The sequence below is a fragment of the Nicotiana tomentosiformis genome, chromosome 7 (genome assembly GCF_000390325.3).
Source record: "Nicotiana tomentosiformis chromosome 7, ASM39032v3, whole genome shotgun sequence".
NCBI lineage: Eukaryota > Viridiplantae > Streptophyta > Magnoliopsida > Solanales > Solanaceae > Nicotiana > Nicotiana tomentosiformis.
Genome location: NC_090818.1, coordinates 36,224,380 through 36,296,468, shown reverse-complemented (window position 1 = coordinate 36,296,468; position 72,089 = coordinate 36,224,380). Strand labels below are relative to the sequence as shown.

At 37.9% G+C, this 72,089-nt stretch overlaps 2 protein-coding genes across 5 annotated transcripts; one reads left to right on the top strand and one right to left on the bottom strand.

Moving 5' to 3' along the window:
* The first annotated feature begins 22,962 nt into the window (after window positions 1-22,962).
* LOC104087486 (trifunctional UDP-glucose 4,6-dehydratase/UDP-4-keto-6-deoxy-D-glucose 3,5-epimerase/UDP-4-keto-L-rhamnose-reductase RHM1-like) lies at window positions 22,963-26,250 on the top strand. 2 transcript variants are annotated; one of them, XM_070181449.1, is made up of 3 exons: window positions 22,963-23,140; window positions 23,840-25,475; window positions 25,549-26,250. In XM_070181449.1, the coding sequence occupies exons 2-3, from the start codon at window positions 23,906-23,908 to the stop codon at window positions 25,992-25,994; spliced, it is 2,016 nt and encodes a 671-aa protein (XP_070037550.1). In that variant the 5' UTR covers window positions 22,963-23,140; window positions 23,840-23,905; the 3' UTR covers window positions 25,995-26,250. The 2 variants fall into 2 exon arrangements, with proteins under 2 accessions (XP_070037550.1, XP_070037549.1); XM_070181448.1 differs by having other exon boundaries at window positions 22,991-23,129.
* Window positions 26,251-27,097: 847 nt separating this feature from the next.
* LOC104087472 (alpha,alpha-trehalose-phosphate synthase [UDP-forming] 1) lies at window positions 27,098-43,782 on the bottom strand. Of its 3 annotated transcripts, none has more exons than XM_009591955.4 (18): window positions 43,480-43,782; window positions 39,240-39,668; window positions 38,999-39,096; window positions 38,439-38,827; window positions 36,635-36,749; window positions 36,381-36,482; window positions 35,092-35,242; window positions 33,542-33,630; window positions 33,414-33,462; window positions 31,622-31,722; window positions 30,649-30,836; window positions 29,795-29,912; window positions 28,979-29,158; window positions 28,777-28,899; window positions 28,613-28,700; window positions 28,323-28,453; window positions 28,097-28,195; window positions 27,098-27,625 (listed from the first exon to the last, which is right to left on the bottom strand). In XM_009591955.4, exons 2-18 carry the CDS (start codon window positions 39,616-39,618, stop codon window positions 27,239-27,241), a joined length of 2,787 nt encoding a protein of 928 aa, XP_009590250.1. In that variant the 5' UTR covers window positions 39,619-39,668; window positions 43,480-43,782; the 3' UTR covers window positions 27,098-27,238. The 3 variants fall into 3 exon arrangements, with proteins under 3 accessions (XP_009590250.1, XP_009590246.1, XP_009590257.1); XM_009591951.4 differs by lacking the exon at window positions 43,480-43,782 and adding an exon at window positions 40,283-40,815; XM_009591962.4 differs by lacking the exon at window positions 43,480-43,782 and adding an exon at window positions 40,377-40,815.
* Window positions 43,783-72,089: the final 28,307 nt, after the last annotated feature.

The window sequence follows — 72,089 nt, the reverse complement described above, 5'->3', positions numbered from 1 at the left end:
TAAAAGATAAAGTAAAACAGAGGTAGTTGGTTTGTGGTTTAAACTGGCGACTCACCCTTACAACACGAGATCAAAAGGAAAAAGTAGAATGGCAAACAACAGTGAGAATGAGTCAGATAATGATGATGTCCATGGACAATTGGTTGAACAAGGTTCAGGACTGGTTGAAGAAGTAAGAGTGTTGAAGCAACAATTGGCAGAGATGTACCAAGCCTGGGTGAATGGACAAGCACCGCCCTCACTACCCATAGGGCCTTCGGATAATCTTCATAATGTGTCAGTTGCCACTCAAGTGCCTATCACCATAACAAGTAACCCATTGTACCAACCTGGATTCAGTCCGAGCATTAACCTTCCCACTATCCCCAGTACCTCCATTCCACGTCCTCCAATCGCACCTCTCACAAATGACCCACCTACTATACCCATTGTCCATACTTTCACTGTCCCTCAACCGGCTCTTGCTCAAAAGCCCAATAATGATCCACAACTGGATGCTCATGATGCCTAACATTACTCTCCAGAACTGACTTTAAAGGTTCCAGATTCATACAAGCATACTCCTCATAACGTGTTCCCAATTGAGATCGAAAAGCACGAAAAGAATATGGAACAAAAGGGAATGAACAGAAAAATGAAGAGCTTGGAACAAACCATGAGAAACATACAGGGTTTGGGGGGCCACAAAAGTGTTTCGTTTAACGATCTATGCATGTTTCCCTGTGTTCATTTTCCACCCGGCTTCAAGACCCCCAAGTTTGACAAGTATGATGGGCATGGTGATCCCGTTGCCCATTTGAAGAGGTATTGTAACCAATTAAGGGGAGCGGGAGGCAAAAAAGAATTGCTCATGGCTTATTTTGGGGAAAGTTTGACAGGAATTGCTTCAGAGTGGTTCATAGATCAATACATCTCTCACTGGCACGTTTGGAATGACATGGCTCAAGATTTTGTCCAACAGTTTCAGTACAACATTGATATAGTGCCAAACCACTCCTCTCTCGTCAACATAAAGAAGAAACCAACAGAAAGCTTCAGAGAATATGCAATCAAGTGGAGAGAGCAGGCTGCTAGGGTCAAATCACCAATAAAAGAGGCAGAAATGATTGACTATTTTCTCCAAGCTCAGGATCCTGATTACCTCCATTACATGCTGGCCGCCATTGGTAAACCTTTCGCTGAGGCGATTAAGATTGGTGAAATAGTTGAGAATGGCATAAAGTCGGGCAAAATTGTGAGTCAGGCAGCCCTTAAGGCGACCACACAAGCAATTCAAAGCGGGTCAGGCAATTTCGGAAATCGGAAAAAGAAGGAGGAAGGATCCATGATGGCATCTGGGTTCGGGGGAGTTCAAAGAGGAATAGCTCCTTCTTACGTGCAATTCCAACAAGGACTATCCAATTCTCTTCAACATTATTATCCGCCTCAAGGTCCCCGATACTCAGTTCCCCTGCAACAATACACAGTGTTTAATGCTCAGCCTTATGCTAGGCCTCCCAATCACCAACAATGGCGGGCACCGATTCCACAAGGCTCCCGTCAACTCCGGCCGAATTTTCAGGCACCATATAATCCTCGTCCCCGACAAGAATATGTGAGAGAATAGGAGCCAAAGAAAGAGTTCACCCCAATTGGAGAATCGTATACAAGCCTATTTCGAAAGTTGATGCAGTTGAAGTTGATTGAACCTATTATGCCGCGTTATGTGAATCCAAATTCAAAAGGTTTTGACTCAAATGCAAGATGTGAGTATCACTCTAACACCCAAGGGCATAGTACTGAAAACTGTTGGACATTAAAGAAAGCCATTGAAAATTTGATTGAAGCAAAGGCAATTGTGGTAACAAACAATGAGGATACTCCTAATATCACAAACAATCCGCTCCCAATTCATGATAATACACATTTTATTGGGATGATTTGTGATGATCGGGATTATAAGTAGTCTGGCAAGACAGAGATGGTTGTTAGAACCATAGGGCTAGAACCAAAAGTGATAGTGAGCCCGCCGCAATTAGCACCATTGATGGTGAAAGGTGTGAATTCTAGTTTGAACTTGGCATGTTCTGAAAAAACGATTCTCTATGTTCTTGGAAGCACAAAAAAGGTTGAGGTTCAATTGGGTGGGCCAAAACTTTACATCCCCGGGGGCATTCAAAAGATCATTCCGAATAATGGTTTGAGGAATATAACAGAGCCAGTCGTGATCCAACCTGTTGCCCAACTACTAGTGACAAACACAAAAGCTATTCCCTGGAATTATAACAAGACTGTCATGACATACAAAGGAAAAGAGATAGTTGAAGAAACAGGTGAAATGGGGGGCTTGACCCGCTCTGGAAGGTGTTATTCACCAGAGGAATTAAGAAAAGCTAAGCAAGCCAGGGAAAGTCATTTTCCAGTGAAAGAACCCGTTGCAGAAAAAGAAGCGGAGGAATTCCTTAAGAAGATGAAATTGCAAGACTACTCAATCATTGACCAACTAAGGAAAACTCCTGCTCAGATATCTTTGTTATCTCTGCTTTTGGATTCACAAGAGCATCGTCGTGTGTTGATCACAACTTTGAACGAGGCATATGTCTCAGAAAAGACAACGGTGAATCAGCTAGAAAAAATGGCTGAAAGATTCTTTGAAGTAAATAGAATTACTTTCAGCGATGATGATTTGCCTGAGGAAGGGGCTGGCCACAATAGAGCTTTGCATCTTATGGTCAAATGTGAAGGGCACTACGTAAAAGGAGCCATGATTGACGGAGGCTCAAGTGTAGATGTGTGTCCTCTTTCTACTCTAACACAGCTGAACATCGACACTAACAGAATTCGAACCAGTAATGTCAGCATCAAAGCTTTTGATTGTTCAAAAAGAGACACTATTGGGGAAATCGAACTCACCATGACAATCGGCCCGGTTGATTTTAACATTGTCTTTCAAGTGTTAGATATGGAAACTTCCTATAATTTTCTTTTGGGAAGGCCGTGGATCCATATGGCCAGAGCTGTACCATCCACCCTACATCAAATGGTCAAATTCGAGTGTGACGGGCAAGAAATTATTGTTCATGGGGAGGACGACTCATCCGTCTATAAAGACCCGTCCATTCCATATATCGAGGCCAAGAAAGGATGTGAATCTATCATATATCAAGCATTTGAGGTGATTGAGGTGGACCAAGTGGAAGAAGGAAAACCAATTTTGCATCCCCGTCTTTTAGCCACATCTATGATGGTAGCTTCGCTGATGTTGAGGAACGGCTATGAACCAGGAAAAGGATTGGGATCCTCTCTACAAGGAATTGTGAACCTCATTGCTCCATTTTCGAAGAAAAATACCTTTGGCTTGGGCTTTAAACCAACATCAACTGACATAGACAGAGCCAAGGCCCGCAAAAAGAATGGTTGGAATCTGTCCAAACCAATCCCTCACATTGCCTACTCTTTTGTCAAGCCACAATTTGAAGAAGTCCAAAATTCTTCTACTTAGGATGACATTGACGGAGTTTGCCAGGGTCTCAAGGAGATGTTCTATGAGATCAATATGGTTCAAGTTGGGGAGGGCCCTAGTCGTGCAAGTGTTCAACTGATTGGTCCAGATACCTCGCTCAGCAACTGGGAAGCAACTCCTCTTCCCATCAGGAAGGAGTATTTGGATTATTTTAAGGGTTGTAATCCAAATATTTTAGTTTAATTGCTTTGCTGTGATGTTAACCCTTCTATCCTTTCAAATTCAATGAAATGAAGTTCCATTTTCATAGTAAAATTCTATCTTTTTATTTCCCTAATTTTTGTTAATTTCTTATCATTTTCAGTTTCGATAATGCTGGCTTTAAATACATGACATGCACGCAGAATTCATGCCCAGATCTTAAAAAGCTGTTTAATCTCTAAATAATGAATCAAGAAGTTGAGTATGACGAAGATGAGGCTTTTAGAGAAATAAAAAGGGAATTGGATCAATTTGAGAATAAGCCTAAGCCTAACTTAAATGAAACTGAGGCAATTAACTTGGGAAGTCCTAAAGAAACCAGAGAAACAAAAATAAGCATTCATACTGAACAAAAGACGAGAGATGCCATAATTCAAGTTTTGTTCGAGTACAAAGATGTATTTGCTTGGTCGTATGATGACATGCCGTGTCTGAGTGCCGATCTAGTGGTCCATAAGCTTCCCACATATCCTAATTTTCCACCAATCCAGCAAAAACAAAGGAAGTTTAAGACAGACATGAGTGATAAGATTAAAGAAGAAATCACGAAGCAACTAAGTGCAAATGTGATCATGGTCGTCCGATACACTACATGGTTAGCAAATGTTGTGCCAGTGCCAAAGAAGGGTGGGAAAATCAGAGTTTGTGTTGACTATAGGGATTTAAACAAAGCAAGTCCAAAGGACAACTTTCCCTTACCCAACATTCATATCCTTGTTGATAATTGTGCTAAACATGAAATCCAATCTTTTGTGGATTGTTATGCCGGATATCACTAAATTCTGATGGATAAAGAAGATACAGAAAAGACCGCCTTCACAACTGCATGGGGAACTTATTGTTATAGGGTTATGCCATTCGGTTTGAAGAATGCAGGGGCAACTTACATGAGAACCATGACTACCATATTCCATGACATGATGCATAAAGAGATTGAAGTGTACGTTGATGATGTGATCATTAAGTCGAGAACACAAGCTTACCATGTGCAAGACTTGAAAAAGTTCTTTGAAAGGCTACGAAGGTACAATCTCAAACTCAATCCAGCCAAATGTGCATTTGGAGTTCCTTCTGGGAAGCTTTTGGGTTTTATAGTTAGTCGAAGAGGCATTGAGTTAGATCCCTCCAAGATAAAGACCATTCGAGAGCTGCCTCCCCCGAAGAACAAAACAGAAGTCATGAGTTTACTCGGGAGGTTGAATTACATTAGCAGGTTCATCTCGCAGCTTACAACCAAATGTGAGCCTATTTTTAAGTTGTTGAAAAATAACGCCGCTATCAAGTGGACGGATGAGTGCCAAGAAGCTTTTGATAAGATCAAGGAATATTTGTCAAATCCCCCTGTTTTGGTCCCGCCGGAACCTAATAGGCCTCTATTTTTATATCTGTCAGTAATGGATAGTTCCTTTGGTTGTGTTCTGGGTCAACATGATGCCACAGGCAAAAGGGAACAAGCAATATATTATTTGAGCAAAAAGTTCACCACTTATGAGGCCAAATACACTCTTTTGGAAAGGACATGTTGCGCCTTAACCTGGGTCGCCCAGAAGCTTAGGCATTATCTTTTGGCCTATACAACTTATCTCATATCCCGAATGGATCCCCTGAAGTACATCTTTCAGAAGCCGATGCCAACAGGAAAATTGGCAAAGTGGCAAATCTTGCTTACAGAGTTTGATATTGTTTATGTCACTCGCACTGCCATGAAGGCACAAGCTTTGGCTGATCATCTGGCAGAAAACCCGGTTGATGATGAGTATGAATCTTTGAACACATATTTCCCAGATGAAGAGGTTAATTTAGTTGAAGAAGTAGTCCAAGATGACAGTCAAATTTGGAAACTATACTTTGATGGGGCTGCCAACATCAAAGGCGTAGGGATTGGGACAATTCTGGTATCACCTACTGGGCAACATTACCCTACTACGGCGCGACTTTATTTTTTCTGTACAAACAACACAGCAGAATATGAAGCTTGCATCATGGGTCTGAACATGGCAATAAATCTAAATGTGCATGAACTGTTGGTATTGGGAGATTCAGATTTGCTTATTCGGCAGGCTCAAGGTGATTGGGAGACTCGAGACATCAAGCTCATTCCATATAGACAATGTGTGGAGGATCTTAGAAAAAGGTTCAAGTCCATCGAATTCAGGTACATTCCCAGGTTTCACAATGAATTAGCTGATGCCTTGGCCACCCTAGCCTCAATGCTTCCATATCCGGGTAATACTTACATTGACCCATTAGAAATTCAAATTCGGTATCAACATAGTTATTGCAATACAATTGAAGCAGAACTAGATGGTGAACCATGGTATCATGATATTAAACAGTTTCTGAAAGCAAGAGAATATCCGGAACATGCTAACAGGGATCAAAAGAGAACTATTAGGCGACTCTCTAATGGTTTCTTTTTGAGTGGGGAAATCCTATACAAAAGAATTCTGGATTTGAATTTGTTGAGATGTGTGGATGCCAAAGAAGCTGAAATGATTATGAATGAGGTGCACTCGGGAGTTTGTGGTCCGCACATGAATGGATATGTTCTAGCAAAGAAAATCCTTCGGGCAGGATATTATTGGCTTACTATGGAACGAGATTGCTTTCGTTTTGTTCGCAAGTGCCACCAGTGTCAGATTCACAGTGATTTGATTCACTCGCCACCTTCAGAGTTGTATCCTATGTCGGCTCCTTGGCCTTTTGTTGCTTGGGGAATGGACGTCATTGGCCCAATCGAGCCAAAAGCTTCAAATAGGCACAGATTCATCTTGGTTACAATTGATTACTTCACCAAATGGGTGGAAGCTATTACATTGAAAGCAGTTACCAAGAAAGCAGTAGTAGACTTTGTTCACTCCAACATCATCTGTCGTTTCAGTATTCCAAAAACCATTATTACAGATAATGCTGCTAATTTGAATAGTCATCTGATGAAGGAGGTATGTGAACAATTTAAAATTGAGCATCGCAATTCTACTCCTTACCGTCCCAAAGCTAATGGAGTTGTTAAAGCTGCGAATAAGAACATCAAGAAGATTCTTAGGAAGATGATCCAAGGGTCTAGACAATGGCATGAGAAACTGCCTTTTGCTCTTTTGGGATACCGGACAACTGTCCGTACATCAGTTGGCGCAACGCCCTACTTATTGGTTTATGGAACTGAAGCGATCATACCTGCTGAAATTGAGATTCCCTCTCTCCGAATCATTGTTGAAGCAGGGATTGAGGATGCTGAATGGGTGAAGTCCCGATTGGAACAGTTGAATTTGATTGATGAAAAGTGTTTGGCGGCAGTTTGTTTTGGTCAGTTATACCAACAAAGAATGGCACGCGCGTACAAAAGAAAAGTGCGCCCAAGACAATTTGAGGTAGGACAACTTGTTTTGAAACGTATATTACCGCACCAGGAAGAAGCAAAAGAAAAGTTCGCCCTAAATTGGCAAGGTCCTTACCTCGTCAAGAAAGTATTGTCAAAAGGAGCTCTACACTTGGCAGATATAGAAGGAAAGGTGACTGATATATCCGTCAACACAGATGCGGTCAAGAGATACTATGTATGACATGGCTCTGTTGGGGCATTCTTATATTTAGCTTTTTCAGGTTGGGATGACGAAAGGCTATCATTCTCGCTACCCAAACATTGGTCAACCCTAGTTATCCCTTTGAAGCTTTGTTTATATTTCTTTGTTTTCCCCTCTTTTGGAACCAATGTACTTTTAAAAAAAAAAAATTAATCAAAACAAGTTCATGTTAATTGAACTACGTTCGACCTGATTCCGAAAGGATACGTAGGCAGCCTCACTCTGGGGTTCGGTCACACCAAAATAAAAATCCATATTTTTCCAGTATTCAAAGAAACTGGGGCAAGATTTTATTTTATTTTCGATGGTTGTTCCATCAAAATGGTTCCAAAAGTTGTAATTTAGTTGAATAGTTCTTTTTACCTTTCTCTGCTAAGACCTTCTGATCAACTTTCGAGAATGCTAAGTCAGTATACTACGGGTAACGCCTCAGCCATTGAAGAGAGAAAAAATAAATGAGAGAGTCTTATTAGTGAAAACCTTCACGGGCACTATAAGGCAATAGTGAGTTGAGAGAAAGGCAAATGAGAGAGGTCAATTGGTGAAAACCCACAAAGGGCATCATTGATCGATTTAAGGCTTCATACATCCCGACACAAGCATGGTCAAGGCAAAGAACTTAGTTTTAAAGTTAAGTTTACAATAGATTTTGAGAATTAGACGGTTCAAACGGATCGGGCATCCAGTCCAAAGTGCATGTCATGTTCATTGAAGTCAGCATATTTCCTCCAGATAAGTCCTTTCTTATTCTTTCCTCTGAAAGGGACACTTCTTGATTAATTTGTAATACCTATTAGTTCACCTTATTATTTTCTTTCGCATTACTTTTTTAAGTCTCTTTCAGTCTAATTTTGTCAAAGCAAAGTAAAGAAAAGGCCGCAAAACTGGTTACAGTTTTCCCGTTATATAAAGCAAAGATTGCTGGGCATAAACCGTATGGGCAAAGGCATAAAGCCATCTATGATTTTTCCTGACGAACAAAAGGCTTGAAGGACTGAACAATGCTTCAAGGTTCAACAAAAGCTACTTAGTTAAAAGTTGTTTTGGGAGCAAGGTTGTTTGCATCATAAACACAAGTGGTGATAGGCGCAAAATAGTCTGGTTTTGATGTTGAGAAAGAAGATCTCCAGAAAGTAAAGACAGAATCTATCGGCGATTTGTACAACCATCGACAGAGTCAACTTTTCTAACAAGTGTAATGGACTCGAGGTCAAGTCACCAAAGAAATCAAGGCCACAAACTGACCACCATTTTAAAACTAACGAATCTTTCTTTGTTCAGAACAGGAACATAACAATTTTAGGAAACAGTTCGTGAAAAGAAAAACACCACCAAGTGAAGTTCTCAAATACTTGATTTCCTTCCAATATACATGTAATAATGTTATTTTTAGTTTCATTATAGGGAATCAATACCCTATCTTCACCTCAGGGCAATACATCCCCTGGTTGCATTTCTTATTGCTAACATAGGGTACGACATTTCCTAGTAGCATCTCAGAACGCCATGAGCCTCAACGTTCTGCCAACATAGGGTACGACATTCCCTAGTAGCATCCCAGAATGCCAAGAGCCTCACCTTATTGCCAATACAGGGTACTACATCCCCTGGCTGCCTTACTTTCTGCCAACATAGGGTACGACATTCCCTAGTAGCATCCCAGAGTGCCACGAGCCTCATTTTTATTGCCAACATAGGGTACGACATTCCCTAGTAGCATCTCAGAACGCCATGAGCCTCATCTTATTTCCAACACAGGGTACTACATCCACTGTCTGTATTACTTTCTGCCAACATAGGGTACGACATTCCGTAGTAGCATCCCAGAGTGTCAAGAGCCTCACCTTATTGCCAATACAGGGTACTACATCCCCTGGCTGTCTTACTTTCTGCCAACATAGGATACGACATTTCTTAGTAGCATCTCAGAGTGCCACGAGCCTCATCTTATTGACAATACAGGGTACTAAATCCCCTGGTTGCCTTCCTTCTTATTAACACAGGGTACGACATCCCTTATTATTCAAAATAAAAAACGTGTCTTGTTTTTCAATTCTTTATTCTGCATTAGCAAATATAGTTTAATGAATTTTCAATAACTCACAAAAATTTCTTAGTGCAAACTGGGGCAGAAAAATTTTGTTCGTTTTGTTTGTTTCTGATGGCTTGCAGGTTTTTCTGCAAAGTACGGATTGGATGTGCAAGAAAAGACTCCATCTCTCGCCATAGAAAGTGGAATGTTTGATCTCAATACCATCCGCAACCAGCTTTGACGTAATGCATGCAGAGACATAGGGTCTCAAGATCCATCTTCTCATCATCTGATCAAGAATCAAGTCTCGGAGAATATTTCATAGTTTGTTACATCGAGAGCATCAAGTTTCAGTCTAAAGTCAATGAGGGAAGCAAGTCAAGAATCAAGACAAGACTCCAGATGGCATTTAGATAGAAATTTTGTAACTCTTAGATTTCAAGAGTATGTAATTTTCTTTTCATTTTGATGTAATAGTAGGAACCGCGGATCTGAACCTCGACGGAATTTCACTCGACTCTCCCTCTAAGCATACTCCATCACCCTTCTTTCACTTGAACTACACGTGACCAGATTCCCTTATAACCCGGGATATGTAGGCTGCCTAAAACCAAGGCTCGGTCACATACTTTTCTTTTATCTTATTTTTCATTTTAAATAGTGAGGTAAAAAATCAGTCATCTTGTTCATTTTCTTTGCCTGAAAACGCTTCATGTTTTCAAGCAAAGAGGAGCATGCTGTGAACACCTAATTTTTTACCACACCCAAATTCTATATTATTTAGTGTAAATATTTTTTTTACAATCTTAATATTTTAAACTTTTATAATACTCTTAATAGGTTTTATTAAAAAAAAATAATAATAATAATAAAAAATTGGTTTCTTTTAATTAGAATTTTAATAAGTAAATTATGGTATCTTTATTAGTATCATTTAAAGTACATGTAAATATTTGGTTTTTCTATATTGTAAGAAATGTTAGTTAATCTTCTTATTTAATATTTTAATTTATCTCCTAAAAAATAAATTCAAAAATTTGATTTTTAATTAGACAACAATCCCAATCCCATAAGTCCCCATTTTTAGCCTAACTTCCCACTTTTTATGTCCCTCTTCCTCACGTCCTCTCTCACCACAGTTCCATCCCAAACTCTCACTCCCTCACATCTTCCATCCATAACTCCTATATATGCCTATATAGTGACTTTTCTGAAAAGAAAACAAAAGGAAAAGAGGGGGGTGAGGAAGGCAATGAAATTGAGAGGAACAGAATTGAAAAAATTGGGAAAATACTCAAGAGAGAAAAATATTGAGAGATTGCATTAGCTTTTAAGAGAAGCTCTCACTTCTTCATCTTTAAAAGAAGGAAACTAGAGGAAGAAAACATGGAATCTAAATAGAGGCTAAAATACGAGTCAATATTCGGGTCACCGTTAAGATTCTGATTTCACACGAGGGCTTCAGTTCTTATTGCGGTTTCTAAATCTAATTGCTGCTGTATTTAGTTTGGATTTTCATCATTGTAAATTTGTTCCGGAGGTTCTTTCTATCATATATTGAAGAAGATTTGCATCCCCAGGCTTCTTTCTATTCTTTTTTTTTCATTCCTTTAAATGTTAGTAATTTGAGTTAAAAGTTGGTAAAAGATAATACAATAATTTATGAAAGCAAATACTTACAGTTTTGGATGTTTGGACTTTTAATTACCGGCATAATTGCATCTCCATGTTATTTAAATTTCTTTACTTTAGTGTCAATCATGATACTGAAAGTTGTTATTTTTTTTTGTCTAGGTTCTAACTAGTATCCAATAATATTTTCTTTAAATCCATTTCCATGTTAATCCACTGCTGGTTGGACGCGGGATCCTAACGAACCAATATTTAGTCAATTTTTTTTGTCTAGTAGAATATAATGGCAATTGAGGTTGTAGATTTCAAATGTTTGGAAATTTCAGAGAACACAAAGAGAGTTCTCATTATGCTTTAATTTTCAATACATTCTTTTATCATTTGGAGAATTATTTAATTTAATACGCTACTTTGGGGATTGAATCATAAAGTTACATTTTAAAATTATATTAGATGAAATTTTTTATTTAGGTCAATAATTAAGTTTAGTGTAGTTAGTAAAATTTAGAGTTGAAGTACTTTTATTAAAGATGAATATAGGGACACAATAATTTTTCTCATTTCATTTTTTCCTTTTAGTTAAATTCTTCATAGATATATTTCTTCTTTTTTGTGTGTGTGTGTTATTTCATGAGATCAACAATGTATGTGTGGTAAAATTTCTTTATAGTTTAGTTCAAAACTTTCTGTATGTAGCTTAGTTAGTAGGATGATTTCATTAGTTTGTATTTTTTTTATTCTCGTTCATATTCATATCTTAAGAGTTTAGATTATAATCTAATGTTTAGAGTCATTGTTGTTTAACATTTATTATGTGTTTAATAGTTAAATCTGATATTTATTGGCGTTAAATTGTTTGCTTGAATCAATATTTTTATTTTTGTCGAAGAACGAATGAAGAAAGTTTTAAATAATTAGACCACATAATAATTAGCATGTAATAGTTGATTCATTTAGCTTCGCCAAATAGGATAAAGCTTAGGCCGAATAGAAGAATTTAGGCCTATCATTAAAGAAAAAGTATTTATAAGGTAGCGAAATAAGCCATGAACTAATTCAAGACTCGTTTCAATAAGTAATAAAGTAATAATAATAAAATATGTAAATAAATAGAATACTTTGAATACTTTAGTATGCTTTAGGCGCGTGTTAACCAATCAATTATTGTAATTATGTACACGTTCGCGTGACATAATTATGATTTTCCAAATTAAAGGCAAAGTATGCGTTCGCGCGACTTTGACAAAATAATCCTTAAAAATAATAAAGTGTTATTGATTGTATACACATACGCATGACATGATCTTGACATACCAAACAAAACGAGTACACGTACGCGTGACTCATTTCAAGATAATTTCATAATCACACCATAATCAAGTAATTAAAAGCGGTAAAAGTTAAAATACACATAGGTTCTAAAATACATAATAATCCGTTAATTAAGTCAGGTATATGATTGTAAAGCGACCGTGCTAAAACCACGGAATTCGGGAGTGCCTAATACCTTCTCCCGGATTAACAAAATTCCTTACCCGGTCTTCTGTGTTCGCGGACCAATAAATAGAGTCAATTTTCTCGATTTGGGATTCTAAAATAAGCCGGTGACTTGGGACACCATAAATATTCCAAGTGGCGACTCTGAAATAAATAAATAATCCAATTTCAAATAATGTCACTTAAATTGGAAAAAAATCATATCTAAAAGAAAAAGGGGAGGTGTGACAGCGACGATGGCTGGTCCTCCTTCCGGGCCAGTCATCGACACTGTGATGATCGATGATGATGAAGAAGCTAGTGATGAGGGAGCTTCTTTACACAGAAAACAACGATCATTATCCTCACAACGGGATGCTCAACCTGTTGATGCAGTTACATCTGCCGAGGATGATGTCTCGGTACTTTGGGGAGAGTTTGATTTGGTGAAAAATGCCAACTCTGGTTCTCAATACTCTATTGTTGTACCCAGTAATACGAGGCAGAGTACTGGGTCTTTGCCATCCTTGGTTGGTGAGCACCCAACAACCAGTGCTTCCTTTGATGCAGATGTTTCCCGTTCTTCCCCCTTACCAGCTTTATCACCCCCTTCTTCGCCACCGACATCTGCTCCATCAATTCCATCTTCATTCACGCTTCTACCAACAATATCACCTCCATCGGCCACACCTGACCGTGCTGAAGGCGTTACTTTCCCACAGTCCCATGTTCATGGGAATTTGGGGCAAAATAATGCTGCCCCTTCTGAAGATCCTTAGAGGAGGAGGAACATTACCCTTTCGGTCTCTAACAGGTGCAACCTTCTTTCCCGGCCGGTGGAGCTTGCAAATTATCTTAAGCCATTGACTTTGGAGAAGGTTTGGGAAAAGATTCAGACACTCTTGGGAGAGTGTTTGTTGAATAATGCCATGCATAATGCTGCAGCGGTATGTTTCTTTCTTTCTCTTCTATATTTTTCAGCTTCTGGATGAGTTTATTTTAAGCTTTACCTCTTCTTATCTCACATGCCAATTTTCTTGCTTCCGAGGGTCTACAAAGTTTAATACGAGAGAAGGAGGAACTCTCTTCTGAATGGGATCAGCTTTTGACAGAACGAGACCAAATTGTTCTTCGCCTTTCGGAACTGGAAACCAGGGCCATTGAGGCCAATGTTTTGGAAGCCCGTTTGTAGCAAAGTGAGCAGGAAGTGGTAACCCTTAGCCAAGAAGTTGGGCCACTGAGGGCCGGTTTTGATGAAGTCAAGGCTAAATGGGCTGAGGTCCAGAATGCCATTCTTGCTGCCAATGATCGTGAGGCTGCTGCTGCTGAAAGGATAACTAATCTAGAAGCAACCTTGAATTCTAAGGCCGAAGAGCTTGCTGCCGCGGGGGCGAGACATGCCCGGTTGGAGAAGAAGTATAAGAAAACTATCGAGCACAACAGGCTCTATAGTTCAATTGTCCATGATCTCGATTTGAGTTTCCGATCTGCTAGGTCCGCCCGAGATAATCTTTTTGTCAAGATCACTCAACTCAAAGAAAAACTCAGGCACCGAGAGGCTTTCCTCGTTGTTGAAAAAACTTACGCCATGTACAGCATGAGGAGAAAGACCTTGGAAGGAGCCAAAGCTGGCATTTTTTATATTGATACCGAAATTGCTAAGGCACGTGAGCTTGAGTTGGCTGCAAAGAAAGGACTCCTAGCGCGGTCTGATGCTCCAGGTTCTTCTGATTCTGGTTCCGAGATTTCGGATACTAAAGATGAATCGAAAGGCGATGATGCTGAAGATCAAGCTGGGGCAGATGTTGAGCCATCTGTTGAACCGGCTACTGCTCCCGGGGATATGGATACTTCTCTTCCTCCCGATTCCAGTGATGATGTAGCTTAGCTTTTTCTTTCCCTATTTTTGTATTTCTTTTGGCACATTCATGTAAATGAAGACATATTTTTGCTCAAATGTTTGACCGAGTCTTACTTTTGCTTGAATGTTTATGCATATTTTCATGTATGTGGTCTCGGATGCATTTTCTTCGATGTACTTCTGTCTCCGAGAATTATCCCTTTTACATGAGAGTTTCAATAAGTATTTGCGCAAGTTTGGTTTCTGCGTCTTTTTCATATGTGGCTTTGGGTGTATTTTTTCCTCGATAGCATTTTTGGCTCCGAGGATATATTCTTCCGGAACTAGCCCTTTAACATGAGGGTTTTTATAAGTGTTTGCGCAAGTTTGGCTTCTGCGTCTTTTTTATATGCATCTTTGGGTGTATTTTTTCCCAATAGCATTTTTGGTTCCGAGGATATATTCTTTCGGAACTAACCCTTTAACATGAGAGTTTTTATAAGAGAGGGCCCTCTTATGTTTACGGTAATCTTGAAGTGGACGTCTCCTGTTCATTACGGCACTAACATTTGAAGTACTTGTTTAACTTTCAAATGACAAAATTAGCTCATTGTGTAGACAAGAAACAAGATAAAAAAAAGGATTTCATTTCATTCCTTCCGTTTTCATAGTTTACATAAGCATTTTGCTATGTAGAAAAGAAGTTGCCATGACTTGTGGCTATCTTGTATAACTTGTTTCTTCGGGGTTGGCTGTGCAGTCCTCGGTCCCGATGATTCATGGCATTCAGTGTTGCCTTGCCAGATTTTCGTTCCCGGTTGACATGGCATTCAGTGTTGCCTTGCCGGATTTTCGTTCCCGGTTGACATGGCATTCAGTGTTGCCTTGCCGGATTTTCGTTCCCGGTTGACGTGGTATTCAGTGTTGCCTTACCGGATTTTTGTTCCCGGTTGACATGGCATTCAGTGTTGCCTTGCCGGATTTTTGTTCTCGATTGATGTGACATTCAGTGTTGCCTTGTAATCATATCATTATCCCCCCAGTGTTCTAATGCGAAGAATGCGAGTTAGAACACTAGAAGTCTTGTATCTTCAAATGTTCCACCGATGAATTGCTACGTCAGCCCTTCGTTCGGTAACATATTTTTCTTTCCCCTTAGGAATTCATGCTGTCGAGCGAAATAATACATAACAATCCTCTAGTGTTTTGTGCTCATGAATGATCGTGTAACCTTTGTTCGGTAGCAAACTTAACTTCCCGGTGGAAATTTGCTACCGAAGCGAAGATTACCTTATCATCTCCGAGTGTAGACTTGTTTGTTTGCCTTGTCATAAAAGGTCTTATTACTGTTATTTTTGTAGTATGCTTGTGGTCGCTGACTCATTAAAAACCTTGCCTGAAAAAACCCAATTGGGATAAAAAGCAGAACAAAGGATAAAAGAGTGCGGCACATACTTTCCGTTTGACTATTATTTGTCAGCAGTAATATTTTTTTAGATGAGCCACTTTCCAGTTGCTGGGCAACTTGTCTCCGTTGCGGTTTTCTAACTCGTATGACCCTTTATCGATGATAGCCAAAATCCGGTAAGGGCCTTCCCATGTAGAGGCTAATTTGCCGGTGTTGAGTTCTCGGGTGTTCTGAGTCACATTCCTCAAGACCAAGTCTCCCACTTTGAAATAATAAAGGTTGGTTCTTCGATTGTAATACCACTCCATCCTCTGTTTTTGGGCTGCCATTCTGACATGTGCCAAGTCCCTGCATTCCTCAAGCAGTTCTAAGTTGATTAGTATTGCCTCGTTATTTGACTCTTCATCTGCCTACAAATACCTTAAGGTTGGTTCCCCTACTTCCACCGGTATCAAAGCTTCTGCGCCGTACACAAGGGGAAAAGGGGTTTCTTATGTGCTTGATTTGGCCGTTGTTCGGTAGGCCCATAGCACTCCAGGTAATTCTTCGGGTCAATGGCCTTTTGCTGCTTCTAACCTTTTCTTTAGGTTTTGCACAATTATTTTGTTTGTTGACTCTTCTTGGCCGTTTGCGCTTGGATGGTAAGGTGAAGAGGTAATCCTTTTTATCTTCAAATATTCGAGGAATTTTGTGACCTTTGCGCCGATAAATTGTGGCTCGTTGTCACATGCAATCTCTTTCGGTATTCCAAACCTGTAAATTATGTTTTCCCACAGGAAGTCGACCACTTCGCGTTCTTCGATCTTTTGATAAGGACCTGCTTCCACCCATTTGGAAAAATAGTCAGTTAAAATTAGAAGGAACCTTACCTTTCCAGGAGCTGGTGGTAGCGGGCCGACGATGTCCATTTTCCATTTCATGAACGGCCACAGGCACGGAACTGAATGTAGGGGTTCCGCCGGTTGATGTACTAGTGGTGTGTGGCTTTGGAATTTATCATATTTTCGTACAAATATTTTGGCATCTTGTTCCATATGGGGCCAGTAATACCCTGGTCAGACTAATTTCAGCACCAGAGAATCTGCGCCTGAATGGTTGTCGCATATCCCCTCATGGACTTTTCTCATGACATAATTGGCTTCTGATGCATCTAAGCACCGGGCCAACGGGCCTTGAAAGGATTTTCTGTACAATTGACCTTTCTTGAAGTTATAGCGTGCGGCTTTAGCGCGCAACGCTCTCGATGTTTTGGGGTCTTCGGGCAATTTTCCATGCTCGAGGTAATTAATTATCTCGTTTCTCCAGTCCTAGACCAGACTAGTTGAATTTACCTCGCAGTAACCATCTGTGTCTAAGGTTAAGTTCATCAGTTGTACTATCGTACTTGACTCCGGTCCTCGAATTTCTGTTGATGTGCCCAAATTTGCTAATGCATCTACTTCTGTGTTTTCTTCCCTCGGGATGTGGGTTATTGACCACTCCCAGAATCGTGATAATAAGGCCTGAACCTTTGCCATGTATTGTCGCATTCGCTCATCTTTGGTGTCAAAAAATCTGTATACCTGATTTACTACCAACTGTGAGCCATATTTGATTTTGACGGCTTCGGAATCGAGCCCCCGAGCCAATTCGAGCGCTGAAATCAAAGCTTCGTACTCTGCTTCATTGTTAGTCAAAGGAATCGTTCTGATAGCTTGCCTCAAGGTTTCCCCCGAAGGTGTGACTAGGACTATTCCGAGCCCGGATCCTTTCTCATTTGAAGCTCCGTCTGTGAATAAGATCCAGACTCCCGATATCGGTTCCGACACCACTATTGCCTCTTTGGCAGCAAGGGGTAATAATCCCGGACTGAAATCGGCCACGAAGTCAGGGAAGACTTGTGATTTAATCGCAGTCTTTGGCTTATATTCTATGTCGAATTTGCTCATTTGAACGGCTCATTTGGCCAATCTACCTGAGAGCTCGGGTTTATGGAGTATATTCCTCAAAGAAAATGTAGTTACCACGGCTATCGGGTGGTATTGAAAGTAGGGCCTCAGCTTCCGAGTGGCGACCACGAGAGCTAAGGCTAATTTTTCTAAATGTGGGTAGCGAGTTTCTGCTCCCATTAAAATTTTGCTAACGTAATAAGTGGGGGATTGCATAACTTTATCCTCCCGGACTAAGACTGCGCTTACCATAACTTCCGAGATCACCAGGTAGACCAGCAACGTTTCTCCTTCTTTTGGCTTTGAGAGCAACAGAAGGCTTGACAAGTATTCCTTTAATTCCTTCAAGGATTGTTGACACTCTGGCGTCTATTCGAAATTATTTTTCTTTTTGAACAGTACGAAGAAGCGATGACATTTTTCTGACGATCGGGAAATGAACCTGCTCAAAGCCGCTAATCTGCCTGTGAGTCTCTGTACTTCCTTTACATTGGATAGTTGATCCGGGATGTCCTCTATGGCCTTGATTTTGTCGGGATTTACCTCAATTCCTCTATGTGAGACCAAAAATCCTAAGAATTTACCTGATCCGACTCTGAATGCACATTTCTCGGGGTTAAGCTTCATATTATGTTCCCGCAGTGTGTCAAATATTTCTTGCAGATACCTCAGGTGGTTACCTACATCCAGAGACTTAACGAGCATATCGTCTATATATACTTCCATAGTTTTCCTATTTGTTTTTCGAACATCTTATTTACGAGTCGTTGGTAAGTGGCTCCGACGTTTTTTAGTCCGAAGGGCATTACGTTGTAACAATACGTACCAAAATTGGTTATAAACGAAGTTTTGTCCCGGTCTTGCGAGTTCATTTTTGATCTGATTGTACCCGGAATAGGCATCGAGGAAACTCATTAACTCGTGCCCGGCCGTAGCATCGATCAAAGCTTGTGAGTAAAAGAGGTAAGGATCAACTTAACCACACGACTGTCTAGGCCCCACGGTGGGCGCCAAACTGTTTACCCGGAAAATGGTACAGTTGAATTTGTTTGTGGTTTCTAGACAAATGATTCAATTTGATCCCATAAGATAATGAATTAGTCAATTTGGATGCAAGATACTTAGCTCAAATGTAGATAAAACGATAGATATGGATAGCTCGGTGATAGAATTTTCGGGCACGGTGATGATAAGAACAACAAGCTAGAGACAGAAAAATAGTATCAAGATGTTGTATTAGAAGAATTATTTGATGTCCAAAAAATTATCATTTACAATGATAGTCGAGCCTATTATTTATAGCTCAGTGGGCGTAATGGTCGGGCCCATCACTAATGACAATTATTGGAATGTGATAATGGAAACATAACGGTAAACATAAATGCCCGAATTCCTGTAATGAGCCGTTACTCTTTAATACTGTGGAATATTCTTCATTAAATGCTGCCAGGCGCAGCAAGCTTAATGCCTTTTATGGACTTACCTTTCTTAGTGACACATGGGGTAGATGTGCCCGATTTTCTATCCTCCCGGATTTGATTCCATGTGTCCCCTTCTTTGGTGGCCACGTATCGCAACATATTTTACCCAATACAACAATGGGTTTTCCTAAACCTATAGGGATTATGGGTTTCCTAAAAATATAAGGAAATAATTCAAGCCACAAAATAACATATACTATATTTAATTACCGGTAATAAAATACTCGTATTAAAATGTGTAAGTCTATTATTATTTTATGCGGGTAGAATAAAGAATAAAAATCCGTGTATTAGCAATACTAGAGTTAAACTATTTAAAGATAAAAATGCCTCTTTAAAATAATTAATTCATGTAAAAAGTTCTCTTAACTATTAATTATTGCATAATAATACTTTCATCATTAGTTACCCCATATCAATCCCTTCATTATCATTTATCACATGCTAATTTTTTATAAATAAATAATTCATGCATTACTAATTCGTGCACAATTTACTTATAAACCAAACGACCCCTAAATATCATGCGACTTTGAAGAGTATGTGACTCGGTTTTCGAGAATAATTTTAATGGCGATCAGACTCCTCTTTTCTGGAAGTCTAATGGTTTGAGGGATGTCAATTCCTTTCTCCAAAAGAAAGAGGAAAAACACAACAAAAGAGGTAAATGGTTGTTACGATGGACGATGCACAATCGATATTGCTGGGTACTGTTTGGTAGCACGATGATATATCAGGTTTTGTGTTAGGTAAGTCTTGTGGCATGAATAAGAGTTTGCAAATGAGACAAAGAAAGGGTACAGTAGATATTTCATTAAATAGTAAGTACTAGTTAACGAGGCAGATAAAAATCTATCCAAAATTTAATTGGATAAAAATCTCTCTGTCTTTATTGTTTCCTTAAAATTTAATAGTAGTGTCAAGTATGAGTCCAAACATTGACTAATTTGGTATTGGGAGATTTTCAATTGACCTAATAGAACTTCCACGATTAGAAAATAAAAATTCTTAGCTTGTAGGGATTCTTTGAGCGAAATATATAGAAATATACTTACTTTTAATATAAATGGTCCAAACTACACTAACAATTATACCTCAAATTCAAGCAAGATAGGGTCGACTATATACATGAATCATCGCTATTACTAACAAGATAGGGTCATCTTCATACCAAATAAAAATAATAGCAAAAATAAAAGCAAAAAATAAGTTAAATATATTATAAATAATAGTAATAATACTAATATTAATAATAATGTTAAAAGGTTTATATTTTTTTTACAGGCATATAAATCTATTATAAGGTCAAAGCAATAGGTTCAAAACCAACACAATAACAAGACTAAAACCTATTAGCAAATATTAATAGATAGACGGATCTAAGATTTAAGTTTTATGGTTCAAGTTGTAAAGTTTTTAGTATTGAACTCATTGTATTTTTAAAGTTATGAGTTCGTATTGCTAAATATTGCAATATTAATAAATTTTTACATATAAATTTATATTTCATATCAAAAGTATTGGATTCAGTTGAACCCGATATGCGCACTCATATCTGTGAAACTATGATGAGTAAAAATAGTGAAGGAGACGAATCCAACGAAAAGAATCATAGAGGGACAGTACGGAAATTGCAAAAGCAGAAGCACATTATACTCGTGGACTCAAATTTTCAAACCTACTACCACTGCACAACAAATGGTCATTTTGGCCCCCTGCCCAAAAATTCACAAGATCGTCAACAATACGAGTGATTATAGTAAATATTTATATTTATATAAAAAGTCACAAGATCGTCAACAATAGAATTATACACTTTTTTGTCTACAATATATAAATATTTTCTAACGCGAGCAAAAAGTGATAATACTTCAATTTTATATTAAACCCCAAATGCATCAAGGAGTGGGGCTTCTCAACTTTGTTACTTTAGTCGTGTCTCATAGACAAAAATAAATAAAATTTATTGTCTTTGTTCTTGTTATCTATTCCTTCTGTCTCACGTTAGCTGTCTTGATTTCCAAAAATAGTTATTTTAAATTATTTATCATTTTAGAAGTTCAAGACAAAATAATTATTTTTTTCTCGTTTTATCCTTACTAGTAAGATGGAGATGGTACATAAATAATAGAATACATATCTAATGATGATAGATTATGTCTTAAGACATAAATAAGGATAAAATAATCAAAAAAAATTCTATTTAATATTTTTTTAAGGGCCGTATAAAAGAGAAATATGATATATAATATGAGACGAAGCATATAAGTATATATGTTAAGGAAAATACACTATCTATAAACACTTCTTGTAACCGCGTGATAGAGAAACTAATTGAGTCAAAGGTATTATTGGAATAATAGTATAGTATCACATTGCGGTGTGATTGATTTACAAGCTAACGTGGTACTTTATTTAAAGTTTTTACACATTTACAAGCTAACGTGGTACTTTATGCAAAGTTTTTACACACAATTCCAGAAATAAAGCCAAATAAAAAGGTGATATGTGGAAGCAATGCTTTATTTTACGCCAGAGCCAACTATAGATGCAGTGCATTTATAAATGCCATTGACTTTTACTGATGATGAATTATCACAGTGTTCTAGTTAGCTTGCACACACCTCAATTAATTTTATGAAATATCTATTATTTTTCAGTAATAAAAGTATCGATTAATTTCGTACAACAATATTTAGATAAATAAGAATAAATTACCTAATATTTTTACGGTATGCTGAAATTTGAACATAAATTCTTATGATTCTCAATTTACTTTATTGACTAGTGAGCCACACTTTTGGGTGCAACTGATTGTTGTTGCTATTGGAAAAGGCTTTTCACACGTCCAGATTTACATCAAACCAGATTAATTAATTAATCAATGAAATAAGATACTTAGGTAAATGTATAATTTTGAGTAAATAATAAGTGTATTTCCCGAGTGTAAATTTATTACTCATAGTTTAATTGGTGAGTATAACATTGAGTTGGAATTTTTTTAATTTCCTAGCCGACTACCACTTTGTTTGCGGGCAATAATTTAATTCATTTCGCACATCAATTAAAGATACACATCATGACAGAAATGGAAACAGCTATATCATGATTGTACAACTATGGAATATGAAAGTTCCCAGCAAGAGTACAATTATGACAGTTAATATCTCTAATGTGCACTAAAATAATCAATCATTAACATGTACTCTCTCCGTACTTTTATGATATAGATTTTTATTTTTACTTATCATTTTACATATATTAATAGAAAATAATTTTTTTATGTTATACCACAATATTTATTATTCATTTCAAATCATTTTTTCAAATCCAATAAAATATGTATTAATTAATATGGGTATCATGATAAATTATGCACTTTATTTATTATTTCTTATGATGCGTAAAAAGTCGAAACGTGTCAAGTAAAAGTGAGACGGAAGGAGTAAATCCAATCAGAAATTGCCACATTAATTAGCTAATCAAACAATCACGTGTCATCATATTCCTTTCGCACATTCCACTGTCCCCCAAATTCCAGTAAATTCATTTTTCATTTTTATTCTCATTATTAGTATTAGTATAGTATTAATATTTATTTTATTTTATCTTTCTCCACTAATAATAAAACAACTAACGGCTTTTACCAGCTACCGTTCCTTATTAATGAGGCCCAAACAAAGGCCCACAAAATCCGCGTGGTGTAATTCAACCACCGTTCCAGGGGCACCACAGTAATTTCAATTCCCTCTTCACCCTCCCGCTATAACAATAACACACACTCTGTTTCCATTTTCATATTTATTTTATTTTTGGTGCAGTAATAAATAAATATGGAAGAGAAGAACATTAGATTTGCATGAAAATTTTGTAGGGGTAGTGCGTGTATAAATACGTACACAAAAGGGAGACGATACGATACGATACTTGACTCTCATCTTCACACGCTTTTCTCTTTCTCTCTCTAAAAAGTCTCTTCCGTTTCTCTCGTCTCCCTTTTCTTGTATTTTGGGGTTTGGATCCTTTATTTGGTTCTGGAAAATCTGTAAGCCAATTGTAATTTTCATCTTATATTTTAATTCTTGTTTGCAATTCATAACTTTGGGCTAGATCTGGTTTTTGAATGCACATATGCTTTGATTCCAATTTATTGCCATTGCAAACTTATGATTCCAGATCTGTTATGGATAAGCGAGCATGCATCGTATTGTGGACCACACATTTGAAATGCTGATGAGCAATGAGAATGTTGTGTTTTGCAGAATACTATGTTGGATCTGATGATCTGTGCTTTTTTTCTTTTCAATTTCAATTTTGTGCTGGTTTTTCTAAATCTCCATTAGTTTGTGATTTGTGACATAATTAATTGATTGATTCATAATTTAATACTGGTTTTTATAATATTGTGGTTATATTTTATTGCTGATCCAGGGAAATTATTTATTAATTCATGTATATTCACTCGCATTTTTTATCTTGCTTTTACCTACTACAACCCCCCCCCCCTTCTCCACATAGTCAGATTTATGGCATTAGGTACTTTTCAGAATCCGGGTTGTCGAACTTTTATGTTCTGGGCTTGTTTTTGGTTAATATTTTTGTCGGTGCATAGTTGCTTATTAGTTCTCAAACATTCTCTGTTGTTACCTGGTTATTAAAGAAATCATTTTTATGTCCTTTTTTCCCTTTACGCCTTCTTTTTTAAGCTTTAGGTTTGACAGTTGTTAATAGATGAAATTAATTTATTTCTTGCAGGATTTGAGTTGCTATTAAACTCTGAATATTGATTTGAAATTCGTTAGCTGAAGAAGCTGCATCAAAATGTCGACGTATACTCCTAAGAATATACTCATTACTGGGGCTGCAGGGTTTATTGCATCTCATGTTGCCAACCGCCTTGTTCGGAGTTACCCCGACTACAAAATCGTTGTGCTTGACAAGCTTGATTATTGCTCCAACCTGAAAAACCTTAATCCATCTCGATCCTCCCCTAATTTCAAGTTTGTTAAGGGAGACATTGGCAGTGCTGATCTTGTTAACTACCTTCTCATCACTGAGTCCATTGACACTATAATGCACTTTGCTGCTCAGACCCATGTTGACAACTCCTTTGGTAATAGCTTTGAGTTCACCAAGAACAACATTTATGGTACACACGTGCTATTAGAGGCTTGCAAAGTTACTGGTCAGATCAGAAGGTTTATCCATGTCAGCACGGATGAGGTTTATGGGGAGACTGATGAGGATGCCGTTGTGGGAAACCATGAAGCCTCACAACTCCTTCCTACGAACCCATATTCAGCCACAAAAGCTGGTGCTGAAATGCTTGTTATGGCATATGGGAGATCATATGGATTGCCTGTTATAACCACTAGAGGGAATAATGTGTATGGTCCCAATCAATTTCCTGAGAAGTTAATCCCAAAGTTTATCAATCTAGCCATGAGGGGGAAGCCTCTTCCTATTCACGGAGATGGTTCAAATGTTAGAAGTTATTTGTACTGTGAGGATGTTGCTGAGGCTTTCGAGGTTGTTCTTCACCGAGGAGAGGTTGGTCATGTTTATAACATTGGAACTAAGAAAGAGAGGAGGGTGATTGATGTTGCCAAAGATCTATGCAAGCTTTTTAACAAGGATCCAGATGCAAGCATTCAGTTTGTGGAGAACAGGCCCTTCAATGACCAGAGGTATTTTCTAGACGATCAGAAGTTGAAGAACTTGGGTTGGTCAGAGAGGACCACGTGGGAAGAGGGTCTGAAAAAAACCATGGACTGGTATATCAGTAATCCTGATTGGTGGGGAGATGTCTCTGGAGCATTGCTTCCCCATCCTAGAATGCTGATGATGCCTGGTGGGGTAGAGAGAGGAGCTGAAAAAGATGACTCGGGATCATCTGAGTGCTCTGGAAACTCCAACCAGACCCGGATGGTAGTTCCAGCTTCCAAGATCGGCAACCCCCCTAATAAATCACCTTATAAGTTTTTGATTTATGGTAGGACTGGTTGGATTGGTGGTCTGCTAGGCAAGCTTTGTGAGAAACAGGGAATTCCTTATGAGTATGGAAGGGGACGTCTGCAGGATCGCTCACAACTTTTGGCAGACATTCACGCTGTCAAGCCCACACATGTATTCAATGCTGCTGGTGTCACCGGTAGACCTAATGTTGATTGGTGTGAGAGTCATAAAACTGAAACAATTCGTACAAATGTTGCTGGAACTCTAAACTTGGCTGATGTTTGTAAAGAGCATGGTTTACTGATGATGAATTTTGCCACTGGTTGCATATTTGAATATGATGCTGCACACCCAGAAGGTTCTGGTATTGGATTCAAAGAGGAAGACATGCCCAATTTCGCTGGTTCTTTCTATTCAAAGACCAAGGCTATGGTAGGTACTCCTTAAGACTTATGTGGGTATTCTTTTACGAATTTTGATATTGTTTGTTTCTTTCTTCCACCAGGTAGAAGAGTTGTTGAAAGAATACGAGAATGTTTGCACCCTCAGAGTCCGGATGCCAATATCTTCAGACCTCAGCAACCCCCGTAATTTCATTACCAAGATTAGTCGCTACAATAAGGTGGTCAATATTCCCAACAGCATGACGATTTTGGATGAGCTTCTTCCAATTTCAATTGAGATGGCAAAGCGTAATCTCAGGGGCATATGGAATTTCACAAACCCCGGTGTTGTGAGCCATAATGAGATTTTGGAGATGTACAAGAAATATATAAATCCAGAATTTACATGGGCCAACTTCACGTTGGAAGAACAGGCTAAGGTAATTGTTGCAGCTCGCAGTAACAATGAGATGGATGCTTCAAAGTTGAAAAAGGAGTTCCCTGAGTTGCTGCCAATCAAAGAATCATTGGTCAAATATGTATTTGAACCAAATAGAAAAACTGCTGCATAATAAGCTTTAGGTTATTGGGAGCAGACTTCTGGTTTGGATCAATATGCTAGTTGACTTTGTATTCTAGTTTAGTCATTATTCATCATTAGCAGCCAAAATTTTCTACTGTTTAGATTCCTACCAGTGATTAGAATTCCTATGCTTGATTGTTCCTTTGGATAGGAGTTCCCCATGTATCTGTTATCAACCCTGTATGCTAAGGGGTTTATTTGTTGAATCTAATATATATGGAATTATGAATTGTTTCTTGCTCCAATTTTTAGTGTTGTTTTTCTCTTCCACATATTGAGCGGAAAGTGTCTTTGTATTTTGCTAGTATTCTAAAGGCAGAATAACTGTATGGAAGCATCTTTATTGGGCCCCAGCAATAAACAATGCATAGGGCATGTTTAGCATGGATGGTTTTAATTTGGTTTCAGTAATTTACAAGAAAATCATCTTTTACTTCTTAATAATTTACTTACTTTAATGACTTTATCAAATACGTTCTCCATTCCAGGAAGAATGGTTAATTTGAACCACAACAATGCATCAGTTCCTTTGGAGTGAATTTGACATTGATTTTTAAATTTTTTGAAGAATAATAGGCCCTAAAATGTTCCTATTTTGGACATCCAACTTTCAAACATTTATGGGTCTATTAGGATAGAGGCACTAAGATTTAAGAAGTTAGTTCAAATTTTCATATATGTAAACCAAATAGGTGCAATGATTTTATCTTGTGAATTAGAAACATGAAAAAACCAGATTCCATTCAAGCAACTCTTAAGAGAGTCAACATGAGCTCAACTGTTCTTTTATTACACCATAAGCAAGGGATAAGAATTACCTTTAACTATTTTTATCTCTATTCCAATATATCTCTGCCTTTCTAAGAATTCCATTTAGAAGACTGAAATTGAACACTAGAAAACAAAAGAATGGCCAATAAAATAATTATAAGAATTCTCCTTTGAAGTTCATTTTAATGAGTGACTCCATAAATGATGGTTGTGAGTTGTGACAAGTGCTTGTGATTTTGAACTGCTCGATATGTATGTTAAAGTCCGACGCGCAAAAACATATACGGGTCGGAAGAGGGACAGAGGAAGTCTGTTATTAGCTAGCAGAAAGGTTATTTCTTTACTTTGTAGAATTTTGAATCCAGACATCTATATATCCAACGCAAAGCAGGTATAAACGTTTGCTCAATATCCTCCATACAAATCTCCCTCAATCAAAAACACCAGCATCATTTATCCTTTTCATAATGGCGCATTTGAGATAGATGCTTCAGCTAATTCCTTTAGAAAAGCAACAACGTCGTCAGGCGTACTGAGCAAATACCGAGCATTTGTACGAGTCCTGCCAACTGCACAAGAGAAGTAATTCTCCTTCTTCAGATCCAGCACGTTCCAGGACACATTTTCAGGTGAGGTCCGACGTCCACCACCATTGGAAGTTTTCTTCTCTGAGCTCGATACAGGCCTATTCCTGCTCTGAGATGATTTTGAGCTAGTTCGGCTAGACGGAACTTTTGGCGCCGATCGCCTTTCCCCTGGTACCTTCAGTGCATCAGAGACCTTACCCCTTGGAATACCAATGCAATCAGAAGGAAGCTCTGGCTCGAAAAAGGTATATACATCCTCATCCTACATTACAAAGACACCAGACAGAAATCAGAATAGTGGCATCTGTATTTCATAAAAACCCCTGGCGTCGTTTGAAGTTTGACTTATAAAACATACAAAGTTCAAAGGATTTGGATGCAACATGATCCTTCTAGTTTTACTCCATGAATTTTAATATATTTATACAGATGGACATAGTGTAGCAATAAAATGGACAGGACAGGGCATACAACAGCATCAAAATTCAAGATGGACACAGGAAAACAAGTATACAGTTCCAAATGATCAACCTATGCTACTTTAGTTTTCTTAAGTTTTTTCTCTTGGGAGCATTTAATTCTTCTTTTTTTTTTTTTTTTTTGAAATAATAGTTAATCAAAATCTGGAACTAGTTTAACAGACAGGGAAACTTTGGGTTACAAAATTTGAAGCTCACAGCAATAGCAGTATTAACTTGAAGAAAGGATATTGTGATAGCTTTAAGGAATCTACCTTCCCTAAGAAATGCCCTATGCATAAGACGTAATCAATTGGTGTTGCAATGGCTTTACTATGTACTATCTCCCCCAGTATACGATCAATTGCTGCTCCCTGCATGTGTATATATGGGTGTATGAGAATTGGGAAAAAGAATTGTCTCATGAACTAATCAAGCGCTTGAAATGAAATTCAGGGAGCAACTTTCTGGTCATATTATCATAAGAAACAATGTGGTCACCTTTGTAACACCAACTGCTCGGACCTCAACGGAGCGGAGTCCTTGTACAACATCAACAGATGCATTTGATATTGGGCCTGTCCAAAGATGCTGCAGCATGTCTCTAGCTTGCAATCTTCCAAATTCAACATCTAAAAGGACATGGAAGACCCCCACAAATGAAAATTATAAGTTAAATAGAGGAAAGAGAGTTGACACGCCGAAGGTAAGATAAACCTGAAAAATCTAAAAACAAAAACTACATGACTGAATTTTCTTGAAAGGAAAATAGATGATGAAACTAAGATTACCTGCATACTTGTAATTCCAAACAAGTGACGTTTCACGTTGTTCAAAGTGAGATCTCGGTGTCCTTTCAGTGAAGTACTCGAAGACGTGCTGGATATAGTCAAAAGAACCAGAAAAGTTAGAGCTGAAAAATCCACTTTCAGAACCTAGCTACACATGCTCATACCTTTACACTATCAACCCAATCCATATTTAGATGCTCTGGCATCGTTGTCATCCATACACCATTTGTAGATCGCAAAAACATTCCATTCTCTGCTGCTAACCACATGTTGTACTCACTGAAGTTCTGCAAAGGTACAAAATTGGCATGGAAAAACGTAGCGATAGTTGAAGGAATTGAAATTTTGCTAGTTGTAATGCAGTACATCATCTAAGACATTTCTGTCACTTCCACTGAGGACAACAACTGTTGTATTTGGGTCGTTGCAGATTGCGGTCAATGGTTCTTTCAATTCGGGATGCAATTTCAGTTCCATCTCTCTAATTTGATCTCCACCTCTTCTTCCAGGGGTATCCACCGATTCTGTCAGCGCAGAATTGAAACCCTGTTTTTGAGGACCACCGTAATCAAGTCAAGAAATTGTCATTAACTTAGCTAGTTGCTGCATATCAGTATAAAAGAACAGAAAATTAAACTTAAAAACATAATATCTCATGAAATTTAGGCATTCGACAGAGAAACCCAAAGAGTCCTCACAAAGGCAAAGTACGGGGAAGTGGAGGCTGCATCTATTCTTCTTCACACGTATAACCCCTTCCCACAAAGTCTACCACTAACTGGAGATGTTTCCCTCCCAGAATCACCGAGGCCCCGGAATCATGGTAGCATCCCAGATCCCTTCATTCTTCTATTGCTAATTCTTCACTTCTACAGCCAAAATCATTAGCAGGCCACCCCCTTCACCCATAATATGCACACCAAATCATCACCAACATAACTTGGACTCGAGTGAACATGTCAAATCCAAAAAAAGTTGGTATGCTATCCAAATTAGCATAGGCTTTTGCCACTAACTTGATTCATTGTCTAAAGCCATCTAGGTAGCCTTTCTGCTATATATGAACTCTTCCAGAATCAAACGATTATTATCAATCACAGGAATCATTAGGGAAAACAGTTAACTGTAGCTTCTGGATAAATAATTTCAGCAGATTACATTTGAAAGAGGGATGAGAGGTACCAATATTAGTAGACGATTATTGGACAACAAATAGCGGTCAATTGCATCACTGATGTTAAGTCGGGGTGGAACTTTTCTTATCCTCTGTTGAGCTTCAATAACAGTATCATTTAGTTCACTGCGAAGAAGAGGAATAGTGGCCGATTAATATGCAAATTTTATCCAAAAGAAGCTCTACTAAAAGATCCATTTATAATCTCAATTAATAAACATGACAATGCTTAAATTGCACCAACAGTATCTATGCCGAGGAAAGATTAAAACGGCTGACATAGGAGAGTTGTTTAATATCGAGAGAAGCCATGCAACAAAACATGGAAATGATCAAGGAAGATATGCAAACTATATAATATGGTACCTCCAATCATTCTCAAGGTAGGCATACCCTAAATAAGAGTGTGTATATTCTGACATAAGATCCTAGTCAGTTAAACAGGCTGCATAGGTACTTTTATGACCCTAAGAATAAAAATATAAATCCAAGGTCTAACCTGACCTGTTCCAATCCATGGATCAAATAACTCCGAACTAAAGACAGATAGGAAGAATCAACTTGAGTAAAGAAAGTGCAAATGAGCACTGAAGCATCAGAGCCACAGCCATGAAGTTAAACTCAAGCAAGAACTGACTTCTCTACTATCTTGCTTCTTCAATTCTTCAAGAAGCCTTGTTGCATGGCATTGTGTTTACAGCAAAAGTAGAACAATTAGGGTGGTATTGTATGGTTTTATACTATTATTACTCTTTTGCCGCTAAACAGGTTCTTTACAGGAGTCTGATCAGTGATTAGGAAAAAATTCAGAGTAGCTTTACACTGTTAACGATAATAGGCTATTGCTGAAATGTATTGTCACCTCACAAAAGTTTCAGCCCATTCTTGAGCAGTATGGGTAGTCACATGCAGAAAGTTATGCCTGTGGCGTTTTTCTCTTTCTTCGGCTGACATATTTAAAGCTTGCCCAATCGACGCAGCGACCTCTGTGATATTCCATGGATTCACCAGAATTGCTCCAGCACCTAAGGACTGTGCAGCACCTGCAAACTACAAATGCACGAGATGAAAGATTAGAAAATTTATCTATTGAAACTATGCACATACAAAGAGAGATGAGACAATTTCAAGGTGTTGGACAGCACAGCAGTAAAATCTCCTTCAAAATTACTGCAAAACTGAAATGGTAGCTCCATTATTTTGATTTCACAAATTATCTTACTCCATGACAACGTATGATATAGAATACTCAATAGTTACACAATTAGGAAGAGAATAAGCAACATGTCAGTTATGGATTATTTAGATATCTAACTGAATAGAAAGGGATTGATTTTTTTATTTGGTTGACATACTATGTTGTGTCACATAAAAGCAATCTAAACGAGAAAACACCAAAAACAGAGGCTGTTCAAAGAAGCTGGAGCGCAGCTGTTCATGGCCTGTGTCACAGAAACTTGTCAAATCAGATGTTCTATCTGCAAAAGGTCTTACAAAAAATAACCTCCTTGACTTTGGAAATGAATAAGACGTAATAGAACAAAAGATACCATGTATGGAGCATCGTGTGTGATTCAAGAAGACTGAGGGGCATCAAAATTTTAAAAGGAATTAGGATAACTGTAATCTTGCTTTTGTTTTCGATAAACTGTTAGACTTGTCAAAATCAAGTAGCAAAGAAACACAAAAATGTCCATCTATGTGGGTTATGCTGCAAAAATCTTTTCATCTTATCTGTTCACAATGCCTGAAAGCATAAAACACTTGTGAAACCAAAAAACTAGTAAATATGGCATTCGAGGAAATAGAATTGCAATTGGATACGTGATTATTACTTCGCTGAGAATAAGGACCCCTTTTTTCGACTCCTGGCAGGCCACAAATTCATAGCTAACAAGGTTCATGCCATCCCTTAAGGAGGTAACCAGCGCTACATCTGATGAACAAGACATTGCCAAAAGAAGTCAAATACAACAGGAACGGGCATGTAGCTACCACATGGATTTAGCTAATGATGAAAAGACAAATGAAGGTACCGATATATATCATATAATAGTACATCAACTATAACAAAAGCAAGAATGGTATTTGGGACGATGACAATGATAATCTTGCAGTAATTATTTATTCTATAAGATTATATATTTGCAAACTTTTTGCCATCACGTCAGTAATATATCGTTTTACCATTTTATAGTCTCGAACCATCGGGAATATGACAAGTAGAATACAAACTGTATTACTAGTAAAGGATTTTTTTTGTTCCCTTCAAGATCACTAAAGCAATAAGGTATATCTGGACTATGTCATGCATATGTTTTCTGAATGTGACCAAGCATACTCATCCCCTGTTCAAATCCTGGAGCACAACTTATGCATTATCTAGTCGATAAGCCATGTTTTAATACATGACTGGTTGCAGTAGCTTACTAAGAACTCGGCACCTCAGTGGTCCATGCTCCAAGTACAATCCATATAGGAAATAAGTTGGAACAAACAGGTAACCACTGGGGACCTGTGCATGAAAGACCATTTCATGGCTGGAGCAATAAAATCATTCTCCCTAGTCCATGCAGGGTAAAACCCATCTATAGATCATGGTCAAACTTCTGTGTTCATTATAAGAAAATCAACCAATAGAGAAGGAAGTGCAAGATACCCAAAACAAAGAAAGCAGCATGAAAACAGACTCTTGGACTTCTAGCTGATGATCACTTTCTGCCTTGGGTGAAAGCAAGATGAGAGTGTGAGGAAAGGAATATGTTGGTTTGGTGCCAGAGGCAGAAAGAACTTCACAGGAGAAAGGCAGTAAGAAAATATATAACTACAATACCTACATGTTCATAGACACAATTCTCCTTCCCATCCCAGACTGAATGCCCACATTTCACTACTACATCAAAACGATTCAACCATTTAGTACGGAAAGGATGAAGTTAAAACAATATGCCAGATCTCAATAATAAAGCCCAGTGAGCAGATCTAAACGTATCTTCAGTCTTTCACAAGTTTTGAACCAATTCCGGATCTGCAAGTTTGATATCATTTTTCTAGAAAATCTAACATGATGCAGACTTCTCTGAGAACATGCAGAGGCCTTTATAAACTATTCCATTGTCAATATCATTTGTAAGGACCATAAGAGTCGTGAAACTACAAGTATTTTAAGCCTGGGGGAGTAATTATCCTAAATTCTGCCGGAAGTGGCTTTAAAAAAGAACGAATTACCAAACCTGAAGGGAAACAACCTTATGAAAACTGTGTGGAGATATACCCTTCCCCATATATGTATTAACAAAGAACTATTTACTAACCAGGAGTACAACCGTACATAAACATCAACTGCTCACCGCTCTTCTCTTCTCTGTTCATAGTTTAGTTCCAATTCCAGAGACAATCTAATAAACTCGTACCAGGTGAGAGCACAAGCAAGTACTAGTGCTTACACTTACTCTTAAAGTACAGAAGAAAATGACCAAACATAGATGAGCAGAAACAACACTAATATTACACATTATTATCTCACAGAATAGCATAGCGTAGTGCAACTAAGAAGTGTGGGGGTTGGGGGTGCAAATGGGGTGTGGAAGCTGCTAATAGAACTAAATGCAAGATGAAAGGGATTACCAGTTACAGCATATAGTGCACATAATGCATGAAAGTCAAGAGATCGATCCTGCATTGAAAAAACAGTATAACCATATTAGCCTTGGTATAAAATTCAGGAACAATGAATTTAGGGAAAAAAAACTAACCAGATGATGAATAGGCACTGCTGTCAAAGTTCCAAATCGGCCATTGATGCGTCCAACAATCTCATGAACCTGACTAGTAAGTTTTTGGTCTGCAAAAATACAAGGTGAAACCAAGTAAAATATCATACTTAAGCATGAAGATAAATTATGACATACATCAGCATTTATAACCAAGTAAATCTCATTGAAATTTGACTGTCCTTAAGGTCCAGCTGGGTTCATGAGTTCCCAGATATTTAAGTTTTTAAGATTCAGAAAAGGGAAGTAAAGCATTGTCCTAGTTGAAAGCTCGCAAGAGAATCTCCTTTATGAGTGATACTTGAGCTAATTCAAGGAGAATAAGCTAGTCACCAAAGTTCATCAGATTAAAAATGCCATTTTCATGGAAGCATTTCTGGATGCAACAGACAAAGTATCTCACGGAATCCACTGGAAAATAGGTGAATAAAAAATGTAATAAGCTTTGGTTTGAATCCCATCTTTGTTCCTCTCATGGATGTTCTGTCCAAGTTGAGGACTGTGCTGGATGATTAATGCTCAGAGTTAGCTATCAAGAATTCTAAATTTGTATTGAACTGCTTCAACTTCTTTGAGAAGACTTTACATGTGCAATGTTTTTCCAATGTCCTAGCATTACACACTGCAATCTTATTCTAAAATGAAACCAAAAAGAATCAGATAACCACCTCAACTAGTTTTCTTGCCAAGTTCTTTAATGTAACGACAGATCATTGTTGGGTCCAAACTATACTGTTATGCAACTTTCTAATTTAAATTTTGTACCTGATGTCTCTGCTGCAACACAAAACTTCATTACAGCTATAGCGTGGAAGGTAAAATGAGGCGTGATTCCCTCAACATACAGTTTAACATCAATGAATGCCTTCGAATATCTAAACCAATATGGAAAGTACGCACTAGGTTTAAGACAGAAAGAAATGGAAAGTGAATAAGGAGAGAGAGAGAGAGACAGAGAGAGATTTCTCTAATATGATCACTTCTATCTCCTACCGGTGCAGCTATCTGAGTCTTTGCTAACAAGCTAGGAGTAATCAAAGATGACACATGGTTCTAAGCACAGATGAATTAGCCAACAGGAAGGAAGGATTATATTCTGCAACGAAATAGATTTATGATGGAATGCCTGTGGCACATGTCTTTTTCCTGGGCACTCAAGTTTGGATCATTCTTTTTTGGATACATTTAACAATTAACTTAACAACTCCAAAAGCTAGCTAGCCCTCAAGTCCGGATCATTAAGATCATTAACAGGGATCTTTAAATTTTTAGAGCGTCTATATTTGGTAAAGAATCTATGATGCTTTCCCTAGACAAATTTTTTTAGGCTTTGACCAATAGACTTATGAATCAAAAAACTCCCCTTCCTAGGAACTCTCTGTTCAGATGTAAAAACAGATGATGATGAACTGGACCAGTATAGTGGAAAGTAAACTTTCCCTACAGGCAGTAATGGCAAATAGGAGAAAAGGAAAAAATAAAATGATTTAGGAATAAAGAAGAACTCAGAGTGAATGTGCCCAAGAAAATACATTCAGGAACATCTGTTCTTGTTGGCACAGCAATTTGCAGCAAAACCACTTTATCACGCCAGTACGGGTTTTCTTCAAGGAACTTCTCAAATGCTAGGATCTTCTGGGGAATTCCTTTAATCATATCAAGGCGATCAACTCCTAACATCACCTGTAATCAGATTTATTTAGGGAAAACGAAGCAAGGTAAAAGTTTATAGGACCAATGCATAAACAAATGCAGTAGATAAGGTTATCCTCCTACCTGACAACAGGCAGAAACAGAAGAAAGTGATATGAGTTTGGTATACATAAAACAAGATAAAAAAATGATTAGCAAGAACACTAGACTGACATAGCTTTGCAACAAAGGACGAGGAAATTCCAGTTAGCCTTCAGAAAATTGAAACATACATGACTTAGAAGCAAATACATTTCACCTTTTAATGAAAAAAGGAATATGGATTTTGTATAAAACAGAAAAATGGGGAAAGATTTCCAGCCCTAATAAAGCCACATGGAAATTCTAAGAGAGTGTAAAAGCCACATCTGTTTTAAGGCAGCAAAACAACGGAACATGGTTACTCCTGGCAAATGCAAAGAAATCTTTCTTTCTCTCTTTTTTTTTCTCTCTTTTTTTTTTTTTAAAAATTTCTGTCCAATTTCAATATTCATATCTATATACTGTTTCATAATAGGAGAAATTTAGTAAGAAATATCCGACTATCTAAATGGTAAGCATGTCAACTAAAGTAACATAACGGAAGTATTTACTTATTACGCTTTCAAGACACACCTTCTGGTGCATAGCAAACAGGCAACTTTTTGCTTGATGTAAGCACATGAAAGTATTGTGATGACAGGTAGCCGTAGGACTTGAATCTATGGCGGATGCCTGCCCCTGTTTCATACTACTTTATCTAGCCCCCATTTTATCGAAAATACACTATTAGCAAATGGAGACATTACTTCTGTAATCTTTGTAGCGGAGGTACAATTTTCAGGAGACGATGGTAAAATTACCCAAGATGGATCCAGGTCATGACCAAGTCCCCAACTGGCCTAAGGAACTGGGAAGCGGAAATATGATGTTGATGGAATTCAAGGCCAAGATTTCACAGTTAAAAATAGACAGTGAAATTGGTGAAAATTTTTCGAAAAGCAAATTGTTCCAGATGTGATGCATATTGCAAATATAAACGTTTGGAATCAGAAAAAACAAAAAGATATTTCTTACTTCATGAAAGTGATATCATGCAAAAAAGAAAAACCAGGCCAGATAGAGAGGATACAGAGCGGGAGAGAAATACCTTTCTCCCAGCAAATCTATCTTTTAGTTCTTTAATGTGTTCCTGAACTTGAGGAACTTCAAGTGCTCGAATGAATCGCTCTGAATCTATACCAATGGGGAACTGTATGTACAGAAACAATTTAAAAATTGCTCAGAAAGAAATCAAGTTGATATTACGCAAGGCTAAGTACACAAAATCTTCTAGATGAGGATTAGAGAATTTCTTAATGCAGAAATGTTGTGTGAAAGTGTAGAAAGTTAACTTTAACATACCGCAGCAACACGGGTCAGTCTACCTTGATCTTCTACTCCTTCGGGAGTTCCTTCAAGTCCAAGGATACGAGTACAGGCACTAACGAAATGCCTTGCATAGTCATAGGTATGAAAACTGCAGAGGAAATTTAACATACTGATCCATTAGAAAGTCAAATAAAAATCCCTAAAACATGACTAATCATTCCTAGCTTGAGTAACAATTAGATGGTTTTAAATCATCAAACTATGCAAATATAGGTCAAAGCCCTAAGGACTCTCATTACATAGAGGCTAACGGATGAAAAGTCACTGGAGAAAAAGTGGACATCATTTCCTTAACGGACCAGGAAGTCAAAGATGTGCAATGAAGTGGAAGTTAGCTACTCTTTCATGATAAAACCAAAACATAGTACCAAGGAAACCCACAGCTGAGCAATATAGTACACTGGTATCTGATGGAAAATCAGGAGGAAGAGCAACTCATGTTAGTCTTCTAGAATTATTGGATAGTCATTATACAGACAGCTAAAAGTTACCAGTGAAACCAGCATATTCTCCTTTTCAGCTTAATTTGAAAGATTATGCTACGATTGTGAACCAATTTCGCCAGTACACTTTCTTTTACGAATCAACTTGGCCAAAACGCTAGCCAGTTTTGTCATTAACTAGTGGAATCCTATTTTTTTTCACAAAAGAAATATCTGTATATCAGCTTAAACTCTGGAATGAAACTTCAAAGCCTACTTTGAAATAAAAGAACCTAAACTGGCAGACAGTTTGTTTTGAAAATATAACCACACATGTATTATTTACAGAGGAAAATCCATGGATGAGCATTATGTTTAATGATTAGCATTCAATAGAACATCAGGAGGCCCAAATAAGAAGCCACTTGGATTACCATTCTAAATTTAGCCCAAATACTATCAAGTTTTTAGTAATTAAGTAATAGGATCTGGTTTTTAAAAAGGGAAAAAGTCACACCGGCTTAAACTTTTATCTGAAGCTTTACAATCCAATGAACTGAAAGAATACCCCATATTATACATGGAAACCTCTCACCAAAAAACGGAAAGGACTCTAATAGAAGACATTCGATGCATGAAAGTTCTTGGTACTGCATTCTAAACCAGAAGTGGCAATTCGTATTTAAAACCATAACAGTACAAGTTCATGCAGATAGAAATGGTCACAGGAAATTGAAGCATCAGAATCTCAACACAACTAAATCCAAATATCCTATCAAATAATAATTCAATAAAAGGATCTTCAACTTCAGCATGAATTTCCAAGCATCTAACATAATTGAACTAGCAGCAAACTAATAGCAGATTCATGGAACACCCATTATTCTCAACATTAATGATGGGGAAACTGCTGCAGATTTGAAATAGCAGAACCAGCACACTTTGCTATTAAGGTCTGATGTAAATCTCTTTAATATAGACTTTTCTTAGTTATACTTTCTTGGCAGAGTGTCTTTCACAATCATGCTAGGTGTTACCAAAGCATATCTTTCATGCCAGGCCTAACCAGGTAAAGTTAGTGAGAGGAAGAGATTTCACATAAATCTAACCACTAGTACGTTATTTCTTTTTTACCGGTAATAAGTTATTTCTACTAAACAAAACCCGTAGATCGACGCCTACAACCTTAGAATTCAAGATCCTTGCTATCCACTACTTCAACTTTCACTCTCAGCACATAGAGACAGGAATATCACTCTGAGGCCCAAACAACTATTTCCAAAATTATGAAGGTTAAACTAAAACAACAAGTTAGATGATATGCAGGAGAATGAGTTGCTCAAAGGAGAATTTACCCAACCAAATCAGCCGCGAGAACTGCTCGGAGCAGCTCCGATCTAGATGGCAAAGTCCTGTGGATTTCTGAGGATGGAAAGGGTGTGTGTAGAAACCACCCAACTTTCATTTGGCTGTTGTACTCCTTGAGACATTTAGGAAGGAACATGAGATGGTAGTCATGACACCAGACTACATCGCCTTCTTCATAATGTTCAGTCACAACATCGGCAAACATTTGATTCGCTTTCTTATAAGCAGCAAACTGAGACTGGAAACTTCTGGTAGTCGCGAGGCGGTCTTCTTGCGGAAGTCCAAGATAATGGAAAAGAGGCCACAATATGTTGTTGCAATAACCGTTGTAATACTGATGAACAATTTCTTCATCCAGGAACACAGGGATACACCTCTACAAGAACAGTATCAAAAGGGTAAACAAATGCAGGATATAGGTAAAGCATTCTTCCTGGAGAAAAAAAAGAAGTAAAGCAATCTCCAAAGTCTTAAATTCAAAAAGGCAATGAAGTGTGGTAAACTGAAATATGGTGGCAAAAACATGAGGAGGACGATGTATTAAAACCTTTTCTGCTAGTGCTTTAGTAAGCGCCCTCTGCCCCGCCTCATCTGGCACGTTCACACCCGCCCAACCAATCCATCTAGCCTCAAACTCCTTCACACCTTCAACAAATTATTTCCAGGACAATTAGACCGTCTCTTAGATAATATGAACATCAAACTCCCAAAAAGAGATAATTAGAGTCTAGGTAAAAAATAAGAATCAAAATGTAAAATCAGAAATGACTGAAAGGAAGCTAGCTTACCAAGAAGAGCGCTAACTAGACCTCCACCACTTATCTCCAGAGACCAGGATTCCTCACCCCTTCTTACTGCAGAGACGGGTAACCTATTAGCCACAACCAGGAGTCGTTGTCTGGTGGGCCGTCCATCGGGCCGCTCCCATCCCTCATTATATGCTCGTGCAACTCCTTCTAGGTACTGTTCGACATATGAAACTCCTGCATTATCAGCTTCTCCTTGGCGAAAATCATGGTCAGAGAGCTCATTGCCCCTGTTGCTATCAGTAGAATCGCTTGTTTGATGAGAAGTTCTGCTAGTTTTCCTTAGCTCTCTTTCTCTCAATAGCCTCTCCAATCGAGTGGTGGCAACCGTTTGGTTTCCGTTATACTTGTTCCCTGGCATCTGTCTAGAATAAGACCTCCTAGGATGAATTTAATAGAGTTCTGTTGTCCCTGAAAACAAACGTCTTTCATCTTGATTATAACGAATTAAGAGGTAGTGATAGAAGAAACTCCCTCCTGAATGATATAAGAATTTTTAAAATTCCACAATCGCCTCAAGTACGAACAGTGAAAATGCAATTGCACAGCCCAGGGTAACATATATGAACAGGACATCAGCATTCTTGTTGAATAACCCAATAAAACTATGCTTCAATTCCAAGCTAGTGGGTCGCTATCCATGTTGCAACATTTAGACACGTACCAATCCAATCTTTAAAAAATTTGAATAACCAATAATAGAGAAAAACGGACTTATACTAAGGAAGAGATAACAGGGAGAATGGGATCCACAGAATTCTACAGGGGAAATGGGGTCTACCACTAAGAGTCTTGGCTGTTTTCCTCCAAGATTTTTAATTAATTACGTTGTACAATTCATTTGGTATCGCAAGTTCAGTTCAAGAAAACGAGAAAAATCAACCAAAGTGAGCAAGGACAAGTGTATATGTATAAAGGCGCACAAAAAGTAAAAGAAAGAACGATTATTAGATTCAACTCGGACACTAGCACAAACACATTGCATGCAGAAAATCAACGCCTGCTATAGAATTGAGAATTCTAACCTTTTGGGCAGCTAATAAAGCCACAAATATTTGTGTGACAGGTAAACAGTCCTAACCCAACTTCAAAAACCACCAGAAATCAACTCGGTCAAACCTGGGGGTTCGGGCCTAATTTGATCCAAACGTCAATAACCAGAAAAGCTATAGAATCATGACTCAGAAAGAGCAGGAGTTAGAACCAAGAATTAACATTTGGTGGATGAATTAAATTGGTAACCTTTGATTAAGGTGAAAGAGGGAGAAATAGAGAATATATAAAGATTTCGGGTGGCAGAGAAGAGAGAATTATCATAGCGAGAGAGGAAGTGGAAGTGGAAGAGCAGACGAATCCTCGTGTAAGCTTTAAAAGGTACATAAAGCCTTACAGCCATGCAGCTGACACAGATTTTATTTTTTGAGATTCGTATTTAAAAAAGCTGGAAAAGGCAGCGCTTACGCAAGAATGCACATTCATGGTAATACCCAGGAACTAATTTTGTTTTAATTAAAAAATTCTCTTAGGAAGCGAACCTAATAAAAAATTAATCAGAAGAAATTATAGAGAACCCGAACCCTCTTTTGAAGGGTCTATACGGGCCACTTGAGTCTTTGAAAGGGTCTATTTTATATTCTTTTTTTTTAATATCTGAAAAGGAATCTCAAATATGATTATAGGCGTTTAGGACCCCAGGTTAACGTAACGTTGTCCAGCGGAGTCTGAGGCTTTAATTTTCAATTCAATCAAAGTTATTAAAAATTTTATGCATAAGTTTACTTCTATGCCCTGACAATGTTATCTATGACTAATTTCACACTATCAGACTTAATTTTAAATGACACAACAACGGCGAAGAGGTAAAAACTAGGGGTATTATAATTTTTTAGCTCGCACCAAAAACTATTTACATTTGCCGGCCGAAATCTGAATTTTTAAGATTTTTTGTTTGAATTTTCGGATTACGGATTGGATTTTGGATTTAATTTTTAAAATTTTTGAATTTCGGATTGGATATTGGATTTGGTACTCCAAAAATTCGCAATTTTTACATTTTATATTTAGTCCATTATCCATATGCTAATAGTAATAAGTTCAATACCCTACTCATTAGATATTATCTCATATATTCAATATTAATTATTAAGTTATTGTCAGAATACTTTCTATTTGGATATGGTTTTACTATTGCTACTTCTTATCGGTCGTATTAATGTCTCTATTGCATTTCCTTGATAATAATTTCATTACTTGAATACTTTATTTGGATAATTGCGGTACGGTGAGCATGAAGAACTTTTCAGGTAATTTAGTATGAGTACTTTATTTGTGTATTCATTTTTTTTAAAAGAAGACACATCTCAATTTATAAGCTCAAAATCGAAAATCCAAAATATCCAAACCGATTAATCCGAAACCGGACTTAAAAATTTCGATCCAATCCGAGCTTATTTGGATTGGATTTGGATTGTTATTTTTTCAATCCGAAAATCGAAAATCCAAACCGAAATTTTTATATCCAATCTGAATTGCCTGAATGCCCACCCCTAATAAATTTCTATAAAATTTAAATTTGAAAATAAAATAAATGACCTATTATAAAGTTTAACAATCTATAATAATCTAATTTGGAAATATAGAAATAAAATAAATGTCTGTTATAACAAATTAAATGTCTCATAATGTAAAAGTCAATTATGTCATAAGTGGATATAAGTTAAAACCTTAACAAAATGAGCATTAACAAATATTCTTTAAAAAAAATTTATTTTATTGATCAATCATATAAAAGTTTACCGTAAATAAATTACGTTAATAAAAGCCTTGGGCCTTCTTAGGAAATACGAAATGTGTGTGGACGATGTGCTGGAATAAAATAAAAGACTTGCTATAACAAATTAAAATATCTATAATATAAAAAAATCAATTAACATCATAAGTGGAATTCTATATCATCGATCAATTCTATATCTTAACAAAAGCCCTTAACAAAATGAGTAATAAGAAATATTCTTAAAAAAAAATCTATAGCATCCATCAATCATAGAAAACTTTACCGTTAATAAAAGCCCTAGGCCTTCTTAGAAAATACGAAGTGTGTGTGGATGATGTGCTCTGTATATATAGCAGCAGTCACCACAACCAATGAGGATTTAATATTTTGCTTCACGAGGTTGGCGTTCACATCAATCCTAACCAACCGAATCTTTTTCCACAAAACTAACAATAAGAGCAAAAACAAAATCCACAAAGCTTTTCTGATTTCTCTCTATGCAACAGTCCTAGTGGAAAATAAAGTGGAGGGTGGATTGAACACAACTTTACAACAATCAAGCACATACACACACAGATGTGACATTTCACAGACTATATGGAGTACTAGAATTATTTTAGCATTTTTTGGTGACAAAGACTTGAAAATTTTACCGTGAAATAATGAATTTAAATGTTATTTGTTAAATTCCAAAATCCACATAAGCAAGTAAGACTGAAAATAGTTTTTAAATGTAGTGTACCGATTCTATTCTTCTGAAATTTAACAAGTTCAAATTCAGTGGGCAAGCACAACAGTACATGAGCTCCTGCATTCAAGATGGAGTGGCGGACTCCCAATGCACTTTTTACGTCACCTTTTGTGCACTTCAAATTGTGTCCTCAAAATTTAGTGGAGTATCTAATACTCCTAAATCAGACGAAGCAGATCTTTTCTATTTCATGTGGAAGGATATCTATACTTCCATATATTGCGTTTAATACACCAGCACTTTTTTTACACTATTAGATTAAACAAAAGATATTTATAAAAATATACATATATTAAACAAAAAATATTTACAGGTAATTCTTCATAAAAATAAGATTTATCATTTTAAAAACAAAGTTTAAAAATTCTTTTTACAGTCACTGAATATTGGTTAAACTCTTTATAATATAGTATAAATTTAAAATGAATCATCACTTTATCTGAAAATCATGCAAACAGAAAATTCCCGAAACATGATTTCAAAATAACGGCATTAAAAAAGCAGAGCGAACAGCTAAGGATTCACATCCTCTTTCGCTATGCCTAGAAAGTACTTGTTCAACCAGAATTTCAGCGATTTTGTGATCGCGAATTCAAATCCAGATCATTCAATCGGCCAAATACATGGAACCGCACATACATATACATACAGCACAGATTTCACTTTTCAGAAAGAGATAGCAGAGAGAGAAAAAATACCTGAAAATTGAGCAGCGATGAACGATGAATGTTTAGATTCTCAAATTGGAAATGTGGCTGAAATTGAAAGAGAGAAAAGATGTTTTGCAGAGCATATATATAGAGTGGCCACTGGCCAGTGCTATAGAGGGAGAGAGGAAGGCAGCTTTCAGGCTAAGAAAGAGAAGGCTCGAGAATAAAAGAGAGGCAAAAAGCAAATGAAAGGAAAAGGCAGCTTTATGTTTTTTTTTTAAATTGCAATTCACAGCTTCAGTGAAATGTGTACGTGCGCGCGCATATGAAGAGTTATATCTATACTCAGAATCGCGAAAAGGGGATTTTGCTGGGTGAGATGGGGATATCTCCGCCTTTTATAAATATTGCACTGTGAAGGCGAGACATTGGCCGACTTGGCTTTTTCATTTGCTTTTTTGGGCCTTTTGGCTGGGTTTGGCAGTTTGGCTTCACCGTGCCCGGTGGGGTGGCCTTGTTCGTCAATCAATTGGCTTGGGCGACTGAATTTATTCTCTTTTTTTATTATTATATATTTATAAGTAATGTTAACAAAATATGCGTACCATTAATCTTATCGAGTTCGAGCTCTTGAAATGGAGAACTTCTTGTTTGAGAGTGTTTTACCTTCTATAGTAGATCTATTGGTGTGAATATGAATTATTCTGACTGATAATAATTTGAATTATAACTAGTCGTTATTGGCACACTTTCAGTAAAATTGTTATTTGACGATAATTTTTGGGTTTTGTTGGATACTATTATATACAGTGAATGGAAGAGGTAATATTCAGATAATCTCTAATATCAAAGAAATTATAATCTGTTTCAAATCATTCAATTGTTGAATGAAACGGAACAAAGTGAAAAATTTTATATAGCTTACTCCAATTAAATTGTAATTGAGGTATAATTGTTCTTACGAATATGATGTGATCACGTAATTAAATTGTAATTGAGGTATAATTGTTCTTACGAATATGATGTGATCACGTTATTGGATGATGTTGGATGATATGTTCATCTATTGGGCGGATTATAATATGCATTTGGATTATAAGGATTTAAACAATTGAAATTTGAAACATGACCTCCTAGTCACCTAGTTGTCTCTTGAGAAGGAATTTATTGAGATGAGATATAATTAGTGTCACACCTCCTTTTTACCCCCACAAAGATAATGTGTATTATGGACGGTGGATTAAAGAGTTTTTCTAATTAAAGTGACAAACTTGATTAGGGATTATTTTATTTACAGAGTCGCCACTCGAAATTGATTTTTTTGGGTGTTCCAAGTCACCTTTTTTTTGAATCCCTAATCAAAGGAATGTTTGACTCTATTATTATTGGTCTGCAAAAATAAAGTCCGAGTAAGGAATTCTGTTGACCGGGGAGAAGGTGTAAGGCATTCCCGAGTCTCGTGGTTCTAGCACGGTTGCTTTATTGACTTAAACTTGGCTTAAATTAATTATGGATAAACTGTGATTTATTGGTTTCCATATTTTATTTATCCGCTTTTAATTATAAAAATATAGAATTATCTTTGAAACGAATCACTTGTGTGAATCCGTTTTGTTTATTGTGCCAAAATCATGTCACGCGTACGCATACACAATTAATAGCATTTTATTACACTAAGATTATTTTTCCCAAAGTTGCGCGAACGCATACTTCAATTTTAATTTTAGAAATCATAATTGTGTCATGTAAATATGTACATAATCACGATAATTTATTTATTAATGCGAGCCTGAAGCATACTAGCAATTATTAAGATTTGTTTTTTAAAACTAATTTTGAGATTATTCCAAGGCCATTGATTACGGAATTTATTGTGGAAGAAATGTAGTAAATTAGTTAAAGGTAGATTAGCTTACTTTAGATACTAAGTTGGCTCCATTATTTGTTATTGAGCTGTTGTGCCTCTTTTATTATCGAAAGCATTTGGCCCAAGTCCTAAATCATGCTCAGCCTTGCAACAAACCATAAGAAAAATTACAAAAATAAAATTTTTAAGAAAAAGTACTATAGCACAAACTAAACAACTTATACTAATTTTTCATTAACATAGCTGAAATAATGCAATAGAGATGAAGTCCACATAGAGGGAAATATTAAAGCACACAAGTACACTCATCAAGGAAACATAACTTCATTTAGCTTCAAGATTCACGACATAGGACTTCCAATCATAAATTAATCAAGTATAAAGGTGAGAAATGAACCTTCTTTAGAGTCAAAATCACCTCAAATGCTAAAAATCAAAATCTGTCTGGCACATTGAAATCGGAGTTGCTATCGTGCGACGATCTCGACGGCGACCTCAACCGGAACTGACGATCGGGACTTTCGAACGGCACCCTCGAACTCAACTCTTGATGTTGCTGTTTTGTGGAATTTTCATCGCTATTTGGTGGGTGAATTTCAGCTGCTTTGGGGTAGTATTTAAAGGTTGTTTTGGGAGGTGAACTGCTGCATTTTTTTACAGTGCTTTGGTGTTGAAAATGAGGTACTTTGCTGTGGTTTTGATTGATTTTTTAGCAGATTCGTAGCTTATTTTGATGCTCTCTTGGGCTGAATTTTGCAGCTGATTTGGGGCTGTTATGGGGATGAATTTTGATAGTGTTTAATTGATTTTTGGTGCTGGCTTTTGGGACAGATTTGAGGTCGTTTTTGCAGATGTTCGCAACTGTTTTTGCTGCCCGTTTGGGGTAGGATTTGAGCTGGTTTTAAGGAGCAATTTCAGCTGCGTTTTGGCTGATTTTTTGGTGCTTTCTATGGAGTTTTACCTCCTTTTGGGGCTGGTTTGAGAGTTATTTTTGCTGCCCTTATTCAGCAGAATCCAAAAAGTTGGTTTGGGCGTGTCCTCTCTTTTTAGGAAGGGATCTGTCCGTTTCTTTTAGGGAATATGGGAGATATAGGGGGTTGTGAGTGGGGGACAAGCATGGGGGACAAAACATGTGGGACAAGTATGGAGGACAAGCATGGGGGACAAAGGAAAGTGGAGTGGGGACACACCTGGGAAGATGGAAGCGGAAAAGATGGACTGAGAAGTGAGGTATTGGTGAGATGAGTGGGAAAAAACTCAAGCATGGTCAAAAATTAGGTGCTCACAGCATGCCCCTCTTTGCTTGAAAACATTAAAAGTTTTCAGGCAATGATAAAGCGAGCCGTGTGACTAAGTTTTTGACCATATCGTTATTCAAAAGACGAAGAAAAATAAAAGAAAAAGGTGCAACCGAGTCCTGATTTTGGACAGCCTATATATCCCGGGTTCAAGAATCAAGCCGCGTGTAGTTCAAGAAGAATGATGGAGTGATGAGTTCGAAAGTCGAGCGAGGTTCCGTCGAGGCTCCGGTCCGTGGCCCTGTTATTACATCAAAATCTAAAGGAACTAAACAAGCCTATCAACTATAAGTTACAAGATTCATATTTATAAGTCTTCTGAACCTTGATCTTGAGTCTTGACTGGTTGTTCATGCAGATTCTGATCTGAACCTTGATGGTTGCTAGCTGTAGGTGCTAGTTCATTCTTCTACGGCTTCTTCTGAGCAAAACGGGAAATGTGAAGCTAGTAACTTCAGTCATGTTTTGAGCAGTCCATATCATTTCCATCTGCTTCTGCAATTGGATTCACTTTTTTTTCTTTTCTTTTCTTTATTTTGGATTCAGACTTCTTCTTTTGTTCATATCGAACCTTGTGCCTCGAGGTAAAACCTGCTCAGACATCACAACACACAAACGAACGAAATTTTTCTGCCTCAGTTTTCACTAGGAAAAATTTCGTGAGTTATTGTAACAAAATTCAAAACTACTTCTTTATTGAAAGCAAATAATAAAAAAATAGTAATGGTGTACCCTGAAAAGGTCATGATGATTTTTTTTTATTGTCCCAAAAGAATGTCTCAACTAAGGATTTGTGTACCTTATGTTGGGAAAATATGGTCAGAGAATAGGATACCCTATATTGGCAATGATACTAGGGAGTGGTGTATCCTGCATTTAAAATCAAATCAACTAGGGAGTGATGTACCCTATGTTGGAGAACACAGCTAGGGATTGGTATAACCTATACTGGTAAGGAGATCATGGATTGGTGTACCTTATACTGGTAAGGAAATATAATCAGGGGATTGGTGTACCCTGTATTACTGAGAAAAAAATATAAACAGAGGTTGGCACCCTGTATTACTGAAAAGGAAATATAACCAGGGGTTGGTTCCCTGTATTACTGAAAAGAAAATGTAACCAGGGGTTGGCGCCCTGTATTACTTGAAAAGGAAATATAACCAGGGGTTGGTGCCCTGTATTACTGAAAAGGAAATGTAACCAGGGGTTGACGCCCTGTATTACTGAAAAGGAAATGTTACCAGGGGTTAGCGCCATGTATTACTGAAAAGGAAATGTAACCGGGGGTTGGCACACTGTATTACTGGAAAAGGAAATATAACCAGGGGTTGGCGCCCTGTATTAATGAAAAAATGCTGAAACCCCGGGGCGAAAAGGGTCTACCTGGGTTAAACTACAAAAAGCAAACCTTGGCGAAGAGTACTTCTACTCGGAATATGAGCTGGATCCCCCTAGGCGAAAAGTTTCTACCCGGGTTAAACTACGTAAAACAACCTGAGCGAAAAGTACCTCTACCCGGAACTATGAGCTGGATCCCCCTAGGCGAAAAAGGTTCTACATGGATTAAGCTACGTAAAACAATCTCGGCGAAGAGTACTTCTATCCGGAAACTATGAGCTGCATCCCCCTAGGCGAAAAAGGTTCTACCTGGGTTAAGCTACGAAAAATAGCATGGGCGAAGAGTACTTCTACCCAGAACTATGAGCTGGATCCCCTTAGGTGAAAAGGTTCTACTTGAGTTAAGCTACTGTAAAATAACCTGGGCGAAGAGTAGTTCTACCCAGACCTATGAGCTGGATCCCCCTAGGCGAAAATGTTCTACCTGGGTTAAGCTACCTAAAACAGCCTGGGCGAAAAGTACTTCTACCCGGAATTGTGAGCTGGATCCCCCTAGGCGAAAAGGTTCTACCTGGGTTAAGCTACAAAAACCAATCCTGGGCGAATAGTACTTCTACCCGGAAACTATGAGCTGGATCCCCTAGGCGAAAAGGTTCTACCCGGGTTAAACTACGAAAACCAGCCTGGGCGAAGAGCACTTCTACCTGGAACTATGGGCTGGATCCCCCTAGGTGAAAATGTTCTACCTGGGTTAAGCTACGTAAAACAACTTGGGCGAAAAGTACTTCTACCCGGAACTATGAGCTGGACCCCCCTAGGCGAAAAGGTTCTACCTGGGTTAAGCTATGTAAAACAAACTAAGCGAAGAGTATTTCTACTCGGAACTATGAGCTGGATCCCCCTAGGCTAAAAGGTTCTACCTGGGTTAAGCTATGTAAAACAAACCTGAGCGAAGAGTACTTCTACCCGGAACTATGAGCTGGATCCCTCTAGGCGAAAATGTTCTACCTGGGTTAAGTTACCTAAAACAGCCTGGGCGAAAAGTTCTTCTACCCGGAACTATGAGCTGGATCCCCCTAGGCGAAAAGATTCTACCTGGGTTAAGCTACGAAAAAAAAATAACCTGGGCGAAGAGCACTTCTATCTAGAACTATGAGCTGCATCCCCCTACGCGAAAAAGGTTCTACCTGGGTTAAGCTACGAAAAACAACATGGGCGAAGAGTACTTTTACCCGGAACTATGAGCTGGATCCCCCTAGGTGAAAAGGTTCAGCCTGGGTTAAGCTATGAAAATGAGAGGTATGGACAGTAGTGATGCAGGCTGAAGATTTTAAGGAGCTTACATTTGGTGACATTCGTCCTTTGAGAACTGCCATTCTGCACTGCTTTGTTCCTGCCTCAAACAAAGAAACTTTGTGAGTTTTTAAAGTGGTGGTCGGTTTGTGGCCTTAATGCACTGAGGAGTTTGAGTTCACGGATACCCCGTTGTCGAAAAACTGATTCTATCAGAGTGGTACCGAGATGCTCGGATACTTTGTATCATTTTCTGGAGACTTTGTCTTTCTGATGTCTCCCCTGGCTGTTTCATACCCGGATGTCCACGGTACCGTTAACCCTTGTATCTAAGGCAAAGCAATTTTTCTTTAAAATCAAACTTAGTTGTCTTGCACTCAGAACCAGTTTGTCTCTGTAGTGCTTATCAACTTTTCCCATGAAGCAAGTCTTACTTAGGCGACCTTTTCAGTTTCTTTGAGACATTTTGTCCGCCTTATCAAAAGAGATCACAGATGGATTCCTGCCTTCGTCAATGCCGTATATGCTCCAAATTGTGCTCGGTATTACAGGAAAACTGTAGACAGTTTTGCAACCATTTTTTCTTTGCTTTTGGTGCAAGATTAGACCGAAAGAGAATCTAAGAAAAATTATGGAAAAGAATAGAAGAGCAATTAGAAGTGAAAAAGGAATTGTGTCTAAATAAAAGGTGTCCCTTTCGGGGAGAGAAATAAGGAGACTTATCTGGAGATATGTGCCGACTTCAATGAATCATGACATGCATTTTGGACTGGATGCCTGATCTGTCTAATTCTCAAAATACGTCGCAAATGTTCATCTTGAAACTGTCTTGGTTGTGCTCATACTGGAGCATCGAAGACCCTCATTCGGCTAGTAGCGCCCTTTGCGGGTTTTTGCTAACTGACCTCTCTTATTTCTTTAATCACGGTTGCCTTATGGTGCCCATCTGATTTTCACCAATAAGACTCTTGCATTTCTCTGCTCACTGTCGCTTTACAGTGCTCATACGGGTTTTCACCGATAAAACTCTCTCATTTCTTTTTTTTTCTTTTTCTTTTTTTCATGCGGAAGGTTGGTCAATGCCCCTGGCATGGAGACTTCAAGTATTCTCAAAGATCAATCAGAAATTCTTAACACGAAAAGGCGAAAAGAACCTTGAACTGAATTACAACTTTTGGAACTATTTCTACGGGAAAAACCGTAAGATAAAAACAAACTTCTGCCCCAGTTTTGGAGTATTGGGAATATGAATTTTTGTTGCGATGGAACCGAACCCAGGGTAAGGCTGCTTACGTATCCTTTCGGAATCAGGTCGGATGTAGTTCAATGACTCAAAAAAAATTATTGTTTGACTTTTTTTTTTTTTTTAGTACACAGGTTCCAAAAAATGAAAAACAAGGAAGAAAAATACAGCTTAAATGGGTAACAAAAGGGTGATACTTGCTTGGAATAGCGAGCAATGGTAGCCTTTGTCATCTCGATCTAAGAAAATCATGCATGAAAGTTTCACAGTGGGTATATATCAGACATAATATCTTTTGACTGCATCTGCATTAATAGTCATGTCTGGTACCCGTCCTTCTTTATCTACCAAGTGCAAGGCCCCTTTTGGTAACACTTTCTTGATGATGTAGGGTCCTTTCCAGTTTGGGGTGAACTTTCCTTTAGCTTCTACTTGGTGTGGAAGAACGCGTTGGCCTACCTCAAAATGCCTTGGACGCACTTTCTTGTTGTAAGCGCGCGCCATTCTTTGTTGGTATAACTGGCCAAAGCACATTGCTGCTAGCCGTTTTTCATCAATCAACATTAGTTGTTCTAATCGGGTCTTTACCCATTCTGTATCTTCAATCTCCGACTCCACAATGATCGGAAGAGAGGGAATTTCGACTTCAGCCGGTATTACAGCTTCTGTCCCATATACCAACAGATAAGGAGTTGCACCAACAGATGTGCGAGCAGTCGTGCAGTATCCCAAAAGAGCAAAAGGTAACTTTTCATGCCATTGTCTCGAACCTTGGATCATTTTCCTAAAAATCTTCTTGATGTTCTTGTTCGCTGCTTCAACGACTCCATTGGCTTTTGGCCGGTAAGGGGTAGAATGGCGATGCATAATTTTAAATTGCTCGCATACCTCCTTCATCAAATGACTATTGAGATTGGCTGCATTGTCAGTGATAATGGTATTTGGGATACCAAAGCGGCAGATGATGTTGGAATGAACAAAGTCTACCACTGGTTTCTTGGTGACTGCTTTGAAAGTGACGGCTTCCACCCACTTGGTGAAGTAATCAATTGCAACCAAAATGAATCTATGCCCATTTGAAGCCTTTGGCTCAATTGGCCCAATAACATCCATTCCCCAAGCAACGAAAGGCCAAGGAGAGGACATGGGATGCAACTCTGAAGGTGGCGAGTGAATCAGGTCACCATGAATCTGGCATTGGTGACACTTGCGAACAAAACTGAAGCAATCTCGCTCCATTGTAAGCCAATAATACCCTGCTCGCAGAATCTTCTTCGCCAAAACATATCCATTCATGTGAGGTCCGCATACCCCCTAATGCACTTCACTCATGATCCGCTCATCTTCTGTGGCATCTACGCATCTCAACAAGTTCAAATCTAGGGTCCTTTTGTACAAAATTTCCCCATTCAGGAAGAAACCGCTGGCGAGCCTCCTTATAGTTCTTTTTTGATCTCCCTTGGCATGCTCTGGGTATTCTCTCATTTTCAGGAACCGTTTTATATCATGATACCATGGTTCACCATCTGGTTCTGTCTCAATTGTATTGTAATAACCGTGTTGATTCCGAACTTGGATTTCTAGTGGATCGATATGGGTGTTTCCCGGATAAAGAAGCATCGAGGCTAAAGTAGCCAAAGCATCGGCTAGATCGTTGTGAAACCTGGGAATGTACCTGAACTCGATGGATTTGAATCTTTTGCTCAAATCTTATACACATTGTCTGTATGGAATAAGCTTGATGTCTCGAGTCTCCCATTCACCTTGGGCTTGCCGGATAAGTAAGTCAGAATCTCCCATAACCAATAGTTCATACACATCCAGATCGAGGGCCATTTTCAAACCCATGATACATGCTTCGTATTCTGCCGTATTATTGGTACAAAAGAATCGAAGCCAGGCTGTTGCATGGTAATACTGTCTAATAGGTGAGATGAGGATTACCCCGATCCCAACTCCTTTGATATTGACAGCTCCATCAAAATACATTTTTCATAGAGGGTTGTCGTCTGGAACTACTTCCTCTATTGAGTTGACCTCTTCGTCTGGGAAGTATGTGGTAAGTGGCTTGTACTCATCATCAACTGGATTCTCTTCCAAATGATCGGCCAAAGCCTGTGCTTTCATCGCGGTGCGAGTGACATAGACGATGTCGAACTCTCTAAGTAGGATTTGCCATTTTGCGAGCCTGCCGGTGGGCATTGGCTTTTGGAAGATATACTTCAGAGGATCCATTCTGGATATGAGGTAAGTAGTACAGGCCAAAAGATAATGTCTCAACTTCTAAGCGACCCAAGTCAAGGCACAACATGTCCTTTCTAAAAGGGTGTACTTAACCTCATAATTGATGAACTTCTTGCTCAAATAATATATTGCTTGTTCCTTTTTGCCTGTCGCATCATGTTGCCCCAGAACGCATCCAAAGGAATTATCTATCACCGATAGATATAAAAACAAAGGCCTACCAGGTTCAGGTGGGACCAGTACAGGGGGTTTTGATAGATAATCTTTGATCCTGTCAAAAGCATTTTGGCAATCGTCTGTCCACTTGATTGCAGCATCCTTTTCCAGCAACTTAAAGATGGGCTCTCACGTGGTTGTGAGCTGAGCAATGAACCTACTAATGTAGTTCAACCTTCCGAGCAAACTCATGACCTCCTTTTTGTTCGGGGGTGGCAGATCTTGAATGGACTTTATCTTAGATTGATCCAATTCGATGCCTCTCTGACTGACTATAAAACTGAGAAGTTTCCCAGATGGAACCCCAAAGCATATTTGGCTGGATTGAGCTTAAGGTCATACCTTCGAAGCCATTCGAAGAACTTTTTCAAATCATTCACGTGATCAGCCTGTGTCTTTGATTTTATGATGACATCATCGACATATACTTCAATATCTTTGTGCATCATGTCGTGAAAAATGGTGGTCATGGCCCTCATGTAAGTTTCCCCTGCATTCTTTAAACCGAATGGCATGACCCTGTAACAATAGGTACCCCACGGAGTAGTGAAAGCGGTCTTTTCTGCATCACCCTCATCCATTAGAATCTGTTGGTACCCAGCATAGCAATCCATGAATGACTGTATTTCATGCTTTGCGTAATTATCTACAAGAATATGGATGTTCGGCAAAGGAAAATTATCCTTCGGACTTGCTTTGTTCAGGTCTCTGTAGTCAACACAGACTCTAGTTTTTCCATCTTTCTTTGGCACAGGCAAAACATTTGCCACCCAGGTGGTGTATCGTACGGCTCTGACAACATTGGCGCTCAATTGCTTCATTATTTCCTCTTTGATTTTATCACTCATGTCCGTTTTAAATTTTCGCTGCTTCTGTTGGACTGGTGGAAAATTAGGATACGCGGGAAGCTTATGAACCACTAAATCGGCGCTTAAACCAGGCATATCATCATAAGACCAGGAAACACATCTCTATACTCAAATAAAATTTGAATCAAGGCATCTTTGGTTTTTTGTTCAGTGTGAATGCTTATCTTTTTTTCTCTGACTTCTTCATGACCTCCGATATTAATTGGCTCAGTTTCATTAAGGTTGGGCCTAGGCTTGTTTTCAAATTGTTCCAACTCTCTTTTTATTTCATCAAAAACCTTATCTTCATCATATTCGACCTCTTGATACATTATTTCGAAATTAGACAGCTTTTTGAGATCTGGGCGTGAATTCCGCATGCATGTCATGTTATTAAAGCCGGCATTAACAAAACTGAAATGGAAGTAAAATGGCAGGAATTAGGAAAAGATACAAAATACGAAACTGAGCTGCATTTCATTGAATTTGAAAGGATAGAAGGGTTAACGTCAAAATAAAACAATCATACTAAGATATTTGGATTACAACCCTGAAAGTAACCCAAAGTACAAAAGAAAGAAGCTGTAAAAGTCAACTACCAAGACTCCTTCCTTGTGGGGAGAGGAGTTGCTTCCCCGTTATTGAGCATGGTTTCTGGGCCAATTAGTTGCATATCGGCACGACTAGTATCTTCACCAACCTGGATCATATTCACTTCAGAAAATATCTGCCTGAGGCCATGGCAAATTTCATCAATGTTTGCATGCGCCGAGGAATTTTGACCATGTTTGACTCGTGGCTCGACAAAAGTGTAGAAAATGTGAGGGATAGGTTGCTGCAAGACCCACCCGTACTTTTTGCAGTGCTTGGCTTTGTCTTTGTCCGCTTGTGTTGGCCTAAAGCCTAAACCAAAAGTACCCATGTTACTGAACGGAGAAATGGATTTTGAAATTCCTTGCAATGATGCTCCCAAGCCTTTTCCTGGCTCATAACCTTGTCTCATCATAAGTGCAGCCACCATTACAGATGTGGCGGAGAGACAAGGATGCACAATGGGCTTTCCTTCCTCAACATGGTCCACAACAACCACTTCAAAAGCCTGATAGACAATAGACTCACATCTTTCATTGGCCTCAATACATGGGATTAACGTGTCTTTATAAATGGATGACTCGTCTTCTCCGTGAATAATAATTTCTTGCATATCGTGCTCGAATTTGAGCATTTGATGCAAGGTGGATGGCACAGCTCGGGCCTTATGGATCCATGGCCTTCCAAGAAGAAAGTTATAAGAAGTTTCCATGTCCACTACTTGGAAGACAATTTCAAAATCAACAGGCCCAATCGTCATGGCGAGGTTGATCTCCCCAATGGTATCTCTCGCTGAGCCATCAAAAGCCCGGATGCGAACATTGCTGGGTCGGATCCTGTCTGTATTGATCTTCATACTTTGCAAGGTAGAGAGAGGGCATACATCTACACTCGAGCCTCCATCAACCATGACTCGCTTCACATAATGCCCCTCACATTTGACAATCAAGTGTAAAGCCCTATTGTGACCGGATCCCTCCTCAGGAAGTTCATCATCAGTAAAGGAAATTTTGTTAACCTCAAAAAATCTATTGGCCATCTTCTCTAACTGATTCACGGTGGTATTCTCTGAGACATGTGCCTCGTTCAGGATTTTGATTAGTACACGGGCATGCTCTCCTGAGTGTATGAGCAGAGATAACAGAGAGATTTGGGCAGGAGTCTTTCTCAGTTGGTCAATGATTGAGTAATCTTGAACTTTCATCTTTTTCAAAAACTCCTCCGCCTCTTCTTTAGTGACCGGTTTCTTTATTTGCATTTGGCCTTCTCTGATTTACTTAGCCTTCCTCAACTCTTCTGGAGAGTAACACCTCCCTGATCGAGTCAAACCTCCAATTTCCCCCACTTCTTCTATGATTTCCTTGCCTTTGTAGGTTACTACAGTTTTGTTGTAGTTCCAAGGGATGGTTTTCGTATTTGTTACACGGGGTTGTGTGGCAGGCTTGATTATGATCGGTTCTATTATACCCGTCATATCACCCTGATTCTGCTTTGTGATGGGGTGACCTCCAAGGACGTATAACTTTGGGTTTGGAACATTGGAGCGAACTTCCAACCTCGAGATTTTAGGAACAAATAAAGTTGCCCCTCTGAGCTCTGGGCGCCTTTCACAATCAACGGTGCATCTAGGCTTGGACTTACTTCCAGTTTGGTTCCCTCTTGAATTGTTACCATTGTCATTTCTGCTTGACCAACCGGCTTGTATTCATGATCTCGGCCAATCATTCCCACAAAATGAACATCATTGTGTACTGGCAACGGGTTATTGGTCACATTAGGAGGGTCCTCGCCATTCGTGACTACAATCAACTTTTCAACAATGAGTCTTTCTATGGCTCTTTTCAGGGTCCAACAGTCATCAGTGCTATGCCCCAGAGCACCTGAATGATATTCACATCTAACATTTGCTTGAAATCCGTGTGAATCAGGATGCATATGGTGGGGAGCGATGGGTCCAATCACGCCCATATGCTTCAACTTCTGGAACAGACTAGAGTATGATTCATCCAATGGAGTAAATTTTTCCACCGGCCTCTGCTCTCGACCATAATCCTGCCTAGGACGAGCATTGTAGGGTGCCCGAAAATTTTGCTGCTGAGTTTAGGGGACTCTTAGAGCTAGTGCCCGTACCTGTTGATTGGGAGGACGAGCATATGATTGAGCATTAAACAATGTATATTGTGGCGGTCCCATAGAGTATTGAGGAATTGGCGGGGGATAGTAATGTTGAGGGTAGCTGGATTGCCCCCTGCTGAACTTGCAGATAAGGGTGCGATGCCCCTCTTTGAATTTCCCTGGATCCCGAAGTCATCATGGACCCTTCATCTCTCTTCTTTCTATTTGCCAAACTTCCCGACCCATTTTGGATAGCTTGGGTGGTGGCTTTGAGAGTAGCTTGACTTACAATTCTGCCAGTCTTGAGGCCATTTTCAACCATTTCTCCTATTTTGATCGCTTCCGCAAAAGGTCTACCTATTGCGGACATCATGTTCTGAAAGTAATCAGGCTCTTGGGCCTCCAGAAAAATAGTTATCAACTCGTGGTTATCCATGAGTGGCTTAACTCTAGCTACTTGCTCCCTCCACTTGATTGCATACTCCCTAAAGCTTTCAGTCGGCTTTTTCTTCATATTGGACAGAGAATTGCGATCCGGTGCAATATCTATGTTGTATTGAAATTATTTGACGAAGGCTTGGGCCATGTTGTCCCAGACATGCCAGTGAAAGATATCTTGGTCAATGAACCATTCGGAGGCTACCCCCACAAGACTTTCCCCAAAATAAGCCATCAGTAATTTTCTTTTCCACCTACACCCCTCAGCTGGTTGCAGTACCTTTTCAAATGGGCGATAGGGTCGCCGTGTCTATCATACTTCTCAAATTTTGGGGTCTTGAACCCTGGTGGCAAATGGATGTGAGGGAACATGCATAGATTAGAGAACGAAATACTTTTGTGACCCCCTAGTCCCTGTATGTTCTTTATGTTCTGTTCAAGACTTTTCATTTTTCTGGCCATCTCATCCGACTCAACCGTCTTGGAAAGCTTTTCATTTTCCACTGGTGACTCGTACCGAGGAGTCTGATTACATGGAGTCGAGACCCCGAAAGCCATATTTGGAGAGTAGTATTGGCCATCATAAGCATGAGATGGTGGCTCGTTGAGTGGCCTCGTCACAGGAGGTGGAGGCGGGATTGCGTATGTCGGTGCACCAGACATGACTAGAGGAGTGTTCCTGACCGGTGCAACTGGAGGTCGCACATTAGAGGTACCAGGAGCAACGTGGAGGCTGTAGTTTGGCACATACCCTGGTAGTAGAATGTGGTCGCTCATTGCATGGAGCGGTGGTTGATTAGCCAGGGATACGGTGGAAGTTCCCTCTGAGGGACCCCGGGGTGGAGGCTGACCAGACACTCAAGCTTGATATACATCAGACAATTGCTGTCTCAATTTTCTTATTTCCTCCGACTCTTGTTCAACTGATTGACCCTGGGGGTCGTCACTGATCAGCTTGATCTCATCATCGTTGGCCATTACTACTGCTCCCTTAGATCTAGTGAAGTAATGGTGTGTTATTAGTTTCATCACAAACCAACCACCTTAAGCTTACTACGTAAGAGACAACAAACGTATTAGGGTTAAGCATTTTATAGATATGAATAACACATAATGTGCCATGCTCCTATCATTGTCACTATTTCTAACATGCTTTTGGAGGCTTCATGTTTCATTCCGGCTTATGAGGTAGCTTGTTATTGACGCTCTTATTTTCTTCTTCTTTTTTTTTTTTCCACTTACACCTCATTTTGATCCCTCATCTTAGAATCATTGAAAAAAAATTTGATCGAACCTTTTGTGGTTTGCCTACGTATCATGTCGCCGCATGAATCAGATCATTACGTAGTTCAGGGCAAATCGGGAATAAAGTAAAATAAACTAACTCTTTTTTTTACTCATATACAAATAATCCCATAAAAGCGGCTAGCAAGGAAAAATATTTAGGATTTTTTTTTGTTTTGGAATTTTGTTTTTTTTTTTGTTGAAAGAAAACTTCTAAAGACAGTTTTTTTTTTTTGGAATCTTCGAAAGAAATACTTTTTTAAAAAAATATATATTTTTTGATTTTTTTTAAAAAAAATTAAAATTAAAAAGACAATATTTTTGTGGATTTTTAATTTTTTTTTTTTGGATTTTGGGAGAAAGACAAAAAAAGAAGAAAATATTTTTGGAATTTTGAGTTTGACGTCCCAAAGAAAGACTTCTAAGGAAGGAATTAAAGAAAAATATTTTTTTTGGATTTTTTGAAAATTGGGGGCCGGAACCGATGAGGTTTGCCTACGTATCTCACATCCGGTGAGAATCAGACCCGCGTAGTTCGGTCAAATCGGGTATGTTCTTTTTTTTTTATGAAAATTAATCTTTAAAAACCATATGCACTAAACCACATCATTTTTTCTCTCTTCGTTCAACTGATATACGCTAAAGCCAGTCGACATGCAAGCCTCCCAAATAATGCAACAAGTAGCACGTAACATGATATAATGGTCTCAACAAAGCCTGTCCTAAAACAGAACTCGACCTCTGTGTCGAGCGCTGCTAAGTCAAATGCACATGATGCAAATAAAGTGTAGCCTACTAGGGATATTCATTGCTTGTGGCTTGTTCTTCTAAGTTTGTAAATCCTAAAGGAGATGGTATCTAGACCTGGCTTACCCGGACGGACAACCCGGGCCGAGGAGCGTCAAGCGTCAACAGTAGTAGAACAGCACTGGCTAGCTAACGGCTCTCCCGCCTAAACACGTGTGACTAAATCCTTCACGAGAAGCTGGTAGGCTAACTGGCTTTATCTCAAGACATAAATTTTATGATGCTGGTAGGCAAACACAACATAACTAATTATCAGAAGACTCAGAGGGATGCGAGAGAAGATACAATTTATATGTACAGTTCAACAATATCAAAACGGTAAAAACTCGACAAGTAACACATTAGGCCCAAATAAATCACAATATATACAAAAATTAATAAAGCCAAATAAAGTCAATGCACAAGCTCGAATTCTTGATATCCCCAGCAGAGTCGCCAGAGCTGTCACACCTCCTTTTTACCCCCCACAAAGATAATATGTATTATGGATGGTGGGTTAAAGAGTTTTTCCAATTAAAGTGACAAACTTGATTGGGGATTATTTTATTTACCGAGTCGCCACTCGGAATTGATTTTTTGGGTGTTCCAAGTCACATTTTATTTGAATCCCTAGTCAAAGGAATGTTTGACGCTATTATTATTGGTCTGCAAAAATAAAGTCCGGGTAAGGAATTCTGTTGACCGGGAAGAAGGTGTAAGGCATTCCCAAGTCCCGTGGTTCTAGCACGGTTGCTTTATTGACTTAAACTTGGCTTAAATTAATTTTGGATAAACTGTGATTTATTGGTTTTCATGTTTTATCTATCCACTTTTAATTATAAAAATATGAAATTATCTTTGAAACGAATCACTTGTGTGAATCCGTTTTGTTTATTGTGCCAAAATCATGTCACGCGTACGTATACACAATTAATAGCATTTTATTACACTAAGATTATTTTTCCCAAAGTTGCGCGAACGCATACTTCAATTTTAATTTTAGAAATCATAATTGTGTCATGTAAATATGTACATAATCACGATAATTTATTTATTAATGCGCGCCTAAAGCATACTAGCAATTATTAAGATTTGTTTTTTAAAACTAATTTTGAGATTATTCCAAGGCCATTGATTACGGAATTTATTGTGGAAGAAATGTAGTAAATTAGTTAAAGGTAGATTAGCTTACTTTAGATACTAAGTTGGCTCCATTATTTGTTATTGAGCTGCTGTGCCTCTTTTATTATCGAAAGCATTTGGCCCAAGTCCTAAATCATGCTCAGCCTTGCAACAAACCATAAGAAAAATTACAAAAATAAAAAGATTAAGAAAAATCACTATAGCACAAACTAAACAACTTATACTAATTTTTCATTAACATAGCTGAAATAATGCAATAGAGATGAAGTCCACATAGAGGAAAATATTAAAGCATACAAACACACTCATCAAGGAAACATAACTTCATTTAGCTTCAAGATTCACGACATAGGACTTCCAATCATAAATTAATCAAGTATAAAGGTGAGAAATGAACATTCTTTAGAGTCAAAATCACCTCAAATGCTAAAAATCAAAATCTGACTGGCATATTGAAATGACGATCGGATCTTTCGAACGACGCCCTCGAACTCAACTCTTGATGTTGCTGTTTTGTGGAGTTTTCATGGCTATTTGGTGGTGAATTTCAGCTGCTTTGGGGTGGTATTTAAAGGTTGTTTTGGGAGGTGAACTGCTGCATTTGTTTACAGCGCTTTGGTGTTGAAAATAAGGTGCTTTGCTGGTGGTTTTGGATTGATTTTTCAGCAGATTCGTAGCTTATTTTGCTGCTTTCTTGGGCTGGATTTTGCAGCTGATTTGGGGCTGTTATGGGGCTGAATTTTGATAGTGTTCAATTGTTTTTTGGTGCTGATTTTTGGGACAGATTTGAGGTCGTTTTTGCAGATGTTCGCAACTATTTTTGTTGCCCGTTTGGGGTGGGATTTGAGCTGGTTTTAGGGAGCAATTTCAGTTGTGTTTTGGCTGAATGTTTGGTGCTTTCTATGTAGTTTTACCTCCTTTTGGGGCTGGTTTGAGAGCTATTTTTGTTGCCCTTATTCAGCAGAATCCAAAAAGTTGGTTTGGGCGTGTCCTCTCTTTTTAGGGAGGGATCTGTCTGTTTCTTTTAATGAATAGAAAATGGGGATATGTGGGGGGTTGTGTGTGGGGGATAAGCATGGGGGACAAAGCATGTGGGACAAGTATGGAGGACAAGCATGGGAGACAAAGAAAAGTGGAGTGGGGACACGCCTGGGAGGATGCGAGCGGAAAAGATGGACCGAGAAGTGAGGTATTGGTGAGATGAGTGAGAAAAAACTCAAGCATGGTCAAAAATTAGGTGCTCACAGTTAGTTAGTTGAAGATAAATTAATTTGTAATATGCTGAGTAAGCATGTAGTTATGGGAGTAGTTGTATGTCTATGCTTTTATACATAGATATGCTGAGTCACCATGTAGTTAGTCGTATTTTGTATTTTCAGATACTTGTATTTTAGATACACGTGTGTACATATATACACATTGTAATAATGAGAAAAGTAGTAGAGTTCCATTTTTTAATTCCTCTTCATTCTCTCTCTACTCTCAGATATTTTCCTCACTCAGAACCTTCTAGAGCCTCCATTGGAGCTCCTCTGTGAGCTCCATCTCTTCTTCTTTGTGATAATCTCGATATGGTATCAGAGCCAGCGGAATGTATTTACTCGAAGTTTGACGGATATTTTGTGTCTCAAGACCTCTCTTTCCCCGTTGCCTGCTAGGGTTTGGTTTCGTGATTCCGATCTGCGATTTCTGTACGAAGTGAAGAGATCTTCTATAAAATCTATCTGTCCATTCACTAAATCGTTTGGAACATTCGTCAATTTCATCATTTATAGCTTCTCCCATGGCTGTCGATCAAACCGAAGAACTCACCCCCATAAGAGCAGAAATGATCAACCAGTCATCGATGCGAGTAGTCCCCTATACATTCATCCTTCGGATAGTCTCGGAGTGATGCTAGTGTCGGTTCTATTTGACGGAATTGGGTATAGGGCGTGGAAAAAAAGTGTGTTGAGAGCCATGTCCGTCAAAAACAAATTAGGGTTCGTAAATGAAGATTGCATGAAACCTGCCCCCAATTCACCTTAGTTTCGTCAATGGGAGAGGTCCGGCGATATGGTAACTTTCTGGATTCTTAATTCCCTTGTAAAGGAGATTTCTGACAGTGTTGAGTATGTTAATGATTCAGTAGAACTATGGAGGGAACTGGAAGATCGATATGATCAAACAAATGGTGCAAAGTTGTATCAGATCCAAAAGGAGATTAACGACCTTATTCAAGGCTCTTTGGACATCACTGCATATTACACACGGATGAAAAGATTATGGGAAGAACTGAGCAATCTAAGTGCTAAGTCTCAGTGCACTTGTATTTGTGTGGATCAAAGGAAATTATGCATAAGGCAGAACAAGATAGACGACTCATACAATTTCTGATGGGCCTAAATGAAGTCTACACAACAGTGCAAGGAAGTATTTTGATGATGAAACCTCTGCCATCCTTGGCACAAGCTTTCTCTCTATTAATACAAGAGGAGAAGAAGAGTGAATTCAAACCAAACAATCAGCTGAATCTCAAGTCTACTTCACTGCATGTGAATACTGCACCTTCACAATATCAAAATCCACTTGGAGCTAGGAATTTTAAACTGCATTATACTGCCAATAATAGGGGTCGACCATTCTGCGACTATTGCAAAATGCCAGGTCATACAAAGGACAAATTCTACAAGTTACATAGGTATCCCAAGAGCAATTCATACAACAATCAAAACTTAAATCACACCAACACCTAACAATTCAACCAGGGTAATAATTCAAGTCAGATTCAAGGTCACAAATTCAACAGAGAAAAATGAGTTGTGGCAAACGTACATGGAGTCCCAGCTGATCTTCTCCACGAGAAAGAAGATGATCCAACCTTGCATGATGAGAATCAAAATATCAGCCTGACAAAAGAACATTACGGGCAGATAGTGAATTTGCTACAACAATTTCAGACAGGAGGATCTCGCAGAAATGCCAATATCACCAGTGGTGCTATCAACTTTGCAGGTATTGTAGTCTGCACTTCTTCTATTGATTTTGACAAACCATCATGCAAATGTTTCGAATCTAAGACTGACTTTTGGATCATAGACTCAGGAGCTTTTAACTATATGACCTTCAATAAAAATGCACTTAGTAACATCACAACACTACCATACCCTCTATTGATAAGCTTACCAAATGGATATAGGGTGAAAGTGCTTGAATTTGGAGATGTGATATTTAGTTCTGAAATTACCTTACATAAAGTTCTCTATGTTCCATTCTTTTAATACTACCTGATTTCTGTCCATTCACTTGCAACACATCTCAAATGTATTGTATTCTTTACTGATGCACTGTGTCTGTTGCTGGCCCCTTCAGTGAAGAGGCCTCAGGTGATTGGTAGTAGCAAGGAGGGACTATACTACCTATGTTCTAGGTGTCTGAAGGGTAAAAACACTGTTTCAAATGCTAATGTGTCAATTTCTTGTTGCAACTGTTCTTCTTCTACTAGTGTAAATAGTGGAGTCTTCAGAAGTCCTGCTCATTCACATCCTTATTTAGCAAATGTAAATACTTCCATTCACAATAATAAGAATGAGTCTTCAACTGTGTTAGATAAACATGATGTAAATGTCTTGTGGCATAATAGGCTTGGCCATGTTCTTTTCGTCAAAATGAGAGGAATATCCTTCATACCTGTGAATTTCTCACCTAAACAACCCTTCATTTGTTCAATTTGTCCCATGGCTAGACAAGCCAGACTTCCATTTCCACAAAGAACCTGTGCTTCTACTCAGATATTTCAATTATTGCATGTTGACATATGGCCCCCCTACCATGTCACTACCTATGATAATTACAAATACTTCCTCACATTAGTGGATGATTTTAGCACGTCCACCTGGACCCATTTGTTGCAGTAAAAGCAATGTCCTACAAACCCTTAAAGCTTTTGTAAACATGATTTAGAATCAATTCAACACCTCTGTGAAAACTATCAGATCTGATAATGGACTGGAGTTTAGCAGTCATGAAGCCACCACATTTTATCAATTCAAAGGCATTATTCACCAGAAAACTTGCCCTTATACTCCACAACAAAATAGGGTAGTGGAGAGAAAACATAAATATCTCCTTGAAACTACCAGGGCACTCATGTTTCAATCCAAATTATCAACTAGATACTGGGAGAATGTATTTTGATAGCCACTTACCTAATTAACAGGTTACCTAACAAATGCCCTTTTAAACTCATATATCACAAGACACCCAATTATTCTCATTTGAGAAGTTTTGGTTGTCTTTGCTATCCCACTGTGTCTAAGGTGCGCAAAGACAAATTTGAGCCCAGGACAACTCCTCGTGTCTTTGTGGGCTATCCCTTTGGGACAAAGGATTACAAAGTGTTGAGCCTAGCCACTACAAAGATTCATGTCTCTAGAGATGTAGTGTTCTATGAAGATGTCTTTCCTTTTTCTCTAGGCTTTAAGAATGTTTCCATGTACAATGTCCTCAAATCAGGTCCCCTTCCTACTTACATTGAGAGTAACAATCCATATTCTAGTGTTCAAAGTCCTACAAGTATTACATCTCCAGATGTGCATCAACACCCTGAGTCCTCATTTGGTAATGATACTCTAATACATGTATCATACACCTTATCCCTTTATGCTCCTATCCCTACATCTTCACATGAAGTTACCAGTCATTATTCACCAACAACTACCCAATCAGAAATACCCATGCTAAGAAAGTCCAACAGAACACATAAAACTCCTACCTACCTTAAGGATTACATTGTAACTTACCTAACACATCTTATCTTGTTGCTTCTCAAGGTTTACCTTCCTTAAGTGCACTTTTTTCCAATCACAATCATGTTACCCCTGATGCCCTATGTTCTGAGAGTCAACACTTAGTGACAGATATTTGTTATGATAGTGAGACATCCTCATATGGAGAGGTAGCACTCAATCTTGCATGGCAAGCAGCCATGACACAGGAATTTGAGGCTCTTTATGCCAACCACATTGGGACTTAGTACCTTTACCAATTGGAAAATAGGTAATAGGCTGCAAATGGGTCTATAAGATCAAACTTAAAGCAGATGGCAGTATTGAGAGATTTAAAGCTAGACTGGTGGTGAAAGGGTATACTCAACAAGCAGGGGTTGACTATACAAAAACCTTTTCCCATGTTGTCAAGATGACAACATTTAGAGTTTTAGTTACTGTTGTTATAAAGAAAGGTTGGGATATATTTCAACTTGATGTAAATAATGCATTCCTCCATGGTGACCTATATGAATAGGTATACATGGAGGTGCCACCAGGTCTTCTGATTGATCAAACTAGCCCACATAAGGTGGTTTGCAAACTAAACAAATCTTTGTATGGGCTGAAACAAGCCAGCAGACAGTGGTATGCCAAGCTGACTGAAGCCCTGTCATCAATGGGGTACAAACATTCTGAAAATGATTATTCACCCTTCTCCAAGAAAGTTTCATCCTCTATTATCTTTGTAGCTGTGTATGTTGATGATGTTATCATCACTGGTACCGATTCAGTGGAGATAGCCAACTTAAAGTCATTCCTTGACGGACAGTTCAAAATCAAGGACTTGGGGAAACTTCATTACTTCTTGGGTTTGGAGGTCCTTTACAAGCCAGATGGTGTTATCATCTCCCAAATGAAGTTTACCTTAGACTTATTAAAGGAATATGACTACTTTGCCTACATCAGCTTGTCTTCTTCTCTTGATCCTGCTATGAAATTGAAGGCTGATGAAGGCACTCTTCTCCCAGATCCTACATACTACATAAAATTAGTGGGCAAACTGAACTTTCTAACCAACACCAGATTGGATATAGCCTACAGTGTGTAGCTCCTCAGCCAGTTCATGCAAGCACCTAGAGATACACACTTAACTGCAGCTTTCCATCTTTTCAAGTACCTCAAGAAAAATCTCACACTTGAGATATTTTTCTCAAATGCCACTGATTGCTCTATCTCTGCCTATTGTGACTCTGACTGGGCATCCTGCCCTGACTCTAGGAGATCTGTCACTAGTTATATTATTCTAGTAGGAGACAGTCCCATTAGCTGGAAGTCCAAGAAACAAGAGACCATTTCCCTGTCATCAACTGAAGCTGAATACAGGTCCCTTAGAAAAGTTGTTGGGGGACTGGTATGGTTAAGCAGGCTGTTTGAAGAGTTCACTATCCCATAGTCCAGTCCCATTGCTGTTTTCTGTGACAGCCAATCTGCTATCCATATTGCTCACAATCCCGTGTTCCCTGAGCGGACAAAGCACATTGAGGTCGACTGTCACTTTGTAAGGAACAAACTCTAGGAGGGCGTGATCTCTCTTCACCATGTAGCCACTACTGACCAATTGGCTGACATTCTTACTAAAGCCCTCACAAGAGTTAAACATAATGTTGTTCTTGGTAAGTTGGCTGTGAGGCCCTCCCATCCAACTTGAGGGGGGTATTGAGATGAGATATAGTTAGTTAGTTGAAGATAAATTAATTTGTAATATGCTGAGTAAGCATATAGTTATGGGAGTAGTTGTATGTCTATGCTTTTATACATAGATATGCTGAGTCAGCATGTAGTTAGTTGTATTTTGTATTTTCAGATACTTGTATTTTAGATACACGTGTGTACATATATACACATTGTAATAATGAGAAAAGTAGTAGAGTTCCATTTTTTAGTTCCTCTTCATTCTCTCTCTACTCTCATATATTTTCCTCACTCACAACCTTCTAGAGCCTCCATTGGAGCTCCTCTGTGAGCTCAGTGGAGGACCCAAGTGGTGGCTAGCGGGTTCAGTTGAATCCGCTTTACAAAAAAATAATATTGTTTATATGTATAAATTGAGATTAAAGCTGTGTAAATTTTGCATAAATATTTTATTTGAAACCACTTGACAACTAATATTTTACGACTAAATTTATATATTTCTAAGATTAAACTCGCTTGCACAAAATTTTGGGTCCGCCACTGTGTGAGCTCGATCTCTTCTTGTTTGTGATAATCTCGATAGAATTTGTTCTTTTCGAGCAATTTTTGAAGAAAAAAAAAAATTGAATGACACATATTACTTAACATGCAGGAAAATGGAACTTTAATAAGGCATTTGCATTTGGAACTTGTGGCGGGCCCTAATTCACAAAGCTCTCTTGAACCACTTTGGACCTACTTTGATTCTATAGCTTCTAGCCAATGGAGGTCTCCGCTTCAATTGATCTTAGCTGGATCCCTTTCTGTTACATGTCTTGTCTAGTTGTCTGTGTATTTACGTAATCTAGGATTTTAAAAGTAAGGAAAATATTCATAGTTATTGCAATTTAGTAACAAGTCATCTAATGACAATTGGATAGCCATAACACTTGGAGGAAGATTAAGGTTCGTCGTCGAGAAACAAGTTATTCCAGAATTAATTATTTTAGGATTAGTTATTCACTCTCTCATACGGATAAAAATAACATTACAATCCCAGAATAATTTATCTCAAAATTAGTTATACCGTAATTTTATTCCAACTAAACGTGAGATAAACTCATCTCAAATTTAATTCGGGAATTAATTATCCAAAAAGATAAACTAAATGTTGGCCGTAAACCAAATGTGCCTTAAACTAGGACATAAAATGCTATCTTCTTTCCAAAAGAATGCCACAATCGGAAATACGAGAATTAAAATATCTTTCTCAGCATAATTTTTGAAAAGAAAAGGAGGAGGAAAATCTCAGTGTTTTTAAAATAAAAAAGTACACATTAAAAGTTACATAAAATTTTATAGAAATCAACTATTCTTATAATAAAAGCCCCGGATAATAGAAAAATTATTTAACTATCTAAATAATTATTGTATCATATTTTTGTTGGCAGAGCCGCAGAGGAACATGTAAATGAAAAGGAAAATATCATATTAACGGAATATAGTAGAAGTGGAAGTGGCAGTCGGAGTACAAAAAGATAGTACTCGTAGACTACTATATAATAGTATAGACAGGAATTGCCTACATTTCAGTAAGTATATTAAATCGATGAGGAATCTCAAAGCATGCTAGTTGGTGATGACAAAAAGGGGAAAGACATGCTTTTTGGCTAATTAGCTTTTGCAAAGAGAACAAATCCATCTTTTATAATTTGCATGATACTTGGCATCAACTTAGAAAAGTGATCGAGAAAAAGAAACTAACTCACGTGATAGCCAAACACGCAGCATTGTACTAATATGATAAAGACATAAACTATTCATCTTTAGGTAGCTTAAGGTTAAACTAATCATTTCAGCTTGATTCGTCAATATTAAATTATCACCCAAAAAATAGTTTACTAGTTGACTTACAACGCTGTCCATTAACATTTTTATGTCATTTTATTCTTTCTGATGGTCCAAGATTCGTAGGGGTCATTTCTTAATGTCCACATATTCGAGTGATAAATTAGTGATGTTCGGTTTTTAAGTCGAGGAGAATTATAGGTTGATGTGGTGAGTTTAACTCAACTCGTTGATTTTTGCTTGACATATACAAAAGAAATTCAAAATCTATACGCTTAATAAGATCATACTAATTAATTCTAAACTCAAACATATGAAAAATATAGAATATGTTCATATAACAACATTACACTAATTAATTCTGAACTCAGTTTGGATGAAACTTGTCAATATTGGTTTTATATATATATATATATATATATATATATATATATATATATATATATATATATATGATAAAGATTAAGTTGTTCTAGTGGTGAACACTCTCCAATTCCAACCAAGAGGTTGTGAGTTCGAGTCACCCCAAGAACAAGGTGAGGAGTTCTTGGAGGGATCCAGTCAAGAGAGCAGAGAGCCTCTCTCTCTCTCTCTCTCTATATATATATATATATATATATATATATATATATATATATATTTGAACACCCTTTGCCAATGGGCTATGAAAGGGTATTCAAAGTCTATTTTTAATCAATAGCAAGTACTCTCTCCGTTCGCTTTTACTTGACATGTATACTAAAAATAGATTTTTATTTTTACTTGTCACTTTACGCATATCAAGAAAAGATATTTTTTTTCTATTATACCCACAATATTATTATTCATTTTAAATTATTTTCTCAAATCCAATAAAATATGCATCAATTAATATGGGTATCATGGTAAATTATGCACTTCATTTATTATTTTTTAAGGGGCGTGATAAGTCAAAACGTGTCAAGTAAAAGTGAACGGAGGGAGTAATATTTTACCTTATACGTAAGGGTGTTCAAAATTAATTTTTAATCAATAACAAATAATATTTTACCTTATACATATTATAAATTTTCGGCGAAAGGTGGTTTGATGCACATGCAAAGTATAACTTTATATGTAAAATTAATTAAAGTTGCAATAAATAGTTAATATAAGCTCATAAATTTTAAAATATAATAAATTTAACATTAAAACCTTAAAAAATTAAACACGTAACGTTTAAATCATGAATTCATCCCGAATCCGTTAGCTCTAAAGTTTTGGCCTGAGCAGCGGCGATATTGTTTATTGGAGAGAGTGCAAAGGAAGAGGAAATTTGATTTTGGATTTTAGGATAAGAAATACGAAACCAAAAGCATTAATTTAGGAGTACTATGGACATATACAATGAGCCAAACAAGAACGTAATGATTAATTTGGTGACAAAGGGAAGTTTGGTCCATGCCATGCAGTAATATGATTACACGACAAATTGGTTCCCCCCTAATTGTACAGAGTTTCTTTGATTCGAGAATTCTATTCAAAAGCATGCAACTTTCAGCATTTTCCTGTCTTCATGCAACTTAATTACATCATTTTTCTTAGTCTTTGCCCACTTATTCAAAACAAACAGTCTAGTCCAAAATCACCCCAAACTTTGACTGCTTGTCAAAGATGGCGAGACTAGTCTTTAACAAACCCTTTATTTGTCTTGGAACGTGGAAATCTCCTTCAGTTGGAAGTTGGAATTCACAAGTCTTGTTTATGTGTCCTTTTTCTATGTGCAAGACATTTGCCCCTCTTTGTCTTGGCACTTGAGTGTAAGGTTTGAACCAAAAGGTCATCCCTCTTACTTTTTCTTCCTCCATTGGTCAATGACTTGGGCCCCAACCCTAAAGGAAAAAAAAATTAATCTAAATAGACACTCACTCAATCGTTTAAACTAAAAATAGTCTGTGCATATATAATATATGTATAATATGTGTATAACTATGTATAATCAATATATACTAATTTGAAAAAATAAATTTCAGGCAGCTACTAGCATAAAGATCCAAAGAAAAAAAGGAAAATAAAAATAATCAATTGGACAAACAATTAATAGTAGTACATATTCGTCGTTTCACAAATGTAAGTGGATGAGGAGATGTCCCTTTCAAAAATCCAAGGGAAGCAAAAAATACGGAAAAGGGAGTTTGGCAATGATGGGAAATTGGAATTGATTTTTGTGGAGAGAATAATGTGAATGGTGAGGAGACTATGTGCTCGATTATGCTTGGCTTTATCAAGCACAAAAGCACAAAGAATACAAAGACAGATTTCACGTACACATAATTGAAATGATTGTTTCCTTACCAAAGATTCGTAATCTTTTGATTGTTTGCCATATCCGACCCGATCAGCCCGTTTGATACCCCTACCTCAGACCAAGACAATTCACACGATTCGGGTTTAATTTTGCTCTCAATTTTTCCTCCGAACAGAGTTAAAGTCATTCTAGGAATTCGCAGAACGCAGAGTTCGCACACCCTGCAGGCTTCTAAGTACAAACAACTAATCAACAACTCTATTGACTAATTTGGAAAAACTTTCTTGCAGTTGTTCGAGGAACTTGCCTGCAATTTTTGTTTGGCCCAAATAATTCGTTCATGATCCAGGCCAAAGTGAAGTGATCAATGACCCAAGAGAAAGAGGCCCGACTCAGTTAAATTATATTTTCATAAAAATTTCGGGTGATTGACAAGAATGACCCCATAAGGAGGGTGAAATTCAAAAATAGCCAGATTTACAAGTGGTAATTGAAAAATAGTCATAGTTTCAAAAGTAATCGAAATTTAGCCACTTTTCATGCAAGGATAAATATGAACGAAAACACTGTTCAAAATCCGAAAAATATTCCAGCATAATATACTGGTCCAACATAATATGCTGGAAGTTCATACACATGTGCTCCAATCTCCAGTATATTATGCTGGAACTTTCCGTGTGTTGGAGTTCCAGCATAATATGCTGAAAGTTCATACACAGGTGCACCAATCTTCGGTATATTATGCTGGAACTTTTCGTGTTGCAGCAAAATAATGGCTATTTTTTAATGACTTTGCAAATGCTAACTATTTTTCAATTACCAGTCCAAAAATTTGCTAGCCCATGCTATTTTCACCTATAAGGACAGTGGCGAATCCAAAATTTACAATTGATATCAGTATAAATTTCATCTATCCACCTTGTTATAGTGGATGCTCATGCCTATTTTATAGACTTTTTAAAGTATTATATATGCATAGATAAAATAGTGTGGCCAAGGTCAATGGGTGTTGAAGCACCCATAGCTCCAAGTGTATCTTTAAATATTATTTCTATTTTTGAATGTATTTAAAAAAATCAATACACACTTATTACTTGTCAGGTATTTCTCTACCGAATTGGTAGATTTTATACCATATTAACTCTACATATATTGTTTATTATTTATAAATTCTACACTGTTGATATAACTTTATAATTGTTCAATTGTTCACCAAATTCTATCATATTGGCATGACTTTGTGTTATCTGCATTCGACTTATTTATTAGATTGTTCACAAATTCTACCGAGTTGGCTTGATTTTATGCTTGTTCAATTATTCAACAAACTCTATCAGATTAGCATAAGTTTGTGTTATATGCAATTGACCTATCGATTAAATTATTATCAAAGTCTAATCATATGGCATACTTTTTTT

What these genes read in the sequence shown, in the direction of transcription:
- LOC104087486 (XM_070181449.1), top strand. Translation starts at nt 23,906, where the DNA reads ATGTCGACGTATACTCCTAAGAATATACTCATTACTGGGGCTGCAGGG. An exon ending in AAAGACCAAGGCTATGGTAG is followed by an intron (nt 25,476 to 25,548) that starts GTACTCCTTAAG and finishes TCCACCAGGTAG; the next exon opens with AAGAGTTGTTGAAAGAATAC.
- LOC104087472 (XM_009591955.4), bottom strand. Translation starts at nt 39,618, where the DNA reads ATGCCAGGGAACAAGTATAACGGAAACCAAACGGTTGCCACCACTCGA. An exon ending in CAGTGCCTATTCATCATCTG is followed by an intron (nt 33,463 to 33,541) that starts GTTAGTTTTTTT and finishes TTTTCAATGCAG; the next exon opens with GATCGATCTCTTGACTTTCA. An exon ending in TGCACTATATGCTGTAACTG is followed by an intron (nt 31,723 to 33,413) that starts GTAATCCCTTTC and finishes CTTGTTCATCAG; the next exon opens with ATGTAGCGCTGGTTACCTCC.